Here is a 70,537-nt window from a genome sequence, read left to right on the forward strand (position 1 = left end):
GAAAAATGTTTTCTTTAAAAAAAAAAAAAAATAATTTATAAAAATATTATATCACATGATCCAAGTTAAAAATAATTCAAATTTTAAATTTATAAATTATGAATCACAATATTATTTTCATATTGGGTCCTGGTATGAAAAATAAAAAATGTCATATATATTAAGATGGATCGATGAAATAATTAAGTTTTTGTTATGCATGAGATCGATATTGAAAAAAATTGAACCATGTTAAGTTTATTATTTTGCAAGAGGTTAATTTCACCGTTTAGAATTTGCGCGTAATCCTAAGCATGTAAAGTGTCACATCGATGTTGAGGTACAATTTGATTTTTTTTACATTATCTTCAACTCTTAGGCATTTTGCAGCATATGTGACAGTTTTTGTCAAGGTTTGTCCTGAATTTCCTGTCGTATTTAGATTTTATATAATGGTGCTTCAAACTTGGGAAAAAAAGGGGTAAATTACGTAGTTTTAATATGAAATTATAATGTATTCCTAATAAGTTTTTAATTACATTAATCCCTTAAAAATTAAAAAAACGGATACATTAATATAAGCTCGGATACATTAAATATTGTCTCGAATACATTAATATGTAGCTCGGATACATTAATATGTAGCTCAGATACATTAAATACTGGCTCGGATACATTAATATGTAGCTCTGATACATTAATATGCAGCTCGAATACATTAAAGAAATAAGGGATTTTTGAGATTTTAAAATTAATAGGGGATAATGGAAATAAGTGAAATAAAATGTGTGTATCTCTGTAATTTGCGCAAAACAAATTGGTACATCAGGTTGAAAAGAACTCTTCAATATCTATGGACTTCTATAAATTGAAAATTAATATTTCTTTGCAAAAAGAATTTTTTTTTATCATGGTAGAGGCCCAATCAACAAAAGATGTGTGAGGCTTCATTTATTTTTGGGCAAGAACTTTCTACAATTAACAAGAGAGAGAAAATTTATTTACACATAAATTGAGTTGAACAAATATAAAAAATGCAAGAAAAATTATGTGTGTTTGCTACTTTTTTCTAATCATTATTAATATTATATTAATTTGTGGAATTATACCGGATATATTATTGTTGTTGTAGTTGTATGTTAGTTTGAAAATTTTATTTTGATATGATATTTTTTTTGTGTATTCATGTTGTGTTTGTTTTAAAAAAAAAATCTTTGTGATTTTAAAATATAGTCATTTTATTTTAATTGTTACGATCTGAAATGTCGATTTTTACCTTATTTTTAAATTAGAACTACTGAAGGAAAGTAGAAAAAAGTTAATTATATTATTATTGTGGGGATGATTGTTTAAAACAAAGTATCACTACTCAAAGAAATAGTTTTTAAAAAGTATCGTTATCCTAATAACATTTTTTTAATTCAATTTGTGTAAAATTTCAGTTGATGTAGAATGTACGATTTATCATCATTACAATTTGATCATTAATTTTTTTAATAAATAAGTATTTAAAATATTCTCTCGAGTACATTTTGTTTATTTTAATTTTAGAAAAAATATTGTATGAATACTGTTAAATTTGTGAAATAAGAATTTATTTTAATTAAAGATGGCTAGATATAAAAAGAGGAGAAAATGGCCAAATGACCCCCTAACCTATTAGCCAATTCCCAACTACACACCAATACTTCACGGGGGTCCTATTACCCCCTGAACCTTTTATTTTTGATAGTTTGTAGCCCTTAAACGCTGACATGTCCAAGAAGGTGAATACACTTTCCTTAGGCGCGTAAGAACTTATCTACAACATATAATTTGCGTTTTAAATCCACGTGTAAGATGAAACCAGCCTAAAATTAAGGCTGCCAGCTGTAGCTTGCATTTTTTGGCCATTTTCTCGAAAAAATCTTCTTTCTTCTTCCTCTTTTCCTTCGTTTTCAAAGCCTGAGTTTTATCATCTTCCATTTCAAAGCTTCCAATGGTATCTTCCATTTGAAAGTCTGATGTTGTGGGGTTCGTAATCCTCTCTAATGCTCTCTGATTTCAAATTTAGTGTTCGAAAATTTTCTCCTCTATCAAAATTATAAAAAAATTGGGTACCGAGATTCATCGATAAGGTTTGAAATTTCTTCTCCTAGTCGATGTCCATAATATAGTTATTTCCCTCTTCGTCTCATAAATATAAAATCACAGAAAACGTACACACATTATTTTCCTCCTCCCTCTAAGAAGAAGAATCATGAACATGCGTTTCTCCTCTCCATCACTAGATCTGCCCCTCAAGATTAAAAAAATTGCCAATTTTTACTCACTTGGGTCACCATAACTTGTCTTCTTCTGCTAATAGAATAAGCTAAGCAAAAATGAATGTTTCAAAATTAATTCTTGAAATGGTAAAAAGTGAAGTACTAAGAAAAATAATTTCTGAATGTACAAAAATTACTTGTCATTGAAGTTGTGGAAGAAAGATTGATACACAATTGAATCATACATATTATTGGTTAGTTTGAAATTAGAAATTTCATTCTAACTTAAAGAGAAAAGTAAAGGAAGTGGGCTCATTGGAATTTCTTTTTCTTTCAAGAAATCCATCATAAAGATGGAGGAGTTTAGGCATTGGATCTGAAATATGAAGAAAAATAAAAGTGATAGGACTGGGCCCCTCGCGTGTATACAAACATGTTTATATATCTGGTTAATGACTAAAGATCAGCGTTTAAGGGTTATAAAATATCAAAAATAAAAGGCTCAGGGGGTAATAGGACTCCCGTGAAGTATTAGTGTGTAGTTGAGAATTAGCTAATAGGTTAGGGGGTCATTTGGTCATTTTCTATAAAAAGAGAATCAAGATCTGAAAAACTAATTTTTTATTTCTTTTCCACATCAACGAGGATGCCAATTTTTTTCAAACATCAACGAAAACATTAATTTTTTATTAAAAAAATACACATTCAGTTTGAACATCAAAATATGTAATTTTGATTTTTAATAAAATTAACAAGACCATGAATAATTTGATTTAAGAAACAACGTTATAAAGAAAATTCAAAAAGAATTATTTGATTAAATGAGCATTCAACAAGTATAAAATGTGGACCCTATAGTCATTTTTTATTATACTTTTATAATTATTCAGTGAATTGTATTATAAGTATCTGATAAGATATATATTAATTATAAATATTATTTTACTTTTTGTTATTTTTTATGTCCACGTGGGCAAATATATATGTTTAAAATACGGTATTAAATAGTCTAGGGAGGTAATAGGTCGTTATGAAAGTTTAGTATCGCAACAGCAAATTCGTATCAAAGTTGGGGTATTTTTCAGTACCCTTATCCCTTTTACTTTTTAAAAACTATTTCTTTGAGTAGTGATACTTTATTTTAAACAATCATCCCCACAATAATAATATAATTAACTTTTTTTTAATTTCCTTCAAAAGTTCTAATTTAAAAGCAAGGTAATAATCGACATTTCAGATCGTAACAATTAAAATAAAATGACTACATTTTAAAATCACAATAATTATGAAAGATTTTTTTTTATAAAAAAAAACACAACATGAATACACAAAAAAAAAATCATATTAAAATAAATTTGTCAAACTAACATACAATTACAACAACAATAATATATCCGGTATAATCCCACAAATTATTATAAATATTAATAATGATTAAAAAAAAGTAGCAAATACACATAATTTTTCTTGCATTTTTTATACTTGTAGAAAGTTTTTGCTTTAAAGTAGAAAAGTACATAAATGGCCCACTTGTCCATGTGTCAATAAAATAAACAGAGTCTCACACACCTTTTGTTGGTTGGGCCTCTACCATGATAAAAAATTTCAATATGCTCTTTTTTAGTATAATTTTTTTTATCATTATAATTTATCACCGTTATGATTTGTAATTTTTAACCTTTGTATGACACCATGATTATTTCAATTCAAATAAATTTGAGGTTGAGTTAGACTTATTAATTAATGTTTATAATTATACTAATGAAAACTTTCGTATGGTATATATATACACGTTATGAGTTGTTGTATATCTAGGAAAATTGAAATTACATATACAAGTCCTTACCATATATGTCAATAAAATGTACAACTAGATCGTAACCGGCCTAGAACTAGGATATATATATATATATATATGAGAGATTAGATTCAAGATTCATATCAAAACTTTTATCGTTGCGTCAAAACTTCACACATTTGAATATTATATCCCTTCATAAAAGGTGACATATATGCGTTTATTTTGGGTGCAACATGCAATGAATGAAACAAAGATAATTAAGAATTTATGAAAGTAGTGCCGTCCAAATCCAAGAAGTTAGGCATAAAAGTATTTATGTTAATTTTTGGAACCAATATTTTTTTACAATAAATGAAACTAGCTACTAGCTAGGTTTGTTGGGTTGTCTTGCACTAAGAAATTCAAATGATTCATCCATATTCCACAACATAAAAAAATACACTTTTTCAAGCAATGATTTATCCCTTTGAACTCAAAAAAACCTTTGACCCTATTCTAACTATGAAGATTAGGATAGTTAGATTATTTTAAATACTGAATTTATAGGTGTCTATTTGAAAATTATACGAAAAATACTATGAGTTGTCATCTTTCTCATATTAATATGATGAAAGATACGTCTCAAAATATTGATTAAAGTCTATGCAATTTAACTTTTAAAAAGTAAAACATGACAAGATATATAACAATCTGACTTCAAACCTCATTTTACCCTTGATGAAGCTAAGTACTGATAATCACACAATTTTTTATGATATGACTTAACTTGAGTCTGAGAGAGAGTAATATATATTATGAAATTTATAAATATTCAACAATAAACTTAGGTAGTACAATTACTATTTAAATGTTAATCTAAAGTTGATACACCTCTTCCTATAATTATTCTTAATGGATAGAATATTTAAAGGTATCTTTTTCTACCCTTTTTGTTGTGTTTTTAGGTTTTTTGCATTTGTGAAATATCCTCATGTTATAATATATTTTGGTGAATTATTAGTGATTCAATGGGATAGTCAAATGTAAAGGTTGACCTGGTCAGCGGTCAACAACACCCCACCCACACACACCTAAAAATTAAAGAACTTTCAAAAAATGAGATGGTTGATAAGGACGTTTTATTTTTAAAGTGATATTTTCGGACATAAATTTTAATCAAAAATCTCAAAACGTTTATCGAATAATAATACCGAATGAAAACTTAAAGAAGTAGCAAGCAGGGCCGACTCAATAACATTGGGGGCCTAAAGCGAAACTTAAGAGAGAGGCCCTATTTTATTTTTTCATCATATATACATTTATTTAAAATCTACTTTTCTACCTATTTTAATTAGATGTGAAGTCATGAGGTACTGTTTTATAATCAATTCGTTTTAATAATTCATTTTCAAATGATAATATAGCTAAGTCATTCAATCTTTTTTGAGACATTGTTGATCTTAAATTTAATCAATTTTAATTTCGAAAAAACTTCTTTCGGCTGAGGCAACGATTATAGGAACTCTTAACATTATTCTATAAGCAATATGTGTATTTGGAAAAGAATCAAGTCTTTTTATTTGATTGAGTATTTTTAATTAGATCATTATCTTTTACTTGTATGATTTCTTTAACACTTTTAATTCAAAAAATAAATCTAAATCATCAATATCAGAATAACTATTACGTGTTAAGAAAGTTCAAGGTTAAGACAATATTTTTTAAAAAATTATCATCATCTAGTGATCTCAATAGTTTACCACTAAACAAGAAATCAAAATATTTTCATATGCTTTAGTTGGTTGAAATCTATTTTGAAGTGAAAAAATAGTTTGATCTACTTTACATATATAAAGCAATCAACTCTAAAAGATTCTTCAAGGGATTTTGTGATTTTGCTATCCATATTTTCAGCAAATTGTTTCTTACGAAATTCAACTTTATTTTCATCTCATATGCAATTTCCTTAGTAAAAATCATAACACTCATAGTACATATAATTTTTATTTTTTTTTAAATAACGTATATAAGTAATTGTTTTTTTAAAAAATGGGGGCCCAAAATATATGATGCCCCAAGCGATGACTTTAGTGGCCTAGGGTTTAAGACAGCCCTGGTAGCAAGCCAAATGAAAATGTGACTAGCCTGAAAAAATATGTGCACACACTCGCTGATTGACCAAATAACATTAATGTGTTTTGCATATGAATTTTTATTACGTAATCGATTGTTAAATGACATGTATATTCTCTTTAATTTACAAATTGTTAAGTTATGTTATTTTGTTTTATGTAAATATCATAAGCAAGTAAAGATTTTCATAATTAAGAGTGCTTCCACCACCATCGTACCATCACATATATATAGAGTAACTACGTTTATCAATTAAGTTACCACTATTGTACATATACCGAGTAACTTTATATTACTATCGAAATAACTCCGTCCATCAGGACTTGAACTAAATTTCCATTTTCCCCGAGCCACCGATAGACCAATGCCTTCATATGTATACCACCTAAATTGCGCATGATTTCCCCGAAACACAATTAGAACAATGCCTTGATTTCCCCGAGACATTGATAGACCAATGCCTTCATATGTATACCACCCAAAATATTGCAAATTTGATATAACGCCTTTGTATATCACTTATTGCAAATTCTTGTATATCACTTATTGCAAATTCGATATAACGCCTTTGTATATCACTTGACGCCTTCGTATTTGAACTAAATTACCACCAACGCACATATACGCCTTCATATTTGAACTAAATTACCACCAGCGCACATATACCAAATAACTCTGTCCATCAATAGTTGAATTAGAGACACCAATAGACCAATGCCTTCATATGTATACCAATCTTTGATGAATCGTAGAAAAGCCTAAATTTGTTGGTCCAAAATCCTCAAACTTTACCAAGTCCAACTACACTTGCTTGGCCCAAGTAAAACTGTCTAGCTGTTTTAACAAGAAAACAAAGACCAACTAGGTGGGATTTTATGACATTATTCAAAGTTTATTACTAAAAGTTAACCAGAGACGGAGTCAACATTAAAAATTTAAAAATTCTAAAGAATTAAGAGTTTAGGGTTCCAAACTTACTTTTTGTTGATAATGAGAAAATTCTAAAGAATTAAGAGTTTAGAGTTCTAAACTTACTTTTTGTTGATAATGAGATTTAAACTCTTTGTTGATAATGAGAAAATTCTAAAGAATTAAGAGTTTAGAGTTCTAAACTTACTTTTTGTTGATAATGAGATTTAAACTCTTTGTTGATAATGAGAAAATTCTAAAGAATTAAGAGTTTAGAGTTCTAAACTTACTTTTTGTTGATAATGAGATTTAAACTCTGAACTCTTCAAGGTTGAAAATATTTTCACGACCCCTTCCTTACCATTAAATTGTCAATTAATTTATCCACGAATTAATATACATATATATTTATTTAATTTTCTAAAAAATATACAACAAAGCTACTGAATTCTTCCAAATTCAATAATATCCCCACATAACTCCGCCCCCGCTTTTAACCCCTTCAAATGTTTTATTTTGCAACAAACAACATTACTTCAAATTAGAGAAAGCAAAACCAACTCCACACCAGTGTTCAACATTAAAAAGTAAAATAAACTTTCAACAATAAGACATTTGAACATACATAGTTAAAACACTATATCAACTTCAAAAACTAAATTAAACCCTAGCTCCAGTGTAACCGGTCCCCTTCTCCGCGATTCCGGTCCCCGGGACTCCACCATGCGGTGCACCGACGCCATACTCGTTGTCCCTATAGCCCGGACCGTAGGTGCTATTGAACAATCCAGAGTGAAGCATAAGAACATAGAGAAGTTCAGTAATTCCAAGAACTATTATGAAACCTTCAAGAACTCTTAGCCTCCACCCTCTCCATCCTCCTATGTTAATCTCCTTACATGCCAACCTAACAAAAAAAAATCGACGAATTATATTTTACGATTTCTAATAATGTTGAAAATACAATTAACTGTGATAAAATTATGCTCTCTCTAACCGTGCAAGCTTTAAGATAAATACTTAAAACACAATTCAATATGATATCAGAGCAGATAAAAGTCTGAAACCTCTCGAAGAGACTCGTATCAAAAGGAATTTCTATATGCTTTGGCCATGAAAAGAATCAGGTCCACACGTGATAAGATGTGTTGAAATACAATTAACTAATAAAAATGTATTCTTTTTAACTGCTTAAACTTACTTATCAAACTTAAGTATCTTAGATAAGATGATCATACACGATTTATAACAAATAAAAAGAATTTGGACATAATCAAACATCATGATACTATCGTGTACAAGCTAAATTAATCGTCGTCTAGATATTAATTGAAGGTTAATTACCCGAAAGCAAGTGCAGTAACAGCCCACGCGATTAAAGCAGAGGAACCCGCAGCAGCAAGACTATCATTTCTCCATGCCCTTAGATGATTCGCGCCTAAGAGCTTCGATATTATGCCCAACACCGATGCTAATATCGCGAATATTAGGAAGAACATCGTCGCTCCATTTCCTCCGAAACCTGAATTTTTTAAAAACAAATCGTAATATTTAGTTCTAATCTTTTAAACGTGTGAATTATAAGGTGACTTCATATTTTTTGCCTAGACATATTATCGTATGTGTAATAAAAAAAAGGATAAAAGATCAAATTGATACCAATTTACTGAATATATAAATGTGTCATTTTAACGAAATAAAAAAAAAAAGTCATATGAAAGTAGAGGTATAACTTAATTACCTTTTCGTACGTAAAGGCATGGTGGAAGTTCATAGGTTCAAACGAACGAGTAACTTTTCAACAAATACAAATTAATAGATGGCTTAGTAAAAAAGGCATAGTGGAAATGTTTTTCACACTAATATTGTGGGTTCGAACTCCACTGTATCAACAAAAGTTTCTCTTTTTTGCAATATTACCCAAAACTCCTAATCTTGGATCCACCGCTGTACGTACGTACCTCTTAATCAAAGCACGAAAATATATACTATACCGAAAAAACAAAATTTAGCAAACGAACAAATCTTGTAACAAGTCGCGATAAATTTATGTTTAAAAGACAAATTAACGAAAAAATTCACAAGTCACGACACAAATTAACGACAAATATCACATGTCACGATAAATTTATGTTTATCGCATGTTAGCTACAAACAAATTAACGACGAAATATCGTAAAAAACTTACTAGGATGATTGGTTTGTCCATTGATAAACCTGTTGAGACACCAACTAGCAAAACCTAAAACAATAAGATACATTAATAAGTTCAAAAACAACAATGGTCCTGCTAAACTTCTTCCCACAGCTCTTGCCATTTCTTTTAATAAAATATTCGATATATTAAAACTTTGATCTAATTTTATTTTTTTTCACTTCTTTGGGTACGAATTTATCGATTTTCTAAGTTATGAGAGGTGGAATAATTAAACTATATATAAAGAAAGATATTAAAATACGTGTCAAAATTATTGCTTAGTTTGCTTGAATAGTTAACATGTGGAGGGACACTTGTCACTTTCTCTATATATTTTCTTGATTTGCACTTTTTATGTAAGCAATATAATGTTTATCCATATACGATAATATTTTTTTTTCTATGTTGATGACGTTTTTTTGTATTTTTTTGAGTGTTATGTCTTATATTGAGGCTACTGGATGAAACATATAGAAGTGCACTGATTATTTTGATATCGTTATTTAATTTATGTTATTTTTTTATTTTTTTTATGTGTATGGATTTTTGAATAACTTGAGTTTCAAGTTTCATATGATTAATGAAGTTAAAAAATATAATTAAGTTCATGTATATTATTATATATATGATGATCGAAATTAAATAAAAATATTTGAAATTAAGTAAAAATGACTGAACTTCAATTCAGGCAAAAATAAGTAAACTTCACTCGTACAATATCAGATATTTTGTTTGAAGTTTCGTCAAATCTTATTTCAGAGTACCTTAATTTATATCGTTGATCATTTAATAAAAAATTGTTGATCAAAGAACCTTAATTATGTCCTAAATTTGCTAGGTATAAGTAATTTTGTAGAGAAATCTTTTTAGAGTGTGTTTGCTTTGGGGCATAGTTCTGTAATATTTGATTCGTACGTAGAACTTTTTGAGAATTTTTGTTATGGGACATTACTTCTGTCATTAAACTTATGCCTTGCAAATTTTATTCCGATGTTAAAGATATTTTCAAGTATTTTTTGTTACTTAAAACTTTAAACGATAAAAATTAAGAACCAACACAAAATAAGGACATTTTTATAAATGTCCAAGTCCAATTACATGAATCAAGTAAAATCCAACTTCATTTGCATTGGACCATTTAGTTGGTCTACATGACTATATTCTAGGCCCATTTTGGATTTCTTGCTATTCCAAAGACCCAAACATGTCATGATCTCTAAATTTGTTTTTTGTTTTTTTTGGTTTTTCACCTAGTGTCCGAATTCCATATTGGAGCTTCGATTAAATCCGGATCGCACACTGCAGGGTCCATTCGGGGGTGGCTCCCCCAACATGATTTTCTCCATACCCAGGGCTCGAACCCGATACCTCTGGTTAAGGGTGAAACACTCCCACCAGTGCATCACAACCCGGTGATCTCTAAATTTGTTGTTACAACTAAAATTGGGTAAGATTGTGTTAGGTGTTTGTTATGTTTTTCCAAGGCACCATCCCTTGGAAAGGTTACCTTTTTGGTTGGTGGGTGCTCCTATCAATTAAAGTTGATAGCGAAAAAAGTGAGTCCCACATTGATGGTGTGGATGGAGATTCGGGTCGTTTGGTCATAATTTCAAATCATGACATGAAATTATTGATTAGATTTCATAAACAGGAAAAATCTCATAATTTGCTACTATTGAATTTTTTTTTATTTCTAAAATCTTATCAAATTAGTAAAATCATAACTCATAAATAATGTATCAAAATATCTTAAGATACCGTATTGATAAATCATATATTTTATGTTCCTTTTATAAGTAAATATTTGTGATTACATTTATTATAATAAAAATTTTAATTATACATGATTCTACAAAGATCTGTCGGTCCAATAAATTAACAATAGTAATAACTAGCTATTTTTTTAGTCTAGCTCATATCATTCCGACAATCTCTTCATATTAAACATGATATTTGTTTACAAATTTAAAATTATAAGTATTTTTGGCAAAATCTAAACTTATAGGTCATGTTTTAAATATTAAGAAAATTAAAATCACAAACGTAGATTGAACTCCTGCCCTTTAATAGGATTTGAGATTTAAAATCATAAGTTTCAAATTGAGTTGGAATTTTGTCCAAAAGTCATAAATAAACTTTGATTTCGAATTATGAAAAGAAGACACATATATATCATTCTAACATATTAAAATATTATAAATAATTATATCAAAAAGTCATGGGATCGATAGAATCCTCTTTCAGCAAAAAATTATATTACAAAGTCTCAAATAAATATTCTATTTTTATGTACGTAACAAAACAGATTTAATGATGAAAAAATAATTTCAAATTGCTATCAATACAAAAATAAATCACTACAACTCGATATTTTTACGCATATGAATAAATATATTATTAATTCAAATATATTAATCCATCAATTATGTCATTCCAAGTTCAACAAAATCCAAATATAAATATTAAAGAAATGAGTGAAAACTAGAGACTTTTTAATTAATTAATTCTATGTGGTGGTTGAATGATTGAAAAGAAATCAAAATCTTACAACTAGAAAAGTCAAAAGTGCCAATAAATAAATGCATTTTTCAGAATTTAGCGTCAAATCTGTAAATGAAATTCAATTGGAGGGCAACTGAAAAAAATTCCAATTATTTTTAAGCAATGTATTTTTTTCCCTACCAAAAAAGAAAAACACAAAATTTGAATTTCCCAGCATTTTTAACATTTTATATTTATATACATGAAAAGTCGTAAATCCCACAATTATTATTATTATTATCGATTTTGTAACTTCTTACCAATATTACTTAACTACTTTATATTTTTACTAGAGACTGATGAATTTGTATAGTATTAAATTATTTTTTCTATTGATATTGTAAGTGATTATAGAAGATCATTTCCTCGTTTAATACGTAACTTAGGTACGTGTAACTGTCATTATGACTTTGTCAAATTTTTTTGGTACTTGCGCATAGTGGAAGACAACCAATTGAGTTGTGGGTCCCATATGATGGGATGTTTTAACTAATCAACAACAATTTGTCATATTTTCCTCTGTTTCATTTTATATGATATTATTTTATTTAAATGAAATGTATTTTAAATTATATCTTTACCTAATCAACAACAATTCGTTGTCTTTTCATCTGTTCCATTTTATATGATATTATTTTATTTAAAATTAATATATTTTTAATTATATCTTTTTAATCATTAAATAGATAAGCTTTACTTTTTAAAGAGTTTAGGGAAAACGATTAAAATAATATCTATAGCATGATGGAATTTGTAATTAAGCGAGGTGTCAAATTTATATTTTTATTTGTAATTAATCTAGGTGTCAAATTTTATTTTTTTTAAATGAGTCTAATCGTAACTTGGAAAACTCACATGTCGAAAATCGACTAAAACATACTATTAATCGATCCACAACACTAAAAAATTACATAAAACCTATCTTAGGGCAAAAAGAATATCAGTTTCTAATCAATTCTATGGATAATCAATAAATTAACAATGTTATAGTGAGGAAAGGGTAAAATGGGATATAAGATTCTTACCCTAAGCTAAAGCCTCCCAAATTCGAGTTCCCAAACTTCAAAATTTGTGAATAGAACTTAAAGTTCGAAATTAAGGATTCAACTTTCTACCCATGTTTCTTGCTCTTTGCGATCACAAGACCTAAGTCAAACCTAATCTTTCGCGAACGCAAAGTACTTAAATAACCCTACCCCAACCTCGACTGAAACCCCTTCTCCGTGAGTGCGACCTAGGCCAGTGGCGGATCGAGGTTTTTAAAGTTGTGGGTGCTCTCTTAGCTTAATAGTGGAGGAGAAAATTTTCACATGGTGAGATTCGCTCAGGTTCTGCAACACTAAAACAATCATAAGCACTCACCATGAACCATTAGACCAATCAATCCACTTGTTTACTAGGTGCTCTATGTTAGTTTTATACCAATGCTTCTTGATTTCTTCATAGATATATATAGTCCGATACAAGATTAATGAGTGTTCGAGCACCCGACAGACTCTATGTGGGTTTGCCCCTGACCTAGACCACCGCAATCAATATGCATTTCTTAATGGAATCTTTGCAATTGTCGACTTTTCTATATTCTCTTAATAAACTCTCATGATTCATTAGAAAATCCTATAAACATATACTAAATATGCAAGTTGCAACATGACTAAAAATCATGTTACAGACCCGTTTGATTTATCAAATCACCGATCCAATACTGTCTTGACCAAATATCGACCGAACTCAATTCTAAGATCCTTAAACTCCACAATTTTAACCAACGATCCAAGTCACTTTCAAATCTAATGTAACTTCCGTAATTCCATTCCGAGCTTGTTTACTTAGAATATTGACTTTGGTCAAACTTTACAAATGTCAAACTTCCAAAATTATAAAACTTCTTTGTAACTCATCCTATCACCTCAAGAATCGTGTCACCTATCTCCACAAATCACAAATGACATATGGAAGCTACGGAAAGAATAAAAACAAGGTAAATTTAGTGAGAACATAAAAAATAGTAAGGATCATTACAAAATAACAATTCAAATTCAAATCAACTTGATCTCACATCATGTCCAAACAAGCCTTGTATTTACTATTTTCTTCTGACACGAATAACTTATACGATAATTCAAAATATGTGATTTTAAAAATGAGATAAAATGTGAATAAACTTAGATAGAGCTATCACAAACAAATTTAAATAGAGCTAGTAACTAATAATTAGACAGTCCAACATCTAAGGATATAAACTCTTATAAAACCCCATTGAAAACTAATGGAAGTACTCAATTTATTTAATAAAATGACTTCATTGAAAACTAATGAAAGTGAGAATTTAAAACTTTTGATTTCATTTTTATCTCATGGAAAAAAACCTTTTGATTTTAAAATTTTGAGATCATGTTATGCATTCGAGGGTATGATATAATAATTAATGAAGTGGAATGAAAATTACAAGATCTAGAAATCAAACTTCAGCAAAGATAGTATTTTATACATGATTTTTTTTATATTTATCTTAACTTAGCGTTACTTCATACATGATACTATACTAATTAATAGAATATGACAATCACGTGAATTCAAAGTATTTTCACCCTTCTTTTTGTCGAAAAAAATAATATCATTTATTGATTTGATGTAAACACGAAAGATACGTGTGACTTACATATTTCTTTTGACTAACAAATTCCTTGGCATATTTCAAAAGTATCTAATAATATATATAAATAAAACGTTTTATACATTTATTGATTTGATGTAAACACAAAAGATGCGTGTAACTTCCGTATTTCTTTTGACTGAAAAATTACTTGGCATATTTCAAAAGTATCTAATAATATGAAAATAAAACGTTTTATACATTTATTGATTTGACTAGATCATTTAAGGCCCGTGATATGGGCCCAATATAATGAAAGGCCTGTTTTCGGGCTCGATATTACAATATTATATATATTTATAATAAAAATTTAATTAGTTTTCAAAAAGAAAATTATTATGACATTTTCAAATAAACATGATAAGAAATAATAACATGCTCCACTGATTATTTTAACATCATGTTAAACATATATATTTGAATTAAATAATTAATTTAATGATATTCTTTTTCTATTTTATTTGAAAATTATTCAAGAGAATAGATTAAAATTATGAGTCTCAATATATTAACAATTTTCATGAACTATATGAAGCAATAAAGTCTATTGATCCATCTATAGATTAATTTTGAATACACTTAAAATTTGTTTTATAGGTGTTTAACAAACAAAAATAATGACCTACATAATGAAAATTAGAATGAATCATATCATTCTTTACAAAGTGATAAAAGGATGAAAAAAGTTATGATTTTATATCTTGTCTTTATATTCATTAAAATTAGGAGAACAATCTAATATAGTAAAGAATTTTTAAAAAATAATAATTTATATACCTAATGAATGAATGTTTTACCTCAAATAATGAGAATTTAAAAATATTAACAAAAGTTAATATAATATATATTGCAGTAATTTAACATGAGGTTGTTAAAATAATAATTTATGTAACTTGCTTAAAATGATTTTAACTGATGATAAAATAATAGTAATAAATAAATATATGTTTCTCAATAAATTATATAATGACATATATGTTACTTGAAGTTTTGGGATTATACATAAAAAGAGAAATCAAGTAAATTAGATACTTCAAAAATTATCTTTACTAGCCAAAAAGAAAAGCAACACCATGAAATTGAAAAGTCTAAAGAGAACCAAAGGAAAGGACATAACATGCTTCGAAATTATTGGAATTTTTTCCATGAAGAGCTTGCTCACTGGTTGCATTTCTTATGAATTAGGCCTTTTGAGAATCGCAATTGTGATTGATATTGGATTTAACATGTTAACCGGTTCATTATCATGTTCATTTTAGTGTTTTAAAATTGTGGATCAGTTGAATTTAATTTGTTATATGGACAAGTCCAGAAGTGATGTGTTCACTGAGAAATAGCGAATTTTACTTTTGTCTTATAATTGTTTTACAAAAGTAGGGCCATTATGTAGAGAATTGATAAAAAATGAAGTTCTTAATGTTGAAAAAAATTGCATTATTGGTCTTCCTAATAAGAGATCTATACCGAAGTGTGTAATATTTAGGATGCAAATTAAAAATAAAGGGCGAGAAATTTATTGGTATGATACATGAGAGGGGAGAGAATTGAGGAGTGAATGAGTTAATGTCTATTTATTTGTGTGATAGTTAGTTCTAGAAAAATCTTATAATTTATAGTTTCTAGAATAATCATGTAACTTATTGAGGAAATTTAGCCACTTGAAAAAATATTTTGACAAATTTTAAAAATATAATTTATGGAATTTTAAAATGAATTATATATGAAATGACTATATTATTCTTGATCGTCCTCAACTTCATATTTCTATATAATAGAAATAGAAAAATACCAAATTTTGGCCGGGCAACTTTAAATTTAAATCAAACTTACATTAGTTCACTATTCAGATTAATATGTTTGAAATCGAATAAAAGTAAAAAATAATTATACAATTTAATGAAGAACTACTCTTTTATAATCTAGTAAACATTTTTAGTTTACTTTAAATGCAAATATACCATCCTATTCATTTTATTTGTAAAGTTACTTTTTAACATCTTTTAATATATATATTTTTTTAAATATTGAAACTAATTTTATTTATTCTTTAATTTCAATTTAATATATATTATTAATTTATCACACTTATTTATTTTAGGTATATTAATTAGAGCCAAAATAAAAGTGAAAACAATTAATTATATTTTTAAATAATAAATTTTTATATTAAAGTAGGCATTTTTAGTAAGTATAATGAATAGAAAAAATATTAATAATTAAATTAAAGTAATAGTAAAATAGAGTAACGAATAGATATCACAATAACTCAAAAAAAGAAGAAGGTGAAGTAATAACAAAATGAGTTAATAGTAATAACAATAACTAAAGATGTTTCTAAAACTATTTAGTTTTCTTGTTATCATTCTTGGTAGATTTTTGTTTGCATGAAGTTACATTTTTACCTTTGATCATCGTTCACTTCATATATACAAAGATGTTTCTAGAATTATTTATTTTTCTTGTTATCTCTTAATAGATTTTTGTTAGAATGAAATTACATTTTTATTCCTGGTCATCTTAAATGCAAATATATCATCCTATTCATTTTTATTTGTAAAGTTACTTTTCAACATCTTTTTCTTTAATTTCAATTTAGTATACATTATTAATTTTATCACACTTATTTATTTTCAAGTATATTAATTAGAGCCAAAATAAAGGTGAAAATAATTAACTCATATTAATATTTTATATTAAAAGTAGGCATTTTTGATAAGCATAATGAATAGAAAAAATATTAAAAATTAAATTAAATTAATAGTAAAATAGAGTAATGAATAGATATCACAATAACTTACAAAAGAAAAGAAAGTGAAGTAATAACAAAATAAGTTAGTGGTAATAACAATAACTAAAGATGTTTCTAGAACTATTTAATATTCTTGTTATCATTCTTGGTAGATTTTTGTTAGCGTGAAATTACATTTTTACCCTTAATCATTATTCACTTTATATATAGAAAGATGTTTCTAGAATTATTTACTATCTTTCTTAATAGATTTTTGTTAGAATGAAATTACATTTTTACCCTTTCTCGTCCTACCACTTCACTCTTCTATATAATAGATATAGATGTAAACACAAAAGATACGTGTAACTTACATGTTTCTTTTGACCGACAAATTCTTTGGCACATTTCAAAAGTATCTAATAATATATAAATAAAACATTTTATATATTTATTGATTTGATATAAACACAAAAGATACATGTATCTTACGTATTTCTTTTGACTGACAAATTTCTTGGGATATGTGCATTGTGGAGGACAATATGTTGAGGTAGTAGGTCCCATGTAATGGTACCTTCTACCTAAACAACAAAATAGATCATTGAAACTTTTTCTAGACAATTCTATTTGTTTCATTTTATATGATATCTATATTATTTAAGTTATTGATAATATTATTTTTCTTATAGTTATTCAATTTCTTTTCACCATAACAATTTTTGTTTTATAAGTAATATTTTGTGCAACTTTTGTCCAAAAGCTATGACTAAGGAAATACTTTACATATATGTATATTATTTACATCAAATAACTTAAATTTTATAATTATTAAATGGCGAATTAAAATGAAAATATATAATAAGTAATAAATATATATAAATGAAATGTTTCATATATTTATTGATTTGATATTAATTTCGAGAAAAGTAAGTATAACTCTTACTTTTATGACTTTGACAAATGCATTGGGATGTGTGCATTGTGGGTCCCATATAATGGTATCTCTTACCTAATCAACCATCATGGGGCATAGGATTCCTTTTTGTGTTCATCCGTTTCATTTTATATGATATTAATATTAATTTATAAATAAAAAAATAATAGACAAAAATACGGAGATAATAAGCTATTTTTAAAGTTAAAATATGTAAATGACTTTTTTGAATAACTTAAGATGCAACTTATATATCTTTTATTATTTTTCATATTTATTTTTAAAAGAATAATTTATTTGAAATCATTAAAAGTTATTATTTATAATATATTATGTAATTTTTAAATATACAAAATATTTCAAGAGAGAATAATAAGATATTGATCATTCATGCTAAAAATTTTATCTCAACTATTCTTTGATGAGATTCAAATTACATTTTCAATTTTGTAGTTTCATACTCTGAGTTTTACAGAATTAATATCTATTATATAGAAAATGAGAAAAAGTTAAAAAATAAAATTTCAATCATGATTATTTGTACAGACAATATAATAATATTTGAAATATAACAAGCACCATATGAATGACACATATTTCTATGTGTGGAACCTACAAATAAGTATGTGTCAAATGTGAATGAGATATCACTCTTCATAAAATTCTAAAAAAATAATATTTAAAATTAAAAATAGAACTTTTCTTTTAAGAAAGAGATCACAAATTTCATATTCAAAGGTCAAATATATGGTTATTAAAAGAAAAAAAAGGTCCCACTTAACTTTCTAATTTTATTTAAAAAATTAGAAACAAATGAGAGAGAAGGGGGACATGTGGGCCTTTGGGTTGTTCTAGAACAATGCGGCAGATACTAACTTAATATTTAAAGTTAGTAAGTTCACAATAAATTAAATTTATTAAATATTTTTATTTAAATAAATAGTCTGCATATGTATAAGTGATTCAAGTCGAAAATATTGTCATTAAAAAAGTTCAAAGAAAAAGTAGAAACTAATGAGAGAGAAAATATAAGGTAGATAATGAGTTTTAAATAAATGAAATTTATTATATCTTTATATTATTAAATTTTATTTGTATGAATGTATATAATTCAAGTAAAAAATAATAAATTCAGTTAAACCTATTAAATTCAAGTCCGCAAAGGAAGGCGAAAGAAGAAAAAAGAGAGTCAAAACCTTATTTTTCATTTATTAGACCTTTAACAACTAGTACTAAAAATTTGCAAATTTCCCATGAATTTTTCAATGAAACATCGTTGATAATTTTACATTTTCAATAATAATAATTTGTCAGAGACATTTTTCAATGAATATATTTCTCATATTTGTTAAACAAATGAAGAAAGTATTACTTAACATTTCTATAGGAATATTTATTTTCATTTATAAAACTACATTAAATATATTATTAGGAATTAAACTAAATTGACTCCAAAGAAACCATTTCATGTAATTCAATCAATTATATAGTCCTTTATGTACATTTTGAAGTGATCCTGATTTATTTTGGAGTTACTTGTAATGTACTTATTTGTAAAATTAAGCAAAGACATTATATGATTATTTTTAAAATTCCACATATGGTTTGTTTAAAGTTTTTTTCCATCCTATATTAATTGAATATTCAGAAATCATAAATAAGAAAATAATTTTATTAATTCACCTCTTAATTTTTCAAGAAGAATTAATTGCAATGGTAATATATGAAAATTTTAATTAATGCCTTCCTGATTTATTAAAGTGGACAATTAATACGAAATATATATATATGATGGAAAAACTCTCTATTTAAACCACAAAATGAAGATTTGTGATTCTGACAAAGTACAAATATTAAATGCAATCCAAAGTACATCAAGATCTACTAAAGAATAATCCTTATATTCTTATTATATATTATTATAAAAAAAAACAATACAAGTGGTGAAAAGTAGAAATCTTTCATGTACTTCCACACACTTTACTTCCATTACATAAGCATTAAATTTAAAAATCCTAAATCCATTTTGAGAGCTTAAACATTTACTATCATTTTCCATTAAGCTTTGTATATCATAGCTTAGTCAAACTATGCAAATGACTATTATTATTACTTTCCTTGTTTTAATGTGATGCATTTTGACCGAACATAAAATTTAATGAACTATTTAAAAAAAAAATTGTACTTTAAATAAACTATAAATATTCATATAATTATAAATTATCTTATTAAAATAAATATATAAATTAAAATTCAGTTATTAGGAATATAAAAAATACTATCACTATTTAATTTTTCGTGAGGCAAATTAAAAGGAAAGTGTATCATATAAATTAATATTGAGGGAATACTAATTTTTAATGTTTATAATATTACATCTGTTTCAATTTATGTGGTTTGATTCAATGTATGAAAATCAAATTAATTAATGTCCAATATGAATTCAGACATAAAATCTCTCAAATAAAATTTACATATTTAGAGACTATACAAAAATAAAAAATCTAAATTATTTATTAATTCAAAATATTTTATAAATTATATATGTATGGAGTATTATTTAGCACAAATATCAAAAGATTGTTTCACCAACATTTCCCTATCACCTACCCAACAAAAAATAATAAAATAGTTGAGGACATTTTTGTCCACAAATATATATTTATTTATTCATTTATGACTTTATTGACAATAACAATAATAATAACATATTATAATGGTCTCGAGAAGGTAAAATGTACCAATTTTAGCCTTATTATTTATGAAAGAATCTCCGATTTTAATAATAATAATAATAATAACATATTTAGTATAATTTCATAAATAAAATTTTAAAAAATATGAAATATATAACCTTACGTATCTCGTGACATAATGGAAATAGAGAAGTTGTTTCCGATATGCTCTAGACTTTTATGACCAAAAAGAATTAAAATTCATTATCACAATTCTTCTTCTTCTTCTCCACCTCTTCACTCTCAGTCCCCTTCTTTTTTTTCTTGCATTTCTATGAACAAAACTTGTGTTCACCATTTCTGCAAAACCTCAAGCTTTGTTCTTTGTTTCATTTCCTAAAAACCCAAAACCCCATTTTTGATCTGTGAAATTCTTGTTGTTCAGTTATAGAGGAAAAAATGGGATCTCTTGTCCCATTTCAAGACCTTAATCTTCAACCTGAATCCACTAATTTCACATCTTCTACAACCCCAAATCCAAGAATTATCCCAAAGATTGAACCAAAACTTGAACCCCTTGATGATTATACACAAGCTGATCTTCAAACCCCAGCTTTTTTTTCCAACCCTAGTCCCAATTTCAACTCAAGTTCTGGTTCAGCTTTTACCAGGAACCCACAATTAACTACTCCTGAGGCTGATTCACAATCACCAAGCTCAATTATACCAGAGATTCCACCTGGGTGCGATGGAAACAATGTTTATGTTTATTCGGAATATAATCGAATTTCTGAGATGTTTAAAGAGGCTTTTACTAAGAAAATGCAGCGGTATGGAGATGTTGAGGTGGTTGGAAACCAGAATCAGGATTCTGCTGATGAGGTTATGGAAGACCCTGATGCTCGAGCTATTGTTCCGGTGAGTAATAATGATACACAGGTTGCAGAAGTGGTGGTTGCTAGAAGGAAATATCAACAGAGATCAGCGGAATTGGTTAGAGTGACAGATCTTAAGGTTGAAGATCAGCTTTATTTTCGAGATGCTGTTAGGAAAACCCGAATGCTGTATGATTCCTTGCGAATTCTTGCGATGGTGGAAGATGATGGAAGCCAGCATTTGGGTCCATATAGAAAGCCAAGAGGTGATTTGAAGGCTTGTCAAATATTGAGAGAACATGGGTTGTGGATGAATCGTGATAAGCGGATTGTTGGGGCGATTCCTGGAGTGCTTATCGGGGATGTGTTCTTCTTTAGGATGGAGCTTTTGGTTGTTGGATTACATGGGCAGGCTCAAGCTGGGATTGATTATGTACCTGCAAGTCAGAGTTCGAACCGGGAGCCAATTGCTACGAGTGTGATTGTTTCAGGTGGCTATGAGGATGATCAAGATGGAGGAGATGTGATTATATATACAGGTCATGGTGGACAGGACAAGCACTCGAGGCAATGCGTGCATCAGAAGCTGGAATGTGGGAATTTGGCATTGGAGAGAAGTATGCACTATGGAATTGAGGTAAGGGTAATTCGTGGCTTTAAATATGAAGGAAGCGGAAGTGCAAGTGGTAAGGTCTATGTGTATGATGGATTATATAGAATTGTTGAATGCTGGTTTGATGTTGGGAAGTCTGGATTTGGAGTGTATAAATACAAGCTTGTTAGGATAGAGAATCAGGAAGAGATGGGAAGTGCTATTCTTCGTTTTGCACAGAATCTTAGGATCAGACCTTTGGTGGCAAGGCCTACTGGTTATGTTACTCTTGATATATCAAGGAAAAAAGAAAATGTGCCAGTGTTTCTTTTCAACGATATTGATGATAATCACGACCCGGCTTATTTTGAATATCTAGTAAAACCTATTTATCCTCCACATGTCTCTCTGAATGTGCACAGTGGTAATGGCTGCGAGTGCATTGATGGGTGTGCTGATAATTGTTTTTGTGCTATGAGAAATGGTGGCCAATTTGCCTATGATTATAATGGGATATTGTTGAGAGGCAAACCGTTAGTATTCGAATGTGGACCACATTGTCGATGTCCTCCAACTTGTCGGAATAGAGTGACTCAGAAAGGTTTGAGGAACAGATTTGAGGTGTTTCGGTCTAGAGAGACTGGTTGGGGAGTTAGGTCACTGGACTTGATCCAAGCTGGGTCCTTTATCTGTGAATATACTGGGGTTGTACTCACACGAGGGCAAGCCCAAATTTTTACAATGAATGGTGACAGTTTAGTCTATCCAAGTCGTTTTCCTGATAGATGGGCAGAATGGGGAGATTTGTCGCAAATATATCCTAACTATGAGCGCCCAGCATACCCCTCCATTCCTCCTCTGGATTTTGCTATGGATGTGTCTAGAATGAGGAATGTAGCATGTTATATTAGTCACAGTTCAAGCCCCAATGCTTTGGTGCAGCCTGTGCTTTATGATCACAACCATGTAGCATTCCCCCACATGATGCTCTTTGCAATGGAGAATATTCCCCCTCTAAAGGAGATCAGTATTGATTATGGGGTAGCAGATGAATGGACAGGAAAGCTTGCCATCTGTGATTGACTAACTTATAGTAGTTGATTCAATTTTGAAAATGATGCGGCACAGCTGTTTCTCGTACATCATTTGCTGAGGTAATTTAAACATTCAAGACAATAATTCCTGTTGAACTCAAAATTGTAACGACTTTCAGTAACATGTTTTCTTGAGGGATGACTGCTAATTACCAGTCTAGTGGTATTAGTCGTTTTCTTACTCTAGCTACCTATTACTTTTATTCTGAATCTCTTCGTAGACTATTTGAGACCGATTTCATTAAAAGTTGTGCCAGTCTTAAATTTATCTAGCTCTGGAGGCTTCTGGACTTGCTATTCTCCTTCTATTGTGAATTTTAACTAGCTGATTGGAACTCCAATTGCTTTGTTGAGTTTTTATCAATATGCTATATGCAGTTTGAATGCGTCTTAACTGATTTATTGAATGAATTTGAACTTTTTTTCATGCTGGTCTGCATACATGGTATCCTCCCAGACCCCACTTGTGGGACTACACTGGGTATGTTGTTGTTTCATACTAATTGATAAGAATTTCCCTTTTCCCTCTTTGCTTGTCTTTTTAATGGCTTATAGCATGATTTTGTTTCTAATTAGTTGTGCTCTTGCCTTGATAGATCCCGTCCTCTTTAGATTTCATATCTAAAGAACTTTTTGCACAACTGCTGAGTAGTACTCCCTTGTCCCATAATAGTTGTACAACTTTTTTTGGCACCCAAAGCTGTGGCCGCTCAATAAAGCGGGTAAAAACTGTAGGAGAGCGAGGACAAAAACTTAAGAAGATTTTTCCCATCCACCTTAGTCTTGGTGGACAGAGCTACCCAACACCTGTGTGCTGTGTTGGTATCCGGTGAAATAGTTGAAGTTTGCATGTTGACATGGACACCGCCACCGCCACCGCCACCGCCACCGCCACCGCCACACACTACTTTAACTAGCTATTCTACATGGAAAAGGGCAAATGACAGAAATGGAATTGAGTGGGAGTTAGGAGTTTTCTTTTAGGAAGGGTACTTTGGTGATTACCAAAAATGTGGGGATGAAGTAGTAAAAATCTTGTCTAATCTAGAAGTGCTTATAAGTTGAAAAGTGCTAGTGCTTATACAATAAGTCAATCCAACTTATAAGTTTTACCAAACACCCTAGAGTATGATAAATTATTTCGAGTTGTAAAAGAGGGTTAAAAGTGAGGTTTTGATAATAATTAGTTGAGAAGATGTCGAGATGCTTGACGTAATTTTTAATTTATACAAATATCAACCTCGTTCAAGGGGAGGTTTATTTTGGAAATGAACCTTAATGTGAAGTAGGTTAGATATGAACACAGTGGAGGCAGCTATACTAATGGAAATGTCTTTTCGTTTTTAGGAAAAAAGAATGTCTAGTATTCTGAAACAAAGGTAGTAATGTAATTAAGTTAAATACTAACAGGATCAACTGGAGGAAAGAATACTCTCCCTAATGCCATATTTTTTTAGTTTCTTGGTGTCCAACCGTCAATTGCGACATGAGCTATGCTGTTGAGGTTTTGCATGCTGTGATTGCTAATTTTCTCATTTAAAGAAATGCTCAAAGGGTGTCCGTTTTAACTTGAAGTACCTTGAACAGATTAGACAAGTTACATGGTGGGTTGTAGTGGCTTAATTACAGGGACTCTGCTTCCTTAAGTGGTCAATGGTGCGCACAAGAAGAGAGGTTGGGGGAAAAGAACTTGTCTTGAGACTTATCAATCTTTGTGAAAAAAACAGTATTGTAGGTTTCACCTTTACAAACTAGGTCAAGTTTAAAAGGTAAATTTATTCCTTACCGTTAGAGGAGAATGGATATGGCAATGGTGGGGAGCCAGAACGGATACTTTCCCCTGCTAACCCCCAACTTTGCCCCACACACTATATGCTCACTCTCTTTCTTCTCATTAATTTTAGTCCCTTTTTCATCATTTTCAATTGTTTATTGTATTTTCCAAATTTGATTTTAATGTCATGTACCAAATAACTGTGTTTTCTCTTTAGATGTTAAGTTTAACATTTGAAGGAAGAATCATCAATCTAAGTTGCGCGGACTCTTCACTTTCGATGCCGCACCCGTGTCGGATTCTCCAAAAATACACTACTTTTGGCAAATTCGACACGCACCCCTTGACATTTATGTAGAGTCCGAGCAACATAGACATCAATATATAAATTATTATATATGAACAAAAGAATAGAAGACATTTAGAGGATATTGTTGGATACCTTGCCCATAAATAAATGGGATGCCAGAAGTAAACCTTCGAAATTTGAAAAGTTTCAGGTGGTGGGCGCACCATTACATGACCTCTTTGCTTCCAATTTGGAGATAATAATTTGCTCTTCCACTCTGTTGGGTCACATCTAAGAGTTTGACCAAGCCTTTTCCTATCCCACTCTTCTCTCTTTCTATCCAAAGAGGTGGATATATAATTTAGGTTCCCTCTTTGGTTAGAACAAAGATGGAATATGATGCGTTGCTTGATGATTAATGAGCATGCACATGTATATGATTTCACCATTTTTTATGTTTTATTCCATATGATCCTATTCTTTGTTTGTTCCATTTCAAAAAAGATTTTACTCAAAAAGTAGACCAAACCTTCAGGCTTCAAGTTATATTTCCTTAGTAGCAACTAGAGGTGTCAAATGGGCTGGTTGGGTTGAAACTAGAGATATTAAAATGGGTTGAAATAGAAATTGGGTTGGGTTCTGATCCGTCCAATTTTGCTTTGGGCTCAAATGAGCTTAAAAATGGGTTGGGTCTTGACTCGCTCGATTTGACCTGCTTAATCTCTAATAATTTTAATATATTGTTATTTAAGTTTTATAACCACAATTTGAATTTCAACTCAAGAAAATTTAAAAAAGAAGTTATAAATGGATAGATAAATCCTAAAAGATATAAAATAGATAGGTCAATATAGGAACATACATTACATCAATGCAAATAAAGTCTTAAAACGGGTTGAAATTGGAGATTAAATTGGGTTCAACTGTGGGTTAAGGCTTGAATGAGTTGAGATTGAACCCAACTCAAATTATCTTAAGCCCAACCCTTAAAATTCTAGGCGGGTTACCTATTGTTGGGCTCATTTTTGACACCCCTAGTAGCACCCCAATGTTGTGGCCTAGTGGTTGTTGTAGTGGGAGAAGAACCATGAGTTCTTAGCTTAGTTGCGTGGACTCTTCACTTTGATGCCGCATCCGTGTTGGACTTTCCAAAAATGCACTACTTTTGGCAAATCCGACACGCACCCGTTGAAATTTTTGAAGAGTCCGAGCAACATAGGTTCTTAGGTTCAATCCTAGTGGAGGCAAAAATCACTAGGTGACTTCTCCCATCTGCCTAAACCTTGGTAGACAGAGTTATCCGCCATTTATGCCGGTGGAGGTACCCCCCCAAACCATCATCATAAAAAAAGGGTTATATTTATTTCTTGAAGTTTGCATGTCTACCAAATCTGTAATTTTCTGCAGCAGAAACATACTAGATAACATTAATTAATTTTGGGTTCTTTGGACTTGTTGAGTCTAAGCTATTTTACGAAATAAAATGTGACCAATAACCAACTAAGAAAACCGCTTGTTACAAATAAAATCTTCTTGTTCAAAAGAGATAATGTTACTAATCTGACCGACACTGAACTTGGTATGATGAAATAGTTGAATGATTGAAAAACTAGATTATTCAGGAAATACATATTGAATGCTGATATTATGCATTGAATTTCTAAATCTTCACTTTTGTACTTCATCTAGTACCTTTTTGGTAGTGATGTTAATAAAATTACCATTACCTTATTAATTTTTTTTTATTGACTTGTTCAACCTGACATCATTAATGAGTCACTAGTTCAACTGCCCCTCGAAAGATAAGTGTTAAGAAGTCCCACATCGGTAGAGGAATGGGAAATTGGTCTTCTTATATGGACTTGGATGAACCTCCCTCTTGAGCTTGCTTTTGAGGTTGAGTTAGGCCCAAGTACTATATCTTAACATGGTATTAGGGCTAGACCCATCCCAATTTGTTGTTCACTGATGTTGGACCCCCATTTATAAGTGTTCACGCTCCAGTTGAGGTTTGTGCCTGCAAGGGAGTGTTAAGAAGTCCCACATCGGTAGAAGGATGGAAAATTGGTCTCCTTATATGTACTTGAACAAACCTCTCCTTATGGGCTAACTTTTGAGGTTGAGTTAGGCCCAAGTACCATATATTAACAATAAGGTCGATAAGTACCATGCAATTGACACCCATTCTATATTTGGAAACTTTTATATTGACACCCATTCTATATTTAGGGCCTGCTTGGATTGGCTTAAAAGTTGGTCAAACCTACGTCGAAGTCTTTTTTAGCTTTTGAAAGTGTTTGGCAAGGGTAAAAATAACTTAAAATAAGTTAAAAATGACTTAAAAATAAGTTAAAAACCAAAATTAGGAGTCACCCTACTTTTTATTTTTTGACTTAAAAGTCATTTATGTTTGACTTTTTTATTTTATTTTTTGACTTAAAAACAACTTTTTTTTAAGCCAATCCAAACAGACTCTTAGAAACTTTTATCATGATTTTCTAATTTTTTTTGCTAAGACATGCTCTTATAAGAATTGACATTACATGTTGATGAGTAGTAAGTTAATCTTCCATTAGTTGAAAATTTTAAATTTAGGAAGCTCATGTAAGTGATAAATTATAGATATATTATAATGTCTGCAGGAATTGGATATATTTGTTTATATGTTAGTAAATAGTAATACTACTCCCGGAGCTTTTGCTCTGTGGTAAGAGCACAAAACGTGATGTGTGGATTAGGAGCATGTCAAGAGTTCGAACGCTGCTGCAGTCAAAAGCCTGATATTCAAGTGGAGAAGAGTAGAGGGAAATACCCGTTATCCACTGAGAGTCTCGTAAGCAAGCTGGTCCTTTGGAATCTCTTGGTTGTCAAAAAGAAGTGATAGCTACTTCTGTCAAACGTAGAGTATGCTTCTTGTCATAGTAAAACACAGAAGTATTCCCTTTTCTTTCTTGCTTCTTTCATCTCTTAATTGACCTTGAATTGTCGTGTTTTCTGATAAATTGAACTTGCTTGCTGCTAATTTTTGTCTTTTACTTTTTCGACTCCCCTGAAGAAGTCTGCTTCTTCCTTTTGTTGGGTGAATTTCTACGAAGTCTCCAGGTGGTTCATATTTTTAAACTGAAATTATTTTTGTGCATTTGACAAAAGCAACTTTATGATATTCGGTATGTGTACTAAATGTGCTTCCATGACCTACTAGTGTTGTTTAGATTGTATTAGCTGACTGTCAGGTAAGGTAAGAAATTGAATTTCCCTACCTTTCATTTGGTGCTGTTGAACTAAAGTATGGAGAAAGTCACCTTTGTTGCTCTTAGCAATGTGTTCGATATTAGCCAGAGATCACACTCCTTTCCTCTTTTTCAAAAATAATCACTTGTCCTTGAATTCTGCTTCGACATCACCTGGTAGTCAGATGGAGATCATGGTTTTGGTTTTTGGTCAGTACTAGTTATAGCATACCCTTGCAAAGTTTTTCTGGTCATACACCCTTCCAGTTCTACTTCAAGGATTTCATCCACAGCCATTTGTTGTTTGCATAATTGAAATTCATAATATATTGTTCAACCTCTGCCACGATTACTGGTTCCGGAAATCATTGTTTGTACTGCTGATACTTTGTTTTGTCAGGAAGCAACCTACTAGGGGAATGGTTTTGATTATGAAGATATCAGCTTATAGTTGCCGCTCAAAGCAGCTTACTGCCTAACCTTCTGCTGTTTCTAACTACTTTTTTTTTATCTCATGCAGATGAAGGGCGAGTGTTACCCTCTTGACATTCCCGTTATCTTGGTGACAGTCCAGACCGCATCACTAGATTCCTAAAACAAGTTGCTCTGATAGCTGTTGCTGCACCAGCTTGTAGATCCTATGTTGTAGATAGCATGGTGTTCAATGACTAGCTAGAAGAGTGAAGAAAGTGATATTGCTGCTTCTCACTATATATCCGCGCTTTGGTAGGAACCTTTTTAACCTATGTATGCTAACCTACCACTGATGTTCTTGATTGTAAGAGCTTTCGTAGGTTGTAGTAATAGCTTGTATATATGAAGATCAAACTTGCTTATTCTGTACAGAAGATTGTATTGATATCGTGTTACCAGATAGCTGTAGTTAAGTTAAAATGCTTTTGCCAGATAAAGAGGGAAGCACCTAGTATGTGGTCCAAGTTAGGGATGCTGGGAATTTTGAAAGGATCAAAGAGGCACAGCAAATATGTTACTACCAGATTTTCCCTCTGGATATGGCAATGCAAATTTTATTCAAATTATTGAATTCTTTCTTATGCTTAAGCCTATTTTTCTCTCTCTTTGTGCTGTTTACCCTATTGAAATACAGCAAATAAACTCATTTTGCTTGATTTAGCCAAGTTATTTCAGAAACTTGAGCTGTGATGCTAAGTGTCAAATTTTATACTTGAACAGGAAAAACTCTGTTATTTGGTTGTATATTTGCTATTATCACAATTTTCAGAAGTTCTCATTTTATTTTCAAAGTTAGTGCTTAGTCAAACGTCATCACATAAATCGGGCATTAGCTAACTTTTGAGTTAATTTGTGCAACTATATTTGGTAATGTGGCACTGTTGATTGGATAGTGACAAGGAAGCCAACTGGACAATGATGCTGCCTTGACAGTTACATCAATGCTGATGTTTCAACTTACTGAACAAATATAAATATCTGAGATGTGAAAGATCATCAATTGACATAGATGGCTAACTTGAGAATTAGCTATGGAATGTTGGTTTCATGAATAATTAGGTAGAGACTAATGAATTACAACCCTGATTTGCCAAGTTTTTTTAAAGCTAAAATTACTTCTCATTTCAAAATATGTTTAAATTTGATGTGTTTGGTCAAAAAAGAATACTATGTGTTACTGAGCAGCACATAAGCAATTAATCGTCTGTTGTGCAAAAACTACAATTTTTTTGCTTCAAACTTGTATTCTGTTGGTAAATGCAAAGATATAACAAGAACTGAGAGAGCAATTGCTAATACATTTGACTTTTGACATATAGAAACTTAACATGTTATATGTCATAAAATTGTCCAAGTGCTGCAGAATTTGGATACATGATAATAGACATATTTGTTAATAGCATACACATATACAACGGATATTACAAGTCGTATCGATCAAATGGCCCCATTTTTGAACCCCCCTCAAAGATTTAGGACTGTCAGATGGTGGTTCCATTCTTTTCAAGTTCGCGTTGCCTGGCTCTATCCATCTTTCGCTTACGCCATTCCTCCACAACTGTACAAAAGTTTATTATTGAAGGGAATGAGTTTAACGAACAATCGTACAAAATCATGCTTTAACTATGCATTGCATTTGACCCAAGAAAAAAGAAAGGAACTCTCTGAAGCAAAGAAAAGAGTACTAGAAGTCATTACCAGAATAGAGGCACAACACTTTTCAGCCATGGAGCTCGACACATACAATTAAAGGAGCAGTATCTCACAGGTAAAGTCCATTATGATAGCAGAAAACACTGGCAAGAAGCAGATGAATAAATCTATACTACAGATGCATGGCTAGCTCAGAATTCTATTTGCCATTCAAAAAGATGAGAACTTTTTATGTCCATTTTATGTAGGCCATGCTTGTTTCTCAGAACTATTGGTTCTCATTAGCACGTTGGATGACTCATGCATGAAAGGAGAATATACAAGGTAGGAGAAACCCCGGCAAAACAATCTTGAGGTTGTAGTATATGCTCCAAAAGAACATGTAAGAGATACACACAACAGTCCTCATGGATTTCCCTGATCTAAGATGCTTATTGTGTGACTAGTTGATACCCATTAGTTCTGAATCTTTATGAAAATTAACAGGAGTTAACACCAGCGATAGAATGCAGTTCTAGCACTTCAGACGTTTTGCACTCGATTGCAGTGCATTATCTTTTATCCAGGTTTAACACTGCTACATCAATGCTGCATCTCAGACTATGCAAGTACTAATGAACAGGGTAACCAAGCATAGTTTTCTGATTTCTGTACATACAATTCATGCTGCATGATAAGAAGGATGACATATACTTTTTACACCTAAGAGAAGGAAAGGGAAACTACAGCAGGGCAAGAGATGTCTTACTGTCTGAAATTTAAACAAAGGAGGATAAATGTAAATGGACTGATGCTGTGATGCAACTGACAGTGGTTTACTGGGAACAGTGTTTTCTGTTGAAGATCATACATGATTTGTATTGATTTGATTTGATAGCTGTGATTTACCTAGATTAAGAGATGTAAATTTGCCAAAAACATCTAAATTACCGAAGCAATAATCAACGTACACTACTTAGTATAAATGCCCAAACAAACTTGAGGGAATAATCAAACTTAACACTTCTCTCAATCTTTCTTTTGTTATTCTTCCTAGTGTCATTTTTAGGATACTGGATAAGACAAACTACTAATTCCTATATCACAATTCAGTCCTCCTCTTCGAGCCTACTTGCATCGCTCTCATACTCGTACTAAAACCGATGATAAATTCTTCTATATTCTCTGGGTATGATCTACTTCTGGACACTATCTTAGATCTTATAGAAGTAGAATATCAAACTTTGGTCCTACAATACGTGCCATCATCTGATTAAAATTACTTCTCCAAGAGGTAACGTGCATTGAGTTAAGACAAATAAAGTTGATGTATTCCTACTGACACTTAAGTTGTCCTTCATATAGTCTCAATTCATTGACTGAATTCAGAAGGAAGCAAATGAACTGTTAATTAAAGGAAATCAGATGACTGATATATTGATAATAGTGCTTTTTAGAAGATATACAATTGACTGAAGCTTGCTATGCCATTTAATTGAGCAAAAAGTTTCTTTTACTGCTTCCAAGAGCTGCAGAAGACATTGTTGACAGACTCACCATGAGGCTAAGCATTCTAGAGGTCTTTTTGTGTCTAAAGATAAGATAAAGAGTGTCCAGAGGTTTGTTAATTATTACCTTTAACGCTGCCTGAATCAGAATAAGACCGATAATTGTTCAGTCTAGATATGAGGTCTACTGCAGCAGTCTGCTTTGCATCCTTCTGTTGGAGAGGATCTGGTTCGACATGACCTTCTTTCTGAATTTCCTTCACCTATCACGACAGAAGATATTATATTCTCCAAAAGTCACTAAAATAGAAAACAAAACACTACTAATACTATTGATACACAGCATCCTAATTATTCAGCTACTGAACAAGGAAAAAGGAGGTACACACTCTTTTAATTAGCTCCACAGGCAACATAGCACGGCGAATCTCTTCTGCTTCCGTTATATACCTTTCAACTGCAGTTGAAACGGCAAGAACTCATATAAGCCATTCTCTTACCAGCATTGGATTAGGTGATCTTGCAACAGTTTTTGACAAAAAACAAATATCCTAGAACTGGCTATATACACCTCCACCTTTTATTTTGGTACATGGCATCGATGGGAAAGTCCTCCACTTTTTTATGGCTTTTGCCATCAAGCCGCCCCACCTGGGAGCAACTGAATGTCTTACCCCATGCCCATTGCTAGCTCTAGCACACAAGTACACCATTATATCATGCTCATTCATAAGGTATAATACGCCCTACTATTCATCTTGCAGGCAACAACTACTAACTGACTTAAAAGTGGATATCTTTTGTTTCCGTCGAATCACAAGCTGGTGCAAGGACAAAACTAATGCAACTTTAGGATCTCTTCCAAAAGGTTTTGCAGAAACTCAAAAAGGGTCACATGGCAACTTACAAGAAACCTTATTTTGTGCTATTTAAGCAAGAAATCTCACTAAATAGTTTACATTAGAGGAAATACAAAAGAAAGACTTTTAACTTCCTAATCTCATTTACTCTCAATTCTGCTTTACCCCTTTCTGAACTTCCAAGTTCCAAACTCAACTGGATATACAAATTGGTTCCACAGTGAAAATTTAGATCACCAAATGCAACAATTCCAGATCAAAGTAATCATTTTTACATTTCTTAATCAAACAGCAAAAACCTCTATCCTATATGCACTTTCTCAAAATTTATGTTTTCTATTGCTACCCTAAAGCAAAAACCCAGAAAAAAAATCAAACAGAAAGAAACACAATTTACAGATTAAAAACCCCAAGAACCTAAAAATGAAGCAAATTTAAAGGAAAAACAAAAACAAGAAGAGATGGGAACCTGAAGATGGTGTGGTGGAAGATGAAGAAGAAGAGAAGAAGCTGTGAAGTATAAAAAGGGCAGCAATTATATTGAAGAAAGTGACAATAATGGTAGCATTCTTGAACGACCACCTTAATCTCCACCGATGTTGTACATGTACCACCTCCATTTTCAATCCTCAGCAAAAAAAAAAGGAAGGTTCTTGATTTAGCAATTGTGTTTTCTGAATGGAAGTTTCTATAAATCGGAAATTACTTAGCTCCATTTTCCACTTTTAATTATCATAATTTCGTTTTGAAAAAAATGACAAATATATCCGAACTATGTAAATGTATACAAATATCCTCGGTCATATTTTTGGGACATTGATGACACGTCCGTCCAAAAACTAGAGCATATATGCCCTTCACTCTAACGGAAGACTAAATAGGAACATGTGGTGTAATCTTATCCGTCGATTCGATATTTAATAAATGTCGAATCGGTGGATAAGATACACGTGTATGTCCATTAGTATAAATGACATATATGCTCTAGTTTTTGGACGGTAGGGGCACCAATGTCTTGACGGAGAATATTTGCATACCATTTACGATAGTTTAGGGGTATATTTATCCTATTTCCCTTTCATTTTTAAGAGTCAAACTATAATAACTTTAACTTACATTAACAATGTATTTTTTATTTTTTGTATAACTTTTGAGTGTCTAAATTTTTTATTTAAATTATTGAATTAACGTAATTTTTTTTAATTAAATTGACTTTCGAATTATTGCAACACCCAAACAACCCTTCAGTCAATTATTTTTAGGAGATCGGTGGCCGTGGCACAGAGCTTAGCGGAGAAGAGAGAAGAAATTAGGGTTCAGCATGGCGTCACGAGGGATTCTGTCGAGGGCAAGTAGAATGAAGACGAGGCTACAATCAGCACTTGAAGCTAACTTAATTGAAGTCGAAGACGTTTCTTACCAGCATGCCGGTCATGCCGCCGTCAGGGAAACCGGAACAAACGAGACACATTTCAATCTCAAAATTGTGTCCAACAAATTTGATGGACAGAATCTTGTTAAACGTCACCGTATGGTGTATGATCTCTTGACTGATGAATTCCAATCTGGTTTACATGCTCTATCTATAGTCGCTAAGACACCCAAAGAAGATGGCATGTAATTGTTCAATTTGAGTAGATTTTATTGAGCTGAATAACTTTTGTATGGAGTAAATTTTGGTTATTATGTCGAAACTCAAATTGAGATAAGCTATGAAGTGTTGTGGTGATTATGATTAATTGTTGTTGCTACTTATTCTCTTCTTAATTGTTTTCAGCATGGTTTCTTTGCTATTGTAGTTATTTTATATGCTTGCCTCTTGCTATGCTTTACTTGAGGTGATTGATGATGGTGTGTATTCACAAGGTAGTGGTAAGTCTGCGTACACACTACTCTCCTTAGACCTTGATTGTGGGATTACGTATTGTGTTGTTGTTATTGTTCCTTTCTTGTTGCTTTCCTTATTAGTTGTTATGTTTTCTTTTCTTTTTTACTTATTTGCTGCACTTGAAAGTTGAACCGAGGCTCCTTCAGAAATAACCTCTCAACCTTGACGAGATATAGATAAGGTCTACGTACACTCGACCTTTTCCAGACTCCACTTGTGAGATTATTTCACTAGATATATTGTTGTTGTAGGAGATATGAGTGAATCATGAGTTCTCCCATCTATTTGTTTTCCTCCATAACCCTGTTTGATAAAAGTCTTGTGTGATTTCTCTTGTTAGTTGCTCTGCCTCTCTTGATTTTGCAGTCAAGTAGAGAAGTCTTGTTGTTTACCATAACCAGATTTTAAAGTTAGCAAAAGTTAGGATGATGTGATTGAAAAGATTATTGGCTAATGGGGCTATTCAAAAAGCTTTTTTTCGTCTCATGTGTTAATACTAGTGCAGGATGCTTTAAGACAGCTGTGTTATTCTGAAAAACCATGGCTATCTACTTAAAAAAAGTCTACTCATCAGTACATAGAACTTAAATCCTGTTTGTTTTTCATATTTCTAGTGTAATTCTTCTTTTACTAATGTTGAATCTTGCTTGATTATTTTTGTCATTTCTTTAACCTCTGATATTGTTCTTTTATGCCAGGCCGGTTTTAAGAGATAATATTTAGGTGGAGGTTTAGCCTTTTTATAAGTTTGTCTCTTTATATACATAGTAAAATATCAAATGGACATATTTGTTGCTCTTGGATTTCTTCTTTGTCATTTCTGTTGATTCATTGAGGATAGAACAAGAAAGGATTTTCCCAAAAAACAAATTCAGAGGCTTATAAGTCAGTGTAAAGTGAATATGCTCTTCATCGAAAAAAAAGTGTGAAGTGAATATGCTCTTCATTGAAAAAAAGTGTGAAGTGGATATGCTGATTAAAAAGTCTACTTCTACATATTTTCTGACTCTAGTGTGGCTGATCATCGCCTTGGTAAGTTATTGCCTCACCAATAGTTAATCAGACACAAGACACTCCTCGGGCAGATTCCTCCTTTTGCTCCTCTGTCCACAGGTCTTAGCAGCCGTTTCCAGCTGTTGTTCCCCTCTCAAGAGCAGGTTCTTACGCGTTACTCAACCGTCCACCATTGGAAATACCACTTTCCCTACGACTTGCATGTGCTAAGCATGGTGTCAGAGATCATCTGGAGCCAGGACAGGACTATTCTTCTCAAGCATTTTCTCAATGCAGGTGCTTTAAATAAAAAGTAAAGGTTCCAGATACTATTTGAACAAGAATTGTGAATCATGGATTCTAGTTCTAGTCATGCCAGAAATAAGAAGAAAGCCAACCAATGTAGTGATCATGCTGAAGGAAGACAAGGATCTCTTAGACAAGGATTGAATGAGTCAAGTTTTCAATTGTCACGTGGCACTTCTGGATCTCTTGTACTATCGGCTCCGACCATCATGAAAATAGCAAAACAAAGATTACTCAATCATATTTCACAGAAATTTGATCCTTATTCCATCATTTTCAATCCCCTTACTGCTAATTCTGGCCTGTCTCCTGAGCTACTGCAGGATTTGGACCTAGCTGAACTACTTCAAGCTTCTGCTCAACTGGTTGCAACTCGAACATTTGATCGTGCTAGAAAGCTGCTAAGCTTGTGTAACCAGTCTGCTTCTGCTACTGGTACTCCGGTCCAGAAAATCGTGTATTATTTCGCTGATGCTCTTCAACACAGAATTGATAGAGAGATGGGGAAAATGCTATTTACTGGAGAAGAAGATATTGAAGTATATTCTATTGAGATGGAAGAGTTTATCATAGATCTTGAACCTGCTGAATTTGCAAAGAGGCCATTGTATGCCTACCGCCAAGCGACTAAATTCACTGGAATACAAGCCATCTTAGATTGTACAATAACAGCAAAAAGGGTTCATTTGATTGATCTTGCTATAAAAAGTGGATCACACTGGACAACGTTTATGCAAGTTGTTGCTGATCGAGATGAATGCCCACTCAAGCATCTCAAAATAAGTGCTGTTGGAAGGTCTAAAAAGATGATAGAAGATGTAGGGAGGAGATTGTCAGCTTTTGCTGCTGAGACATTAGTAAATGTCTCTTTTTGCTTCAAAACAGTGGTTTCAGACCTGAAGAATCTCAAGACAGATTCCTTCGATGTAGAGGCTGATGAAGTTGTTGCATTTTACTCAGATACAATTCTTTGGACTATGTTAGCTTGGCCTAATGAACTTGAATCTATGATGGAGGTTATTAGAAGCCTTGACCCTTGCATAATGGTGGTCATTGAAGCAGTAGCAAACACAAATTTACCAAAATTTATAGATTCTTTCGACGAGTCTTTAAATCACTTCAGTGCTGTTGCTGATTGTTTTGACGTTTACCACAAGGGTGTAGCAATAGCTGGAGGATTTTACATACAAAAAATCATCAGAAATATGATCACATATCATGGAGAAGAGACCGTTCCTCGCTATGGGGATCTTAAAGTGTGGAGGGACTTGTTTTCCAGGTTCCATATGGTGGAAACAGAACTGAGCCACTCATCCTTATGCCAAGCAAGTTTACTGTTTGAGCTACCCAAGTTCCGCGGATTCTGCACTTTTGAGATGGATGGAAAATGGCTAGTTATCAGTTGGAAAGGAACCCCAATTATCTCTGCTTCTGCCTGGAAGTTCCAATAATACTGGAGAGAAAAAGGGGGTCACAGATCTGAATTTTGTTATCTCCCTTCAGCTTAAAGTTTCTTGTTTTAACATTCTGATAAGAGTAAAGATAGAAGATGTTGTACTTTCTCGTGTGCTTACTGTTTTCTTAGTGAAAATTCTAGTTCCGTCACTGGCTAATATAGTCTCTCTTTTTTATTTGGACCAAAAGAGCATCATGCCACACTTGTTGTAGTATGAAATGAGAAATTAGAAGTTTTATGTTCTTTCTAATATCTCTTTTCTGACTTGAGTTTAATTTCTATATACTTTGAATAAAAATACAGTTTTTAAAACTATAGGCCATCTAAATGATAATTACAAGTAACCATTTAACATAGAAAATAGTGCAGGCTTCTATAACAAGTTAAAATAGTCCACCTCAGTGTCTTGTTAATTGTACATATAAATGTGTCATTTAGCAACTTATCCCATATTTTATTTTGTCATCAATCAAGATTGTAACCAATAAATATAGCAAAAGGAGCAACAAAAGAACTTGCTGGTATATTTGGAACCAAGTAAGAAGAAAATAAAAAAGATGATACCTAAAGCTGTGATTAAAAAAAAACACATATTTATCATGATCACCCGTCTATCTAGTTTATCTGTAGAGGTGAATTAATAATTTGAAGTTTGTGATTTCGCAATGACAAATCATAACTTTAGTAGTGCATCCATGATCCACCCCTCCTCGCTACACCACGGTTAAAAAAAAAACATTATTATCATGATCATCCGTTCGTCTAGCGTATTTGTAGAGGAAGGATGAAAGATATGAAAAGACAACAAAATGGGAAAACACAAAACAGACGTGGACGGCAGGATTCGAACCTGCGCGGGCAAAGCCCACATGATTTCTAGTCATGCCCGATAACCACTCCGGCACGACCACTTGGTGTTCATATTTCTCACAGTATAAATACATTACTTAAAACTGTTAAGAAAATGAATTTGAGTGATTTTTGATTTTCTCTTTATCTTCATCAATTCTCTTTCGAGTGTTCGAATTTCTACAGTCTTTCAATTTTTCTATGCTCATACTCCATAGAAGCTGCTTAAATTTCTTGTCTACTTCTCTCTACAGTTCAAAAATCAATTCTTTGCACCATTTCGGAGTAAAATTTTGGCCCCTCTTCTAAATGTTTCGTCTATGAGACTTACATCAGTGGCTGAAGCTTTTTGGTCCAAGATAAATCCTGGGTATTCTCTATTTTCAGTTTTCTTTATCAATTTCAGCTTAAAGTTTCAATCTTTATACAGTTTAAGGCATTTTCTTGAAAAAAAAAAGGTATTAATTTGAAGCTTCTGAATATGTGTTTGATGATTTGCAGGCATAAATTTAGTGTGTTTGTTTTGATAGTAAGATGGCATTGACATTCCTTAGAGGGATACAGCTTAACCCGTCTATGTTATACCCTTCTTCATATTTTGCAAGAAAACATGGTGTTTTGTATTGTTGTATGAGAAATGCACAGACACAAACTGCAACCCAGGAAAAGGAACAGACTAAATTGAAAGTTTCCACACAAAGCCAACCGAAAGCAGTTGATAAATTTCTGAAGGATTTTGAGGCAGTTATTGGGATAGAAACCCATGTTCAACTTTCTACTCTTACTAAGGCTTTTTGTAGCTGCCCTTATAACTATGGTTCTCCACCAAATACCAGTGTTTGCCCTGTTTGTATGGGTTTGCCTGGTGCATTGCCAGTGTTGAACTCAAAGGTGATAGAGTGTGCAGTAAGAGTTGGCCTTGCACTTAATTGTAAACTATCTTTGAATTCCAAGTTTGATAGAAAACAGTACTTTTATCCTGATCTTCCCAAAGGGTATCAAATATCACAGTTTGATATCCCAATTGCTAGTGGTGGTTTTCTTGATGTGGATCTTCCACTCGAGTATGGCGGTGGCCATAGAAAGTTTGGCATTACCAGGGTGCATATGGAAGAAGATGCAGGAAAGCTGCTTCATACGGATGGTGGAAGCTACTCGCAGGAAAGAACTCCTTCACATTTAAACATTCGCATGCTCTCCATTTTTTTTCTATTTTCTGACCCTTTGTTTCAGATGGCATATTCTTATATTCATCAGATGCATCACATTGTAATGTTATGGCCATTGATGTTTGTATCAATTTATGGTGATTTACTTTGTATATTTGCATTAATGGAGTTAGATTATTTGATCTAACATACTTGTTGCTTCTATTGATAAAGTATTCACTATGAATTTTAGGTAGGTGTTGATTTGTTTGGCTCTTTGATACAGGTTGACTTAAATAGGGCTGGAGTCCCATTGTTAGAAATTGTATCTGAACCAGATATGAGAACTGGTATTGAAGCTGCAGAATATGCTGCAGAATTGCAAAGGTTGGTCAGGTATTTGGGAGTGGGTAATGGGAACATGCAAGAAGGATCACTTCGCTGCGACGTCAATATTTCAGTTCGTCCTATTGGGCAATTAGAGTTTGGTACAAAGGTTTGCATGATATGCTTTCTATCTCTGTTGCTTTCCTTTATGCATAGGAAATACTAATTTATAGCTAGATGATTCAGGCATGAAGATTCTAAATTCTAGTTTGCTTTCCTTTGTGGATGTTATTCTGTCTTATCTTATTCTGCCATTCTTCTATGTAGATGGTTCGGTAACTTTTGTGTTTTAAGTGATACATTGGCTCCTATTCCATTGTTCATCTATGCACCACAAAGAATGTCTCCTATATAATCAGGTTAATGGACAACTTAATTAAGCGGCAGGTGTAAGTCCAGTTTGGTCATTTATGAAATTCTCGCCTTAGCCTTAAAATTAGTAAGGGAGTGTACTTGTCATTTTAATGTGAAATGTGGTCTATGGTAGGTCCCGGAGGAGTTTATATTTGCATGCTAAGTTTTGTGAACCCAGTATTTTATATTCTGATGAACATAATTTCAGCTTCATTTGGTGGAAACCGCCTTTGTTTGACAAACTTGAAACTGGAGACATGTTTAGCATGCAATTTTTTGTCTTAATTCCTCAAACTACATATTAAATGCCATTCAAGACTTTAAGTTAGCTGTCCTTGTATTTGTCGCTAGAGTGAGTGAGTGACCATGATTTTCCCTTTTCGCAACTTTCATGTCAATTACATTATTTCTTCTCTATTATTGATCAAGTTCTTACTTCATCTGGTGTTAATTCTTTATTGTTGCCTTTCTATGTTATGGAAATTCTCAGCAGTGAGTGTTTAGTTTAAGTTGCATATTGTTAAGTCAGCATTCTATATAATGAACTGATATATTTTATCTTGTGTCAGGTTGAAATTAAAAACTTGAACTCCTTCTCATCGATGAGTAGGGCCATCGATTATGAAATTTCAAGACAGGTGGAACTACATAACCAAGGCCAGAGTGATCAAATTGTACAGGAAACTCGTCTATGGGAGGAAGGTGCTCAGGTATGCAACTGTACTTTTATACTACTGCAGTATGTCAGAGTAGTTTACTCAAGTCTTTCCAGGGAAACCTTATATGCTTAACTTTCTCATATATCTAGAAAACAGTAACCATGCGAAAAAAGGAAGGACTTGCTGACTATCGTTATTTCCCTGAACCTGATCTTCCTGGAGTTACTCTCACCGAGGAGTATGTGAACAGTATCCGTGAGTCATTGCCTGAACTTCCAGAAGATAAGCGTCGGAGGTACGAGAAAATGGGCCTAAGCATGCAAGATGTCCTTTTTCTTGCCAATGACATCAATGTAAGTGCTTCTCATCGTCAGGTTCTGCTTCTACTGCCTTATTGGCATGTGGACACTCCAGTACTAAAATCTATCAAGCTGATGTTATTTCGTAAGGGTTTAACCTGTGCATGAAGTGCTTCTCGCCGGAAATTTAATATGATGCTTTAAATCCTTAAGCATCAAAAAGGACAAGCATTATTTGACTTTTAGATACACAAAGTCCATTTAGCTGTATGCCTCTTGGAAATATCTACCTTCCCTTCTCCCTTCTCCTTCTCTTCCAATGGCCCAATGAGACCAAAGTTGGGTGGGTTGGTGGTGAGAAGAGGGTGGGAACTTGGATAAGTAAAGGAATAGAAGTGAAGGGAAGGATGATGTTGTTCAAGAACACTACCATCCTTTCATGGACTTTATGGTTTAACATGGATGGATTCCCCTATCAAGTTTGTCTTCAAAGGAGTCCTAAAGTATGACATCATCATCCTGTTATTAAAATTTCTGGACTGTTATCTTGCAAAATCAGGCCTTTTCCAGCTTTTCCCATTATTTCTTTGTAGAAATATCCAGAATCCACTGATAATTGCATGTTTCAGATTGCAGATTTTTTTGATACAACAACTGCAGGAGGTGCTGATATAAAGCTTGCTGCCAATTGGATTATGGGAGATATTGCTGCGTACATGAAAAATGAAAAAGTGACTATCAATGAGATTAAACTTACCCCTCAAGAACTGGGGGAGCTCATAGCTTCAATTAAAGATGAGACTATCAGCGGAAAGATTGGGAAGGAGGTAATTGCACTTTGGTTGCTGATATAACTAAATTTGTTATGGTTGAAAATTACATCTTATGGTTTTCCTATACATTATTAAGTAGAATTTTTGTTTTGCTGATTTTCTTCACTTTTTAGAATATTTTTGGGTGCGTTGAGGTTGGGGGTTTGTCCAGTCACAAGTAACTATCTGTTAGCCTTCTTAATTTAATCTTTCCTGATTTCTTCTGCGAATCACTGACCTTCAATTGGTTGCAATCCATGTTGCCTTTGAGAAGCCAGAAATTGATATAACAACAACAACATACCTGATGTAATCCCACAAGTGGCTCTGGGGAGCTAGGATGTATGCAGACCTCACCCCCTACCTTTTTGAGTTAGAGAGGTATCTGACGCAGGATAGTCAGAAAAGAGACAACAAAGTAGCAAGATACAAAAAGAATGCAACCAAAGATAGTAATACACCTTGAAGAATAAGAAACTATGTGATAATTGATAATAATACTAAAAGGAGAGGAGGAAACTAGCCCAGTCCCTCCTCCTGACAGAATGCGACAACACTCATCTACCTACTAACCTTCAATCCTTATCCTCGACCTTCATACCTTCATATCTGAGGTCATGTCCTCAGTCAACTGAAGTTGTGCTTTGTCCTGTCTAATCACCTCCCCCCAGTTCTTCTTCAGCTTACCTCTACCTCTCCTAACTCCTGCTACAACCAACCTCTCGCACCTCCTTACTGGCACATCCTCACACCTCCTCTTCACATGTACGAACCATCTCAGTCTCGCTTCCCTCATCTTGTCCGATGTTTCTTATTGGTGTTGATGCTTTGGTTTACAATGTTTTAGAAACATTATAACTGAAGATGGAACAAATATCAGGAATTTAGCATATACCTTCTTCAGACAGCAATGTAGTCTCTCTGTAACTTCAGTTTATTGTTGTACTGGACTTTGTGACAATCATAAGCTGTTGTTTGAGCGTGAGAAATCAGTACTGATCAAGAGTCTTTCCGGCATGACTAGTTTGGCATGAATTATTTTTGATGATACATCTAAATATGTGCATGGATGTGTGCGTATAAGAGAGGGAAAGAGTATCACTTGTGCATGATCTGTAGCATTCTTTAGAAATGAATAAATATATGCTAATGGGTCACTTTCTTCATTGGCTTTACTTTGATCCGCTCTGTTCAATTATTATGTTTCTGACTGATCAATTGTTATTGAACTTTACAGATTTTATTTGAGTTAATCGCCAAGGGTGGAACAGTCAAGGGACTGATAAAAGAAAAGGATCTGGTTCAGGCAAGTCGGCTTGCAATATTGCAAGAACTCTAGTATTTTTCTCTTGTTATAATAATTATATAGTTAAATGATTTTACTGTTCTGTTGATGAGCTTTATAATCATCTGTTGAACTGGATTCTTTTAAATCTCAAATAAAAAAATTATCGAATAAACTTTCAAGACCATTAACTTATCACCTGTTACCAATGACTGTTCTCTCATTCTGATGGATAGAGTTAAAATTGTAGCCCGTCTTACCTGAATCGTAGTCATTTGGAGACCCTTTGATTGGATAAGGAAGCTGATCATGAAACAACTACAAATAAAGATACTTGAAGATGAATATTGACCCCACAGACACTGCGCCAACTAACTTTAGAGTGCTTGATGATTGTGTAAATTATCTGATGTGTTGATACTTAATCTTACTTCCAAGGTTTCAGGATTTGCCTAGTAGAACCATATTATAACAAGTTGTAGATGAAAGTTTTGGTATTGTTGTAGTATCAGCTTTAAAAACCAAATGACTGCTAAACTGTTATTGTCTCAGTTTGATAAAAGCCTCAGCACAATTCCATTAACCTGATTCTATGAACTGTACGGATAATCTACTGCTCATAGCATACACATCACTGCTAAAACTTACCATTACTTATCTATCAAGAAAAGGTTCATGGTTAAAACTTCCCAAAATTATCTTCTGAAGCATGTCAAGCTGTGTATATGTTTTTCGATTACACTGCCTCAAATAGCTATCTTGTCTGGAAACATCTTGACCTAAGTGAACCATGTGTAATTCAGACTGACTGCCCTTGTGGTAATGTTTCTTGATGTTAATTTGTATAAAGAAGTGTTTGTTGTTGTCGATTTACATGATTGGCAATTCGAAACTAGTTAAGTAACTGAAGCATATTGGTTATTAAAGGAATCTAATGTACTTTTTCATTTTTGAATAAACAGATTGTTGACACCGCGGAGATTGAGAAAATGGTAGATAAGGTGATTGCAGATAGTCCAAAGCAGCTGGAACAATACCGTGGTGGTAAAACTAAATTGCAAGGTTATTTTGCTGGCCAGGTATGTTTTCATTCAGTTTTTTAAGTTTGTTGTTTTCATATCATCCTGGCTATTGACCAATAATTTTCACATTGTTGTGCTGATTACTAGGTGATGAAGGAATCAAAAGGCAAAGCAAATCCAAAACTTTTGAACAAAATCCTTTTAGAGAAATTAAATGCCGAAAGCTGATATTGCCTATTATTTGATCATGTACGAACTCCGATTAGTTCTTTCTTTTCCTGGTTCATATATGCATTATTAGACATTTGTTTCCCTCTCTTATCTTATTGCTTGTGTTCCATTTGGATGGCATGATGACTGTTACCATCCTTGCAATGTGATTTCAGCGATTGGCTACTGATGAAGAATCGATATTAACTGGTGATAGTCTTGATATCTCCAACAAGTGGAAGCACCTGATAAGAGCTTTCAGATCATTTGCAGATCATCAGAACTGAGGAAGAGAAATTTAGCAGAGTTAGGATAGGTCATTATTTTCGACATTTTTTTGGACTAGTTCTTGATAAGAACAACGATGGTATATTTTCGAACTACCAAAGTTCTGATTTATGTACTAGCATCAGGGGAGAATAAGCTTCTTGTTAATGCGATTGCAGCTGATACCTTCTTCCTTAAAGTATAACTAAAGCATACACTTCACTGTGGATTGTCCTTTTTGTTAATGACTTTTGTTGCCTATTAGACATAAGTTGTGAGCATAAATTAGCTTAGCTTGCTTATGAGCCCAGAGTTCGAGATATTTCAATAAATCGGAGATGTTGAACTTGCTCAATTGGCAACAAGTTCAGCCTCATAAGTAGGGGTGTCAAATGAGCGGGTTGGGTTGATATTGGAGATATTAATATGGTTTGAAATTGAAATTGGGTTGGGTCTTGACCTGTCCAATTTGACCCCCTTAATCTCAATATGTTGTTTGTGTTGTTCAATTGTTTGTTGGTCAATACAATTGAAACTTATGCTTATAGGCAACACATTACACTATTTTCTACACATACTATCTTGAGGTTAAAAATTCAAGACCACCCTTTACGATATACTATTTTTTGCAATTTTTTCCTGAGAATTTGCATGTTGTGGTTCTAGCCTGATTTTCCTAAAGACCTAGTGTTTCAAAATAGGAAGAATATTCTAATACATTGTAAAAAATTATCTAATATCAATAATAAGTTATATACAAAAAATTATTATCCTTTCAACCTTGAGAGGTTGACATTCATTTTCTTTTTCTAATGGCTTTTGCAAACAACTTAACTTTAGGAATCACAATTTATTATAGACAAAAAAAACTACCCTATGGCAGCCTCATATTCTTGTTTTCTTCTTTGTTTACCGTTCCACTACCATTCCCACAAACGCTGGTTTTATCATTAGGTAGAAAAACCAACGTTTTTCGGGTGGCGGTGGGCGGTTAGTGGTGGTGGTGGTGGGGCCCGGTTCGCGTATAATAATGACCAGAGACCATATTATGGCAGATGGGAAGAATTCAACTAAGAAAATAATGGTGGTGGCTGATCCAACTCGTGAATCAGCCTCCGCCCTTCAATACGCACTTTCCCATGCAGTCGCGGAAAATGACACGTTGATTCTTCTGCATGTTGGTAATCCTAATGCATGGAGGAATCTCCTTGGTGCCTTGATCAAAAAGCCATTGCCAAACTCGTCCACGTCCACATCCACGTCCACGTCCCCATCCGATAGTAGTCCGTTCAGTACTTTCTTTAGAAAGTCATTGACAAACACAACATCACCACAGTCAACGTCCGCGGCCTCATGTGAGGCCGCGGAAGACGGTGGTGATGTCAAAGGGTGCACAGGAAAGGGATACATGAATTTTCTTGGGACAATGAAACATGCATGTGAAGTTGCACAACCTAAGATAAAAGTTTGTACAGAGACGGTGGAAATGGATGGCAATGCAAAGGAAAAGGCTACTGTCATTCTTGCTAAATCTGCATCTTTTGGTATTGATATTCTTGTTATAGGTCAGAGAAGGAGTCTTTCTAACGTAATACTACGGTGAGTTTATATTCTTATCATATTATCTAATTTCAAAATGAGTCGTATAATGCACAATGTGTGAGTTAGACGCACATCACGAGTTTAAATTCAGCCATTGGGGTATTTTAGAAGAAGAAAGGGTAGAAGGATGGAATCATATAATCCACCGAGTTTCAAACCGTGCAACCATTGATCCTCAGGGGTAAAAATATAACAAGTAAATACATATTTTTGAGTGTGATCAGACAACTAAAAGTCCAAGACTAGTGGCGAAGCCAAGATTTTCGTCAAGAGTGTTCATACTGTTAGGACGGGTGTGGGTGATTATTAGTATCTATATTTAACCTATATACTCAGAAATATTTTCCAACGAAAGGTGTTCATCTGACCAGCTCCGCCCCTATACGACAATGAACCCCCCCCTCCCCAACACACACACACAGAGAGAGAAACAAACCTCCTTTATTTCTTCTCTTTTTGGTTGAATTAGTATGAATCATCCTGCATTTGTGTGTGGCAGGCCTAAAAGAAGTGTATCACTAAGAGGGCTGGGGCTGGATATGGCAGATTATTTGATTGACAACAGCAAATGCACCTGTGTTGCAGTTCAGAAGAAGGGCCAAACAGCAGGATATCTTCTCAATACCAAAACTCATAGAAATTTCTGGCTCTTAGCATAATCCTAATTTTTACATGTATAAGATAGTTTCATCTTCCTTTTTCTGGTACTGAATGGCTTGCACTCTATATACTTCTCTATTTTATTTGGTTATATCTACAAAAGAGTTGCTGTTTGTCAATTTTGTGGATATAAAATAGGGATAGATGTCATTTCATTCTGCTACAATCATTGGGAAGGCTTATGTAATGTCAAAGTGCAAGAACACACAAAGTATTGTACATGTATTCTCTGAAAGTTACTGGACATACACTGTTTATCTGTCTCTACAATACCAAGAACAAAAAACATATAACCGGTGAAGGATCAACGCGAGCTGTGAATAAAGGAAACAAACGAATATACGATTTCTTGTAACCAAGATATGAAGCTTCATAGATGAAATTGCATGTAACAAAGAAAATGTACAAAATTATAGAGAATTTAAAGTTCATCATGCATAGCTTGTTCTAAGGGTACATTTAACTCAGGTACAGCAGGATTCATCTGAACCTGAGCAACATTTGCACCTTGTCTACCAGCTCCAGCTATTATCTCCATCTGTCCAGCTGTACCGGACTTCACAGCTTCAATGAGCTTACGCTGCAACTTGAGCAGCCCCATACGCTTTGAAACCACATAAAGCACTGCCAAGGAGAAAAGAATAAATCCAACCACCAGTATCACCCTGTTCACAGATTGTGTTAGTGTTGCAGTTGAGGTTAAATACATTTCCAAACAACGTAATTAAATTGCAATGGCATTATAAACTCAGCAGTACAGGTGCAAAGAAAAGGTCAATGTTATTTTACAAAGTCATTATCACATGATACCTGTCCAGAATGTCCTGCCGTTGCATTGTGGACAGAAGGTTCCGAGTTCGCGAAAGCAAGGAGCGGTGGCCCTTGTATTCACTCTCGGCTTTCGTTAATACGCCTGTTGATTCATCTGCAGTATCCAGAATATGTACATTGTCATCTAGCCTCGACTTACATACTTTTCACATTTAGGATATGAAGAATGGCATCCAAAAGTCATGGAAGCAGTCACCATCACAAAAAAATTGGATAACAAAGCTCTAGGTGTATCTCTTGAACACATCATTGCCTCGTCAAAGAAACCAAACCGATTCATGCACAACGTACCACATTGGATAAGTAGATCCATCGAGTCATGTAATGAATAACATCAATGTATTTTCGGGTCATGTTCTAGTTATATTTTTCCTTACAACCATTAATTAAGCTTTTATACTGCAGATAGTGTTAATCTATAGGGCTACTTTTACAGTAAGGTAAACATATTTAAGTGCACTTGACTAGTAGATAACCTGGGTGATCAGACCAAATAACACAAGGCCTAACTCATCTTTTTTATATAAGGAACAATGCTTATCTGTAAGTTGAGCTTTGATTAGCCAACAAAAATGGCATTTATCTGAAATTGAGGCTTACAATGTTTTATTTTCCACTACTTCAGATGCATAATCAAAAGTAACAAAAGTAAAATTTATTCAAAAGCAAACAGAATACTTTTCAAACTGGACTTGTTTTTATTGTAACTACAAATTTTTTTTTCTTTAGAATGTTTGATACACTTCCTAACATATGTCCAGAGGCAATCCTATCATCTTTTTTGTATGGTATGAAGAACCTATGTTGCTCGGACTCTTCAAAAATGTCAATGGGTGCGTGTCGGATTCGCCAAAAGTAGTGTATTTTTGAAGAATCCGAGACGGGTGCGGCATCAAAAATGAAGAGTCTGCGCAACTAAGTGAAGAACTGCATTCTTTGATGTGTCTTCCGTTATAACACCATTCTTTAAAGAAATATCTAATATCCCCCTTAAAGAGAAGAAGAGAAAAGGGGGAAAATTTAGAAGAAAAGAAAAGAAAAGAACCTTTCATCTCAATATGACCTCTTCCTTAAACATCCATTTCATGCAATCAATTTTTCTTTTTTTAGAAGTTACAACAACACAGAAGACAAGAGAAACGTCATCTGGATGAAGAAACATAAGATAAACTAATAATAAAGACATATCATGACAAGAGTGAATGTCATTCATAAACACGGAAAGGTACTTACCAACTGTCATTAGAGTGCTTGCACTTCTTTCAACCTCCTGTAAGCATATTAAAAACGACAAGAGAACAAGCAGTGTTATGCAACATAAAAAGCTCATAAATAAATACATCAGGCAAAAAAATAAAAAGAAGACCTTAAACCAAGCAAATGAAAATAGAAGAAAGGTGGCAATAACCTGAACCATAAGTTGGCGAGTGCGGCGCAGGCTCTCCGTGATGCTTTCAGCTGCAGATGTCATTCCAGCTTTTGTTCTGGCAAATAGATTCATAATTTAGAAAGAAACATTGTGATTTTTCTGCCCTCAAAAGCAGACATATGAACTTTTAAAGTGGATATAACCATGATAACATAAAGACTAAAAGGGTACCACATACTGTAGATTTCGTCTGCGAACTGTAGATTCTTCCCCACCTCCCAAAAGAAGCTCCCTCTGACATCATATGAAGGCAGATTTTAGAATGACACATTTTCCAAATATCGGTCCAAAAGAGGAGAAATTGCTGGTAAAAGATTTCCATGGTTCGACATCACTATCAAGGCATATGTCAGCATGAAATCTTTTGTGAGTTATAGCTATTAGCCACAATAAGGGATAAAATGCAGGACGTTGACAAGTTAATAATTCTGACATGCTAAATGGTACTTATCTTCTATACAAATAAACAAACTACCTCTTCTTGAGCAGCTTTCCTCATGTTTGCCTTTGCTTGTAAATTAGCATTTCTTAAACTCAACCTCAAGCTGCAACATACATTTAAAAGATCATTAAGAGATGAAAGAATATAGCACTAACTAACTTCATACACGAAGTGAAAATAGTATCACATTTCCACCATGATCACAGTTAGAGAGTAAAATACATCCTGTGAACAAACTCACAAATAGTCCAAATCTTAAACAGAAGATGATACCCAAAGAAAGCTATAAAAAATCAACCAAAAGCATATATCATTGATTCCTTATTTCCTGGAAGGGAGTTTTTTCAAGAGGAAAACAACAACAACCAACTATGCCTCAATCTCAAACTAGTTGGGGTTGGCCATATAAATCCTCTACAATCCGTTTCACTCTATTAAAGCATATTTGATTCCAATATTGGTAAGTACTTTATCTTTTGAGACAGATATGAAGTTCTCCAGACTAGGAGTTCCCTAAATATCATTCTTATTTATATCCAAACTCAATGTAACTAAACGCTAAACTTTACAGCCAACTATAATTGGTATCGAATATATGGATCCTTTACTTCTATTGTTGTGTTCTTAGCTTTATCCACAATGACTCTAGGAGAGTTAGGTGTTTTTACACAACTTCCCTCTATATGATTTTAGATCTTCTGTATCCCTTTTAGTAACATCAATCACCATAATGCGACACTTACGAACTGGTACATTCAGAGACCAACGTGATACATGGACAAATCATTCAGACAACCTTCTCTTATCTTATCCTCTATGTGTGTTATTTGCATACCTTGTTTTGATATGACTGTTTCTTGCCTTGTCCAATCTTGCATTGCGGCACATCTATTTTAATCTTCACATTTTTTACCAAGCGTAATTTTATTGATAATGAGAAATCTCCCGTGTACAAGAGGTATACCAACAAGTTGAGAACTCTACATAAAGATATATTCACAGTTGAAACTAAAGCAATTTGGAAATTTTTATCCTTTTGGAGATCAATTCATCCAATAGAATGTCTCTACTAAGTTATATACACGCCAATTCAGTTTAATTGTCAACCAGACAAGCTAACACCATATTTTGACAAGATCCATATTGTATTACCAAGTAAGAAAAACTAAAAACAAGACAAATCTTAATCTTTCCTAATCTGAACCAAAAGTCTGTGACTTCCACACATTACTCTTCTACACAGTATGGGAAATGAAACAGATGCAAATAGTGAAGAATAACCAAATATAGCTGAACCAACTAGTTCGGGATGGAGACTTCTCGACTCGATCATCTAAAAGCCAATGGCAGAGACAGTATACACTAAGGGAGTTCAAAATATGAAAAGTAAACACAGAAAGAAGCCAAAGGGAATTCAACATCTACTATATTATACTTTTTTTTTAAACTGCGTATAAACAATGTAATTTTCCATCGAAAGGGGTTTGGATGACCCTACTTGGCTCCGCCCGCTCCTGCTGAAAGCAAGAAACTTGAAATCATCCCCATTTCTTATTCAACTTCCCAACCCCAAAATTCTGAATTCCAAGCAGTGTAATTTTCCACCGAAGGGGTTTACTTGGCTCCATCCCAGCTGAAAGCAATAAATTTGAAATCATCCCCATTTCTATTTCAACTTCCCAACCCCAAAATTTCTAAATTCCTCACATTACCATTCTACAGTTAGAATAACCCAAACGGGTCCAAATAAAGGGATACATATAATTCATATAAAACAAACCAAAAATGCATATTTTTTTAGCTACCTTTGGATCTGGGATTTCCATGATTGTGCCAAAGACTGAGTTTTTTCAACTTGATCATCTGAAGGGAGTTGTGGGGCTAAGAGATCAAGCTTAAATTGAAGTGATTGAAGCAGATTCATCCCATCTTGAGCAAGACCATTCAATCTTGGAAGTGAGCTTTTCTCTTCTGAAATTAATCTTGTTGTTCCTGATTTTCCATATTCATGTATAGATTTGATGTGTTCTTGGGTCTGTTTGTATGTTTCTTCCAACTCTTTCTTCACATTTTCTACTTCTTCCACCACTTGGTCCATTTGGGGTTCCTTCAATGGTGAGTTTTTGCAGAGAAGAGAAGGTTTTTGGGAATTTCGTGGGAAGAAGAAGAAGAATTATTATAAAATTACCGATTAGTCCTATAACTATTCAAAAGCTTACTATAAGCTTATCGGTTTTAGTTCCTTAACTATACATTTATCGGTTGTAGTCATTTTTTGTTTATTTTTAAATATAAATAGCGTAGATTTATATTAATACAATTCTTCGTGAAATTAAATCTTTAACTCATTTTTAAAGTTATTTCTCTATCCCCGCTACCTTTTCTTCAAATTACTCTTATGAAAAGAACAATAGTCTCAACGATTCAAAATAAAATTAAAGAGGAAAAAAATATAAATTCTAATTTTATTCAATGGAGGATAAAATGAAGTATATAACTGTTGTTAATGATTTGAATATACTATGTTCCCTTCTTTGGCGGTTCATGGTTCATAATCAATGCGAATTTTTTAAATTTTATTTTTCATACGAAAGAAAAATAAGAGATTTGATCTTACTATTCAAATTTCTCTACGTAAAATAAAATGAATAGAATAATAAAATAGATCTTTTTTTTATAAAAAAAAGAAGAAGAAGTTGCAAACCTACCATTTTATAAATTTCAACTTCTAAAAAATTAAACAAATTCTCCTCAATAACACATTGAAGTACAAATTTTGAATTTAACAAGTAATATTTTTTTTTCTTTTTAGAGTAAAACATAAACACACCATTGAGGGTAAAACTTACCCGTACCGGGTGTTTACATCAAGCCAATACATGTATGCCATGTGTTTAAATTTATAGTTCATTTTACTTGACCATAGTTAATTTACATGTGTTTTACTTCATTAAATCACGTAATAATGAAAAATACATTGACTTGGTGTAACACCCGGTGCGAGTAAAAAATTTTCCACCATTGAAGTTGTCTCGAATTTTTAAAAAGACACATTAACTTTGCGGGCTTCTTATTCCCCCACAAAAGTATTAAATATCTTTGTAAAAGGACCATTTTGTCCATTTTCTCACATGTGAGCACGGACGTGATTCTCACGCTTTTAATTAATTTAATTTAAATTAACTTGACCCAAATCGTTTCAAAAAGAGAAAACTCTTTCTTTCTTTTGTTTTCCATTTCTTAGTTTGTCTCTTCGTTTTCTTCAATCAGAGCGATTGTTGAAGATCATTTGCTTCAATTTCGACATTTCTTGGTCAAAATTCTTAGAGGACTAGCTGAGTAAACAAGGAATTGAAGGTTTACTTTACTTAAGTGAAATGCATATTTACAGCTAAGAGTTTTAAGGATGAAGTGTATCCAAATTAAATATGTTTTCTCCATCTGAGCAATTAGCTAAGAAAATTACTTGAGACAATACATAACGTCACTGTATAAAAGATTGAATGGGCATGAGAAGATGACATTTCAGGATCTGATTTTATCGTAGAAACAAGTCGCTCTTGGTTTAGTATTCTCTTCAATACCATCGACTCATCGAAAGCCCATAATTTAGGGCAGAACTAGAAGCAACACAGAGAGCGTCTGCAACATGTCTCCAAAGGAAGCTTATACCAAAAAGTGCAGCCACCAACCAATTTGTTATCATTTTGGGGAAGATGATGCATTTGAATGAAGTAAATAATTAATAAAGAAAACAATTCAAATGTGACACTTTTTAATTGGTTTTTTGCAACAAAAATAGACTTTCATGCATGCCATCTGCGTGTTTCACAAACATAGTGAGAAAATGAGTTAAAATGGTCCTTTTACAAAGATATTCAATACTTTTGTGGGGTAATAGGACGCCCACAAAGTGAAGGTGTCTTTTGAAAATCCGGGACAACTTCAGTGGTGACTTTATGTCGTTTCTCTTCTTTTTAGAGTAAAATTTAGCATATTCAAGTCATTAATAATAAATGTTTCATTTTATCCTCCGCTGAATGAAATTATGACTTGTATTTTCTTTCCTCGTGAATTTTATTTTGAATTGTTGAGGTTAAGATTCTTTGCATAAGGGTATTTTGAAGACAAAATAGTTGGGAGAGAGAAACATTTGAGAAAATGGCTAAATGGTTTAATTTATTGAGATATAAATTTCGTTAATATAAACCTAAGTTATTTGTATAAAAACTGGACAGAGACCAAAATCTGATAAATTTTTAAATACTTAAAGAACTAAAATCGATAAGTGTATAGTTAAGGGACTAAAACTGGTAAATGTATAGTTAATGGACCATCACTGATAAATTTTTAAATAGTTGAAGGACTAAAACCGGTAAATGTATAGTTAAAGGACCATTTTAGACATACTCCTATAGTTAAGGGACTGTTTATAATATTTTCTCAATATAAATATATGTTAAAGTAAACCCTAATAAAATATTATATGTGCTTGCGCCGTGGAACTTGAGTTCAAACCACTCTTTGCATTGATCTAGCTTCGACAATGAGGTCAAAGGCAAAACAACAAAAGAAAATCAAGGGGAAGTGTAGCAATGAGGATACATGTGTTTTTCCGTATGATATCATTGTCAACATTCTTATTAAGGTATATGCTGTATCATTATTACGTTTTAAATGTGTTTCAAAATCATGGAACAATATGATATCCGAGGATGTTACATTCACAAAAGCTCACTGTGAGCAATCTAAGATCTTAAGACGTGAAAAACTTTTATTACAAAGAAAATCGGGAGGGTTTGACTTCATACATTTAAACAATTTTAATGAAGTTGTCATAGATAAGCAACAATTTCCTCTCAAAGGATTCCTAGGTGCTCATGTCTTATGCTCATATGATGGCTTGGTAATATTGAAGAAACATAAGGCTTACAAGAAATTTGTGTTATGGAATCCGTTATCTGGACAACATCAAATTTTTGAGTGTCCATATATGAAATCTCATGAACACACATTTTCTAGTGTTGGGTTATGTTATGATTCTATCACCGATGATTACAAATTTGTATTGATCTATAACCTATTTTATGTTGTATACTCTCTGAGTAAAAATATTTGGACGAAGAAAATATCTCTCCCTACATTACAACAATGTACGACTGAATTTATTTTTTCAATTTCACACTCATATGTGTGGAGTAAGGAAATTAGCACTAAAAATCGTGTATATTGGTCTCTGAATGCGAAATTTCTCTGTCATAAATGTAAAACTTCTACATTCATATACTTTGATGCGGAATTGGATGAATTGAAGGAGCTCCCAATACCAATTGCTGACAGTGAACATCAATGCTTATTTCAATTGTTTACTTGGAAAGGTTGTCTAAGTGCATATGGATGCAACAATTCTTATTCTGGATTTCACATTTGGATGAGGCAACACGATGATTGGAAATGGTTAATGTCCATTCCTAATATACCAGCTTTAAATTATGGGTGTTACTTTTATAATTATAAGATTTTGTGTTGCACAGAGAAAGAGAATGATGAACTTATCTTTCAAGGACCACAATGTCACAATCTTTCTATCTATTGTCTTAAACAACAACGATTTATTAGGAGAGTTAACATACCAAATCATCTTGAGTATTTACTTGGTCATGCAACGCCAATATGTTTGGATAGCTTATATTTTCCCAAATTCAATGTTACGCGCAAGAGGAAGCAACTCAGTACTCCATCAAAGTGAAGTCGGGATTTAAAAAGACAGTTGAGATATCAACAGAGCAATGTCAAATTTGTTAGATCAACTATATGCATTAATGTGTAATCTTGAGTTTTTTTAAAGTTTTGTACTCAATCTTCTTGGTATTCTTATGGTTTCATGTTTATCTTCTAATGTTTTGTTTTTTATATCCAAGGAAATTGATTCTTGTTGTCGTAATTTTTGAACACTTATTTCATCTTGAGATTTTATGAAAAAATATATTAACTAAAGCATCAATAGTTGATGGAGCCGAATCAATTTTTACAGACAAATAAGAGAGATAACATCTTCAAAAGTCTTATTTGAAATTCTCGTTCTATGCATTAATTGTGTTAGAAATTAGAATTTGGAGCTATATGCTTTGTACTATATCAATCAGAGTTTTTATTCGTGCTTTTTAAGTCGATATCTAAACAAAAAGGTCTTATTTGATCTCTCTATAACCTACAAAATTATATTCTTCTAAAAGTCTTACAAGTTACAATTTCGTTGCAAGGGGGTCTTTTGCATTCCCAATTGATAGGTTTATCAATCGTAATATTGATTGAGTTAGCTGGGGGAAAAAATCAAAAAAGAGTTCATATAAATATTGCCTAGCTAAGAGATCAGTGAAACCATCTACATAAAAACATAAATAATTGATATAAAAGAGGTAGTATATTGTCATATTACAAGAGGTCTAAATTGAATGTACGATTGAAACTGACTCGTTGGTAATAAAGAGAATTATAAAGAAAGTTGAAAAACATATGGAAGATTGAAACAATTGCAGAGGACAATGTTGATATAATATAACATTGTCATCTTAGAGTTGATATAATATACAAAGAGGAACACATTAAATTACTATGTTGGATCTCTTTTTTTTTTTTAGCATTAATAGAATGATAAATTATGCAAAATATTAGCCTACAAGATTATTACCATTTTTTAGATCAATTTATTTAAATTACTTAAAATGGTCATTGACCTTATCCCCCCCCCCCAAATTCGCTACACGTCGTCGTCGTCTTCTTCTTCTTCTCCTTCTCCTTCTGCTTCTTCTTCTTCTCCTTCTTTTTCTTTTTCTTCTTCTTCTTCTTCTTCTTCTTCTTCTTCTTCTTCTTCTTCTTCTTCTTCTTCTTCTTCTTCTTCTTCTTCTTCTTCTTCTTCTTCTTCTTCTTCTTCTTCTTCTTCTTCTTCTTCTTCTTCTTCTTCTTCTTCTTCTTCTTCTTCTTCTTCTTCTTCTTCTTCTCCTCCTCCTCCTCCTCCTCTTCCTACTTCTCCTTCTTCGTCTTCTTATTCTTATTCTCCTTCTCCTCTTCCTCTTCCTCCTCCTCCTCCTCCTTCTTCCTTCTCCTCCTCCTTCTCCCTCTCCTTCTCCTTCTCCGCCTCCTCCTCATTATGCACCCCCTCCTCCTCATCCTCCTCTTTCTTCTCCTCCCCCTCCTTCTCTTTCTCCTTCTCCTTCTTTTCTTTCTCCTTCTCCTTCTCCTTCTCCTCCTTCTTTAAAATTTGACGTACTGCAAATGTGAATCATTTTGAATAAATTATATATCAAAAGACTTAAAACATCGAGATGATTCCATATATAAATTTCGATACTGTTTAGAGGATATTTTGAGTTGGTCGGAATTGAATAGTCAGTGTATACTTCATGTATAGTTAATGTATATTTCATGTATAGTTAAACTATATCAAGTTTTTTTGCGTGTATCATATAATCAATGTATAACTCATTTATATATAAGTTATAATCAGTTTTTTGAGTGTATCATAGTGTATAATTAATGCATGTTTTCTATGACATTTTACTATTTTTATGTAAATAAAACATGACTATATTTGTTGTAAATTAATTATTTTATTGTATATATTTGAAACTATCCCTTAATAAAATGGGTCATCGGTCCAACTCCAATTAAAAAGAGGAAAAACCACCTAATTAGACAAAAATGCATACTATATCTACTAATCTAACATATACTTTCATATAATTACCTATTACTCCCTTCGTCCCAATTTATGTGACACTTTTCGGATTTCGAGATTCAAACAAGTCTATTTTGACCGTAAATTTTTCATACATCTTTCAAATATTTTGAATTGTCAATTATTGTGACTTATAATACTTTTTTACGTAGTTTATAAATATATAAGTTTCATTTCAAATAATTTGAAAATTCCATGCGTAAATTGCTAGTCAAACTTAAACTACTTGACTCTCCAAAAACGAAAAGTGTCACATAATTTGAAACATAAGGGGTACTATTTAATAATTTTGTATCATATTTAGTGTGAGATACATCACTCCTTAAAATAAGCTTAAAATAGAACTCTAAATTATCTATCCACTTAATTCTCTCCATAATTTATACCTTCACTCCAAATCAGTCTACTATCTATCCTAAAATTTTCTTCCTACATTTCTTCCCAATGGCTATAGCTTCTATTTCATCTACGGAAATATTTAAATCAATTTATTAATACTTAGAGAAATCTAAATCTATTTATTTTCTCATTCAAGCATTGTTCCTTCTTTGTGTTCATCTACTTTGAGGTGAAATTTATCAAATACATAGAATAAACTACATTAGATACATAAAAAACAATCCAAATACATCTAATCATTAAATACGTATCAAATACATAAAAGAAACTATATCAAATAACTATTCAGATACATAAAATAAACAGAATATATACAACTAATCATTAAGTACATACCATATACATAGAAGAACAATTCAAATATATAGAATGAACAGATTAAGTACATCTTATCATTGAGTGTATATATATATATATATATATATATTTATTAGATACATATAAAAACTATATAAGATACATAAAAGAACAGTTCAAAGATACCCAAAAATTCACATTCCAGAAGAAAAAGTATAAAATTCACCGATGCTCGAAAAAATAGGAAGAACTGTGATTTTTTGATTTTTTGTTGTGCTACAGAAAATACTCCAAAATTGTTATACGCGTGATTTCCTCCTTCATTTATGTCTTTCAGTTACATTACTTATTTATGTATTACTTAATTGTATGTAAATCGTTAACATGTATTCGAGACACATGTATCTGAACACACCAAATACATGTATATGAGGCGTAAATTATGGTAGAATTAATAATATTCCAAACTCCCAAAAAAAAATAGCTCGCTCCTAAACTAATAAAATTTGTGTTGTTTGCCCTTAATAAAATGGGCCACCAACCCAATTTCAATTAAAAAATAAATCAAAACATGTAAACATTGTCCAATAAATTAAATCAAACCATTTAAACCAACAAATTTTAATTAAATTTGTTAATTAAAAACACAAAGAGGACTTACTTTTCTAAGAGAAGATTTTAAGTTACATATGCTAATCATTATAAATATCCTATATGATAACGAGTGATATAAATACCTTATGGTAAACCCTAATAGAGACAACACCACATTCTTGAGTGTCCATATGTGAATTCTCATGAATACACATTTCTTCACGCTTGCGGATTATGTTATGATTCTACCGCTGATGATTACAAAGTTATATTGGTCTAAAAACATTGTTGTAGTCGTCTCTCATAATTTTCACGCACTTCATTAACTGTTAGACCACATCTTTGTCAGGACACTCATACTTAGGTATCAAAGTGTTAGTCATAGCTAAATCAAAATAAGGCATAAATTAACCCTTAGTTTCACAGGTGATGATGAGATATACAGGTGGAGAAGCTAAAACTAACCCAAAATTGCTGCAGCCACTGAAAGTTGAATTACTCATCCCTTAAAAAATTTCAAAAACTAATACAATTTTTATACACCAACTTTGGACTCTTCCAGAACAGACTGATGAGTTCATCTAAGCGCGGTTGAAGGTTCTGGGGAGAGATTGGTTGTGCCAAAATTACGATGCTTACCATCAGCAACGTTTGTTAGCTGAAAACCATAATTAGGAAGTTGATTTATAAGAAGAGTTTCCAATTGGCAGGCGATGCTCTTGCCAGAGACTAGGAAATATAGGAATGATGCGTTTTCCATTCCCTCCTTCAAGCGATGAGCACGGACTCTGCCCTCAAGATCATCAGTCTGTACATATATATAATAAGAAAGAAGAACGTTAAGATATAATATGTCAAAGGAAGTAATAGCTCAAACTAACCGAAATGAAGACTGGTGTTTGCACTGATGTGCCCATAGACTTCATTTGTATAACAACAATAATGTCTGTCTATTGGCCATTTATCTCAAAATAACTTTGAACATAATTACCTCCACAACTTTTAAAAAAACATTTCGGAAAAAGAAACTGAAAATAGAAAACTAAATTCAGTTATTCTCCAGACGCTCAAGTAGCAAAACAACTTTTTACAATTAAATCACATAAAAAAATTGATTAGACAAAGTAAGCACTTTAAGACTCAAACTGGAAAAAGGAAAAGATGTACCTGTCCAACATACAACTTTTTGTCAGGTCTTAGCATTGTATAGACACTTGAAGCACCAATTGTTGATGGAGCCGGCTGTTCCCTGGCAGCAATAAGAACACAATTCACCATTGCCATTTCTGACGGATTTTTCATTTTATACAGCTCAATTAACTTCTTCTCACAGATAAGACAGATAGCATCTTCAAGTTTCTTGCTTGAAATTCCCATTCGATGCATTAACTTTGTGCTAGAATCCAAAGCTATTAGTCTTGTACCATTTAATTGGTCAGAGCTTTTATCTGTGCTATTGAGGTCAATATCTGAACAAAGAGGTCTTATTTGGTCTTTCTTCATTGGTATCTGATTCCCGTAAGCTGAATTATACAATTCTTCTGCTCTTTGGATTAATATTTCTGGAATTCCTTCTCTCTGAGCTGTTTCAAATGCAAGACTCTCTTTACAGACCCCATCAATGAGTTTCCAAGTTGGTATTGGTTGACCATCAACATACTCAGCTCCCATTGCTTTATACACGGTCTTCTTGATTTTCAGGGGTAAATCAAAAATTCCATGCAAGTGGGTTGATACAATTCCCAAACAGCCAATTGCGTCCAGGGTTTCTATGACACTTCCAGCAATACATGTCCCTTTTGCTGTTTCTGTTCCTCGACATATTTCATCTATAAGTACAAGACTGCTTGAAGTGGCACCAGTAATCAGAGACCGAATTTCAGACATTTCAATCTGAGGCATGTTAGACAATTAAGAGTCATAATGTTGCCTTCAAAATGCCATGAGACTCTACTATGTCAGCAAGGAAAAGTGAAAAATGATGAATAGAAACACCAACACCTAGAGTCAAGATTATTATACACAAACGAATGAAATAGCTTCACTCTCAGAAAAAACATATGATAGAAGTGGAACTTACATCATTATCACCTACAAATTAATCCAAGAGAACGATGCAAAGGAAGAAGACTCCAAAATAATAACCAATAAGATAACCAGAAGAGAGATTGGCTTTTTACCATAATAACCACAGTAGAACTGCTATGTACTAAAGATTCTTTTGTCAAGACAGGCACAACGTTCTTGTTAAACATCCATTATACTCTATCCACTTTTTGGGATGGAGAGGATAAGAAGATCAGTTGTGCCAAATGTCTAATGAAAACCACTCATGGAATTGTGTATCCCTCCTGACTATGGATTGCAATCAAATACAAGTAGTCTTAACAAGCAAAAATCATCTACAACAAGCAAATGCAAACAAAAAGTAAAATGCTTATCTGCAACAATCGCAGCAAGCATCATGATACAGCATCCATGTCTTGTTTTATTTGCAGATAAATTACTAGGTTTCTAGCAAACAGGACAAGAAGAAAACCATATATGCTACAAATCAAGAATATAAAACATATTACCTGAAATGAACTTTTTCCATCAGCAGGACTATCATATGATTTCATATGCAGCATAATTGAGTCAAAATGAGGAATGACAGCCGATTCAGCTGGAACCATGAACCCACACATTCCTAGCAATGCAGCTGCACACAACGATCGCAGCAAGCTTGATTTGCCCCCACCATTTGGACCTGTTAAAAGAAACATGGACTGCATATCTACTGTATTCTGTACACCAGTCCCCCGTGCTGCATCAAACCAATAAGGAGATAGACCAATTATCTTCATTCCCTCAGTTCCATTAAGTGCCTCTGTGTCCTGCATTTTAATGGCATGTAATTGGATCACATGAATAACAGATAAAAATATGAAGATTTTCCTCATTAAATGAGATCAGGATAAGATTTGTAATCCATGTCATATTTTTCTCCATAAGAAACCAGCCAAGGATTAGATGGGAGGGCCTGACGGAGGCCAAAGCTCAGGAGATTGGAGAGAAGTTGGTGGCTAAGGGGAGTAGTGGTTACACAGATAATATTTTTTTGAGAAAGATAATGTCGTATTCCTCAGCATTAAGGATATGCTAGAGACCTCCAAAAATTGGTTTCCAACAAGAGAAAAAACAAAAAGGCTAATAGATTACAAAGTGCCTATAAAATCCAAAATTTGAGCAGCTTCTTCTATCCCTTCCTCTTTACACCAAAAATAAAAAGTAGTCAAGCAGTTTCATTTGACTTTCTCTATTGAATTAGCCTTGTTATCATAGCATCTGCTATTTCTTTCTTTCCAAATAGACCACCAAATGCATGATGGTATTACTCCACCACTTTTTCTAAGATTTTCTCCACCCTCTGCTCATCCAAAAACTAAGTAGATCTATTGTATGCTCAGGCATGATCAATTATATATGTGTTAGTCCCAAAAAAGGGTTCCACAATTGTGTTGTCACTCTGCAATGGAGGAACAAGTGGTTGTTGGTTTCCTCAGTCTCATTACATAGAGAGCACCAAGAGGCAATATAGAAACCCCTCCTTTTCAATTTCTCATGTGTGGAGCATGCTCTTCTGGAAACCAACCAAGAGAAACACTTTATCTTGATTGGCACCTTGTTCCTCCAAATCTGTTTCCAGGGACCAAGCTTACCACCTGTATGCTCTTTCACCTCCTTAATATATAGCTTGTTAACAGAAAGGCTTCCATCTCTAGTGTGTTTCCATATGATAGAATCTTTTTCTGTCGATAACCCATTAAACCTGTTCAGAACATGTACTTGCTCAGTCACTCTCCCAATCTCCCCGTCATTTAAATGCCTTCTAAACACAATATTCCATCCATGTTCTCCAAGCTGACACCCCATAAGGGTTATTCACAGAGTTGGAGACCCAATTTCCATTCAACCCCTACTTGTTGACTATCACCTCCCTCCACAGTGCTTCTTCCTCAGTGTTGAACCTCCATAGCCATTTTGACAAGAGGCATCTATTCTGCAACCCCAAGTTTCTGATTCCAAGTCCATCAAATTGTTTATGTAACTGTGCAGTCTGCCATTTGACTAAATGCAAACCCTTCCCTTCTTTTCTTCCTTTCCAAAAGAAATCTCTTCTTAGTTTGTCAAGTCTTTCTTCCACTTTGGCAGGCATAGGGAATAAAGGCATAACGTAAGTTGGAACAGAGTCCAACACAGAGTTTATTAAAGTGACTCTCCTGCCCAAAGAGATATACTGAGCTTTCCAATTGGACAATTTCTTCACTGTTATGCCACTCCAAATTTCTAGCTCCTTATGTTTGTGCCCCAATGGCATGCCCAAGTAAGTAGTGGGAAGTTGTTCTACTTTACACCCCAATATCCTTGCCAGGCTCTGAAGTTGAGGGACTACTTTAATTGGAAAGATGATGCTTTTCCTCCAATTAATTGATAAACCAGAGACTGCTTCAAAAACCACCAAAGTCATTCTTTTAAAGGCAACCTGTTCAGCCTTGCTTTCACATAAAATAATTGTGTCATCTGCTTTGTTGACCTTGAAGCCTTTTAACCAATTGCTTTGGACAACTACTCTCATCATACTATTATAGCCCTCCATGGCTAGGATGAAAAGGAAAGGAGAGAGTAGGTCTCCCTGCCTTAGACCCCTTTCTGATGGGAAAAAACTTCTCCATTCACTAAAATGGAGAATCTAACAATTTTTATGCAATAGTCGATCCACTTCAGCCATTTCTCCCCGAAAACAATGTGTTTTCGAATCCTGATCATGAAGCCCAAATTGACATGATCATAAGCCTTCTTTATGTCCAGCTTGCACATATTTCTTGGATCATCTCCCTTGACTCTGGTGTCCACACACTCAGTTGCTATAAGTGCTGCATCAATAATTTGCCTACCTTTTATGAAGGCCATTTTGTGTTTATTCACAAGCTTACTGATCACTCTCCTAAATCTTTCTACTAGTATCCTTTTTTTTTTTATTATAGATAATGTTGTATTCTTCAGCATTAAGGATATGTTGGAGACCTCCAAAAATTGGTTTCCAACAAGAGAAAAACAAAAAGGCTAATAGATTACAAAGTGCCTATAAAATCCAAAATTTGTGCAGCTTCTTCTATCCCTTCCTCTTTACACCAAAAATAAAAAGTAGTCAAGCAGTTCCATTTGACTTTCTCTATTGAATTAGCTTTGTTATCATAGCATCTGCTATTTCTTTCTTTCCAAATAGACCACCAAATGCATGATGGTATTATACTCCACCACTTTTTCTTAGATTTTCTCCCCACTCTGCTGATCTAGCAACTAAGTAGATCTGTTGTATGCTCAGGCATAATCCATTTTGTATGTGTTAGTCCCAAAAAAAGGTTCCACAATTGTGTTGTCACTTTGCAATGGAGGAACAAATGGTTGTTGGTTTCCTCAGTCTCATTACAGAGACAGCACCAAGAGGCAATATATAAACCCCTCCTTTTCAATTTCTCATGAGTGGAGCATGCTCTTCTGGCAACCAACCAGGAGAAACACTTTACCTTGGTTGGCACCTTGTTCCTCCAAATCTGCTTCCAGAGGTGAAGCTTACCACCTGGATGCTCCTTCCCCTCCTTAATATATAGCTTGTTAACAGAAAGGCTTCCATCTCTAGAGTGTTTCCATATGATAGAATCTTTTTCTGCTGATAACCCATTGAAACCATTGAGAACATGTAATAGCTCAGCCACTCTCCCAATCTCCCAGTCATTTAAATGCCTTCTAAACACAATATTCCATCCATGAATAGACCATACCTCTGCCACTGTTTCTTTCGGATTGGTACACAAGGAGAATAGGTCAGGAAATAAGACCATCAGTGCCTCATTTCCATTCCAATTCTCTTTCCAGAATAGGATTTTCATCCCATTTCCCACCTTGTAGACTATGTTTCTACTTAGATCAGGCCACAAATTTCTTATTGTTCTCCAAGCTGACACCCCATAAGTGCTATTCACAGAGTTGGAGACCCAATTTCCATTCAACCCGTACTTGTTGACTATCACCTCCCTCCACAGTGCTTCTTCCTCAGTGTTGAACCTCCATAGACATTTTGACAGGAGACATCTATTCTGCAACCCCAAGTTTCTGATTCCAAGTCCACCAGATTGTTTGTTTATGTAACTGTGCAGTTTGCCATTTGACTAAATGCAAACCCTTCCCTTCTTTATTCCCTTTCCACAAGAAATCTCTTCTCAGTTTGTCAAGTCTTTTTTTCCACTTTGGCAGGCATAGGGAATAAAGACATAACATAAGTTGGAAGAGAGTCCAACACAGAGTTTATCTCCCAAAGAGATATACTGAGCTTTCCAATTGGCCAATTTTTTCTCTGCCTTTTCAATTATGCCGTCCCAAATTTCTAGCTCCTTATGATTGTGCCCCAATGGCATGCCCAAGTAAGTAGTGGGAAGATGTTCTACGTTACACCCCAATATCCTTGCTAGGCTCTGAAGTTGAGGGACTTCTTTAATCGTAAAGATGTTGATTTTCCTCCAATTTACTGATAAACCTGAGACTGCTTCAAAAACCACCTAAGTCATTCTTATAAAGGCAACTTGTTCAGCCTTGGCTTCACAAAAAATAATTGTGTCATCTGCATAAAGCAGTATGCAGATGACAAATCTGCATTTCCCTTCCTGAAGAGTTGCGGACCTTGAAGCCTTTTAACGAATTGTTTTGGGTAGCTACTTTCATCATACTATTATAGCCCTCCATGGCTAGGATGAAAAGGAAAGGAGAGAGTGGGTCTCCCTGCCTTAGACCCCTTTCTGATGGGAAAAAACCAATAGGTTCTCCATTCACTAAAATGGAGAACCTAACAGTTTTTATGCGATAATCGATCCACTTGCTTATAGGTCTGAAATCTCTCAGTTCCATAACTCCCACCTTCTTGGGGATCAATGCCACATAGGTTGCATTTAGGCCCTTCTCAAACACTTGGTGGTCATGGAATTGCCTCAAGGTGCTCAGTATGTCTTCCTTAAGCATTTCCTCGAAGTTTTGATAAAAACTCATCGGAAAGCCATTCGGGCATGGGGTCTTGTTACTGGAACACAACTTGAGTGTCTCAACGACTTCATCTTCCTCAAATTGTCTTTGTAGCCACCCTTTTTCCTTAACACTGATGCTTTAACTCCCTTGGAGATTAAAATGTGGCCTCCATTGTTTTGATTCCTTGTAAAATTTCTGATAAAAGCTTACAACTTGTTGCTTGATCACCTCTGGTTCGGAAACAGTCACACCTTCCAATTCTAACTTCTCGATTGTATTGAATCTTCTGTGTGATGTAGCCATTCTGTGGAAGTATTTGGTATTTTTATCCCCTCACTTGAGCCATTGTACCCTGAACCTTTGTCTCCACGCTATTTCCTCATTCTGGGAAATTTCTGCAAACTCATTGAATAACTGAGCTTTGTGTAAACTCTCCTCCTCATTAAGTGTTCTCAGCTCCTGGATTGTTTCAAGGCTAGCAATCTAGTTTAGCACATCCTCCTTTCTATGTTTCCAGTTGCCTCTATTCTCCGGCTCCCATTCCTTTAATTTCCCTTTAAGATGCTTTAGTTTTGTTTTCAGCCTATAGGAAGTTGTTCCATTTACAGTGAAGGATGCCCACCATTCTTTTACTTTTTCTCTAAACCCTTCCACCCTCATCCACCATTGCTCAAACTTAAAATAAGTCTTTTTGAGATTTAGTTTTCCATAATTTAGAACTATTGGACTATGATCAGAGCCTACTCTCGGGAGCACACTTTGTCTAATTTACGGGAACAATTCTTCCCAATGATTAGAGTAGAGGAATCTGTCAATTCTGAAGGTTGTTGTGTGGTTCTCACCCCTTCTCCAAGTATAAGATCCTCCAAATAAAGGAGGATCAAATAACTCCATCTCGTTGATCCAGTCAATGAACTCCGTTATTTCTCCAGACAGGTAATGGCTGCCAGTTCTTTCGTTTGGAAATCTTGTAACATTGAAGTTGCCACACACCACCCATGGTCCATAAAGGAGTTTCTAATTAATGTCACCCCACCCCACCCCCCACAGTTGCCTTCTTATTATTGGTTGCAGTCAGCATAAACTGTACTTAAAAACCAAGTGAGATTATGTACTACACCTTCTAGTTTACATGTAAGCATCTGACCAGCAATCCCTATTAGCTCCCCCTTCCAATACCTTTTGTCCCACATCACTACAATCTCTCCACTTCTACCCACTGCTTCTAAGTGGAACTTGCCCATCCAACTATTATACCACACCTCTTTGAATAAAGCATTGTCAACTCCCCTCAGCTTTGTCTCTACAAAGACATAGACGTCAGCCCCCTATTGATTAGTTAAACTCCTAATAAGACTCCTTCTGCTCCCCCCCATTCAGCCCCCTTACATTCCAAGAAATAATATTGATCTTCATTTAAGTCTAAGAGGTGTTGTTCTCCCTCTACCTCTAGGTTCCCCGTCTTTTAAAGTTCATGTGAAATTCTAAGTTTCTTAGATCCTTGGGGACACTATGCTGGTTGTTGTCCCTCTTGGTAGCCTCTTTTTTTTTTTTTATCTAAGTAGCCTCTCTTTTGGTCTATCTTCATGAGTAATTCAAAGGCTATTTTATCATATCCCTCGAAAGCTGCTCCAAACCTCTTGCTGAATTCAAGAACGTTAGACTGCACCCATATTGTTGCTCTATCTTTCATTTCCTTTTCTGAGAGAGGTTCTTCCATATGTAAGGGCATAGGCTCTTCAAAAATTATCATGTGTCCCTTGGACTTCTCCCCCCGATCACCTTCATCATTTTTATTCGAACCATAATCCTTCTTCTTAGAAGAATTTGAGCAGACTTTGTCTCTTACCTCAGTATGTTGCATGTTGTGGGCTACAACAATTAACTGCATAAGGGAAGAAACTAGAGAGGTTTTAGGGGTATCGCAGGTGGGCACAAAGGGGTTTATAGAGGAATGGAGAGGTCCAATGAAAAGTGTTAGCCAAGAAGGCTACCACTTTGTATAACTTACCCTTAAGCATTGATGACACAATCTTATCGCACATTCTCCTCCATTTTGCCCACCTCACTCCAATACTACGTTTGACATCATCATTAATCTCCCCATTTCCGTGGATTATGGACCCAAGGTACTTGAAGCTTCCTCTTTTGAGTGTGACTTGTGCATCAATCTTCATTTCCACCACCGACTCATGCGTTAAGTCACTGAACTTGCACTCGAGGTTCTTTGTTTGTCTTGCTTAATTTGAAATCTTTCGGTATTAGGATCTATCTCCAAACTTCCAGGCAATCATTAACTCAATCGCGAGTCTCATCTATTAGTACTATGTCATTTGCAAATAACACACCACAACATCTCCTTTTGAATCTCCGTGTCAATTCTTCCATCACTAAGGAAAATAGGGATAGGCTAAGGGTTGACCCTTGGTACAACCTCATCATGACGGAGAAGTGTCTGGAGTCACCTCCCACTATTCTAATCCGGGTCTTAGCTCCATCGTACATGTCCTTAATGGCCCAAATGTAGCCCACTAGTACCTTTACCCTCTAAACATCTAGAAGACCTCCCTAGGGACATTGTACACCTTTTCTAGGTTGATAAACATTATGTATAAGTCTCGCTTCTTGTCCATATACTACTCCAGCAATATCCTTCAAAGACGGATGACTTCTTTAGTCGACCATCCTAACATAGATTCGATTTGGTTTTCAGATATAAATACACGCCTACTCATCCTTATTTTCGACCACCATTCCCCAAACTTTCATAGTATGACGTGGTAGCTTGATACCCTAATATTTGTTGCAATGTTGAATACCACATTTGTTCTTGTACAATCACACCATTGTACTCAATCTCCATTCTTTTTGCATTTCAACTGTTCGGAAAATGACATTAAGCAACTCAGTCATCCACTTTATACTTGTCTACCCGTGTTCTTCCAAAACTCTATCGGTATCTCGACTGGCCTAGTTGCTCTTCCCCTTCTCATCTTACGAATAGCCCTCTTAACCTCTTCAACCTGTATACACCTACAATACCCAAAATCTCCACGACTCACGGAGTGCTCTAACTCCTCCAACATGATATCCATGTCCACTTCTTCATTCAAGAGCTAGTGGAAATATGTATGCCATCTCTGTCTAATGTGCCTCTTCTGGCGGAACTTAACCATCTTCGTCTTTGATGCACTTCACTTAATCGTGGTCACAAACCCTCTTCTCTCTCATCTTGGCAAGCCTATACAACTTTCCATCCCCACCCTTTCCCTCGAGCTCTCAATACAAGTGCTCAAAAGCTTCTGATTTAGCCATCATGACCGCTAGCTTTGTTTCCTTCTTTGTTGTCTTATACCTCTCTCTTTTCCTCTTATTCTCCTCGTCTAAGCTTTCCACTAACACTTGTGTGGACAAATTAGGAGAGACATGATTAGAAATGAAGTTAATATGGGGCAAGGTGGGAGTGGACTCCACAGCAGAAAAACTAAGGTAAGCAAAGCTGAGATGGTTCAAGCATGTGAAGAGAAGGTGTGTGGATGCGCCAATTAGGAGGTGTGAGAGGTTGGTTGTAATAGAAGTTGAGAGAGATAGAGGTAGGTCAAAAAAAATCGGAGGAAGGTGATTAGACGAGACATGACAACTTCAACTTACTAAGGATATGACATACATAGGAAGGTGTGAACGTCAAGGATTAGCGTAGAAAGTTAGTAGGTAGCAACTGTGCCTGTTAGGTGGGAGAGACGGGGGCTAGCCTCGTCTTCTCTTCTTTAATAGTAGTAGTATCTAGTAATCACGTAATTTCTTGTTCTTCAATGTGTTTTTTGCTATTTGTTGCTCCATTTCCTTCGTATCTTCATGTTTATTGTCACTTTTTCCTTCTTGCAACCCTTCTCCGAATAACCTCTCTTTTAAAGTCGAGGGTTTATCCGAAACAACTTCTCTACCCCATAAATATAGGGTAAGGTCTGCATACATTTTACCCTCCCAAGACCCCACTTTTGGGATTAATAGGAAAATATAGCAGGCACTAGTGCACCAGTCGCCACAACCAAATTCTGAAAATGTATTTGTGAAGTTTTTAAAGTCATCTGGTGGAGATGTGTGACGTGTTAAGTCTATACCAAGTTGTGGAGGTACTAATATTTAGAAAATGTCAAAGAAGCAAATATCCTGAAGATTACCTGACATTTGTTAAATTGCGTGATTGTTGGGAAAATCCAATTTCTTCTTCTCCCTTCACTGAAAAGAAACCAAGATTAAGATTATGAGCTCAAATCACGGGAAAGGTAAACAGGTGAGTGAAAAATCATGCAGAGCTCTGAGCACATTCATATACAATTCTTCAAAATGAAAAGGCTTCAGCTATTGGGCACTGATGAGAAAATTTTATGACATATCAATATAAAGAACCGACAGAATATAAACACCTAGAGAGAATTCAA

At 33.5% G+C, this 70,537-nt stretch overlaps 9 protein-coding genes and 1 non-coding gene across 13 annotated transcripts in view; 5 read left to right on the plus strand and 5 right to left on the minus strand.

Annotated features, from left to right (window-relative positions):
- Positions 1 to 7,524: 7,524 nt before the first annotated feature.
- Positions 7,525 to 9,395, minus strand: LOC102579369 (uncharacterized). Its single transcript, XM_006340897.2, has 3 exons — positions 9,236 to 9,395; positions 8,392 to 8,569; positions 7,525 to 7,954 (listed from the first exon to the last, which is right to left on the minus strand). Exons 1-3 carry the CDS (start codon positions 9,363 to 9,365, stop codon positions 7,708 to 7,710), a joined length of 555 nt encoding a protein of 184 aa, XP_006340959.1. The 5' UTR covers positions 9,366 to 9,395; the 3' UTR covers positions 7,525 to 7,707.
- An 11,665-nt stretch (positions 9,396 to 21,060) lies between these two features.
- Positions 21,061 to 29,714, plus strand: LOC102578708 (histone-lysine N-methyltransferase family member SUVH9-like). Its single transcript, XM_006340815.2, has 2 exons — positions 21,061 to 23,402; positions 29,156 to 29,714. Exon 1 carries the CDS (start codon positions 21,241 to 21,243, stop codon positions 23,329 to 23,331), a length of 2,091 nt encoding a protein of 696 aa, XP_006340877.1. The 5' UTR covers positions 21,061 to 21,240; the 3' UTR covers positions 23,332 to 23,402; positions 29,156 to 29,714.
- Positions 29,715 to 30,387: 673 nt separating this feature from the next.
- LOC102579043 (uncharacterized) lies at positions 30,388 to 33,802 on the minus strand. The gene is made up of 4 exons (XM_006340816.2): positions 33,579 to 33,802; positions 32,639 to 32,706; positions 32,377 to 32,512; positions 30,388 to 30,667 (listed from the first exon to the last, which is right to left on the minus strand). Exons 1-4 carry the CDS (start codon positions 33,727 to 33,729, stop codon positions 30,591 to 30,593), a joined length of 432 nt encoding a protein of 143 aa, XP_006340878.1. The 5' UTR covers positions 33,730 to 33,802; the 3' UTR covers positions 30,388 to 30,590.
- A 522-nt stretch (positions 33,803 to 34,324) lies between these two features.
- On the plus strand, positions 34,325 to 34,848 carry LOC102579368 (protein BOLA1, chloroplastic). Its single transcript, XM_006340817.2, has one exon. The coding sequence runs from the start codon at positions 34,431 to 34,433 to the stop codon at positions 34,728 to 34,730; it is 300 nt and encodes a 99-aa protein (XP_006340879.1). The 5' UTR covers positions 34,325 to 34,430; the 3' UTR covers positions 34,731 to 34,848.
- Positions 34,849 to 34,945: 97 nt separating this feature from the next.
- Positions 34,946 to 37,995, plus strand: LOC107058988 (scarecrow-like protein 28). The gene is made up of 2 exons (XM_015305302.1): positions 34,946 to 36,287; positions 36,370 to 37,995. The coding sequence occupies exon 2, from the start codon at positions 36,506 to 36,508 to the stop codon at positions 37,745 to 37,747; it is 1,242 nt and encodes a 413-aa protein (XP_015160788.1). The 5' UTR covers positions 34,946 to 36,287; positions 36,370 to 36,505; the 3' UTR covers positions 37,748 to 37,995.
- A 586-nt stretch (positions 37,996 to 38,581) lies between these two features.
- On the minus strand, positions 38,582 to 38,663 carry TRNAS-AGA (transfer RNA serine (anticodon AGA)). The gene has a single exon. It is a non-coding gene; the product is annotated as a tRNA-Ser (tRNA).
- A 95-nt stretch (positions 38,664 to 38,758) lies between these two features.
- Positions 38,759 to 45,310, plus strand: LOC102579693 (glutamyl-tRNA(Gln) amidotransferase subunit B, chloroplastic/mitochondrial). Its single transcript, XM_015305308.1, has 10 exons — positions 38,759 to 38,971; positions 39,103 to 39,762; positions 40,036 to 40,245; positions 41,060 to 41,200; positions 41,299 to 41,502; positions 42,078 to 42,275; positions 43,498 to 43,566; positions 44,508 to 44,624; positions 44,715 to 44,816; positions 44,954 to 45,310. The coding sequence occupies exons 2-9, from the start codon at positions 39,136 to 39,138 to the stop codon at positions 44,793 to 44,795; spliced, it is 1,647 nt and encodes a 548-aa protein (XP_015160794.1). The 5' UTR covers positions 38,759 to 38,971; positions 39,103 to 39,135; the 3' UTR covers positions 44,796 to 44,816; positions 44,954 to 45,310.
- Positions 45,311 to 45,942: 632 nt separating this feature from the next.
- LOC102580019 (uncharacterized) lies at positions 45,943 to 47,561 on the plus strand. Its single transcript, XM_006340819.2, has 2 exons — positions 45,943 to 46,643; positions 47,146 to 47,561. The coding sequence occupies exons 1-2, from the start codon at positions 46,075 to 46,077 to the stop codon at positions 47,303 to 47,305; spliced, it is 729 nt and encodes a 242-aa protein (XP_006340881.1). The 5' UTR covers positions 45,943 to 46,074; the 3' UTR covers positions 47,306 to 47,561.
- LOC102580342 (uncharacterized) lies at positions 47,508 to 52,202 on the minus strand. Its single transcript, XM_006340820.2, has 7 exons — positions 51,814 to 52,202; positions 50,042 to 50,111; positions 49,745 to 49,800; positions 49,546 to 49,621; positions 49,371 to 49,407; positions 48,117 to 48,231; positions 47,508 to 47,971 (listed from the first exon to the last, which is right to left on the minus strand). Exons 1-7 carry the CDS (start codon positions 52,104 to 52,106, stop codon positions 47,728 to 47,730), a joined length of 891 nt encoding a protein of 296 aa, XP_006340882.1. The 5' UTR covers positions 52,107 to 52,202; the 3' UTR covers positions 47,508 to 47,727.
- Positions 52,203 to 59,268: 7,066 nt separating this feature from the next.
- LOC102580676 (DNA mismatch repair protein MSH1, mitochondrial) overlaps positions 59,269 to 70,537 on the minus strand; it is a 39,924-nt gene continuing 28,655 nt past the window's right edge. For all 4 annotated transcript variants that reach the window (XM_015305328.1, XM_006340821.2, XM_015305335.1 and 1 more), the window contains 4 exons: positions 70,277 to 70,334; positions 61,613 to 61,912; positions 60,204 to 60,929; positions 59,269 to 59,844 (listed from right to left, as the gene is read on the minus strand). In XM_015305328.1, the coding sequence (XP_015160814.1) occupies positions 59,614 to 59,844; positions 60,204 to 60,929; positions 61,613 to 61,912; positions 70,277 to 70,334 (1,315 nt within the window). In that variant the 3' untranslated portion in view covers positions 59,269 to 59,613. The remainder of the gene's footprint in view (positions 59,845 to 60,203; positions 60,930 to 61,612; positions 61,913 to 70,276; positions 70,335 to 70,537) is intronic.

This window comes from Solanum tuberosum, unplaced genomic scaffold, assembly GCF_000226075.1.
Source record: "Solanum tuberosum cultivar DM 1-3 516 R44 unplaced genomic scaffold, SolTub_3.0 scf00020, whole genome shotgun sequence".
Taxonomy (NCBI): domain Eukaryota; kingdom Viridiplantae; phylum Streptophyta; class Magnoliopsida; order Solanales; family Solanaceae; genus Solanum; species Solanum tuberosum.

What these genes read in the sequence shown, in the direction of transcription:
- LOC107058988 (XM_015305302.1), top strand. Translation starts at nt 36,506, where the DNA reads ATGAAAATAGCAAAACAAAGATTACTCAATCATATTTCACAGAAATTT.
- LOC102578708 (XM_006340815.2), top strand. Translation starts at nt 21,241, where the DNA reads ATGGGATCTCTTGTCCCATTTCAAGACCTTAATCTTCAACCTGAATCC.
- LOC102579043 (XM_006340816.2), bottom strand. Translation starts at nt 33,729, where the DNA reads ATGGAGGTGGTACATGTACAACATCGGTGGAGATTAAGGTGGTCGTTC. An exon ending in TTCCACCACACCATCTTCAG is followed by an intron (nt 32,707 to 33,578) that starts GTTCCCATCTCT and finishes TTTCAACTGCAG; the next exon opens with TTGAAAGGTATATAACGGAA. An exon ending in TGATTCAGGCAGCGTTAAAG is followed by an intron (nt 30,668 to 32,376) that starts GTAATAATTAAC and finishes ACTTTTGTACAG; the next exon opens with TTGTGGAGGAATGGCGTAAG.
- LOC102580342 (XM_006340820.2), bottom strand. Translation starts at nt 52,106, where the DNA reads ATGGACCAAGTGGTGGAAGAAGTAGAAAATGTGAAGAAAGAGTTGGAA. An exon ending in GGAAAGCTGCTCAAGAAGAG is followed by an intron (nt 49,801 to 50,041) that starts GTAGTTTGTTTA and finishes ATATGATGTCAG; the next exon opens with AGGGAGCTTCTTTTGGGAGG. An exon ending in CTCGCCAACTTATGGTTCAG is followed by an intron (nt 49,408 to 49,545) that starts GTTATTGCCACC and finishes ATATGCTTACAG; the next exon opens with GAGGTTGAAAGAAGTGCAAG.
- LOC102580019 (XM_006340819.2), top strand. Translation starts at nt 46,075, where the DNA reads ATGACCAGAGACCATATTATGGCAGATGGGAAGAATTCAACTAAGAAA. An exon ending in CTTTCTAACGTAATACTACG is followed by an intron (nt 46,644 to 47,145) that starts GTGAGTTTATAT and finishes TGTGTGTGGCAG; the next exon opens with GCCTAAAAGAAGTGTATCAC.
- LOC102579693 (XM_015305308.1), top strand. Translation starts at nt 39,136, where the DNA reads ATGGCATTGACATTCCTTAGAGGGATACAGCTTAACCCGTCTATGTTA. An exon ending in AAGAAAAGGATCTGGTTCAG is followed by an intron (nt 43,567 to 44,507) that starts GCAAGTCGGCTT and finishes TTGAATAAACAG; the next exon opens with ATTGTTGACACCGCGGAGAT. An exon ending in AAGGTTATTTTGCTGGCCAG is followed by an intron (nt 44,625 to 44,714) that starts GTATGTTTTCAT and finishes GCTGATTACTAG; the next exon opens with GTGATGAAGGAATCAAAAGG.
- LOC102579368 (XM_006340817.2), top strand. Translation starts at nt 34,431, where the DNA reads ATGGCGTCACGAGGGATTCTGTCGAGGGCAAGTAGAATGAAGACGAGG.
- LOC102579369 (XM_006340897.2), bottom strand. Translation starts at nt 9,365, where the DNA reads ATGGCAAGAGCTGTGGGAAGAAGTTTAGCAGGACCATTGTTGTTTTTG. An exon ending in TGGACAAACCAATCATCCTA is followed by an intron (nt 8,570 to 9,235) that starts GTAAGTTTTTTA and finishes TAAAAAATTCAG; the next exon opens with GTTTCGGAGGAAATGGAGCG. An exon ending in GTTACTGCACTTGCTTTCGG is followed by an intron (nt 7,955 to 8,391) that starts GTAATTAACCTT and finishes TTTTTTTGTTAG; the next exon opens with GTTGGCATGTAAGGAGATTA.